The sequence below is a fragment of the Cryptomeria japonica genome, chromosome 11, assembly GCF_030272615.1.
Source record: "Cryptomeria japonica chromosome 11, Sugi_1.0, whole genome shotgun sequence".
NCBI classification, from domain to species: Eukaryota; Viridiplantae; Streptophyta; class Pinopsida; order Cupressales; family Cupressaceae; genus Cryptomeria; species Cryptomeria japonica.
In genome coordinates this window covers 430,439,586-430,511,674 of record NC_081415.1, presented here as the reverse complement: position 1 = coordinate 430,511,674, position 72,089 = coordinate 430,439,586, and positions in this window count along the sequence as shown.

The following is a 72,089-nucleotide window of genomic DNA, read 5'->3' as shown; positions in this document are numbered from 1 at the left end:
CCAAGTTGTAGCCATTCAGGAACTCAAGTCTATTGATAAAACAAAGGTAACTCTTCACTCCATCATTGGTAAATTAACTGCATTTGAATTAAATGGTTTTGATGGAAGTGTTCAAAGATTGAAATATGCATTTAGAGCCTCAGTTCCAAACCCACCAGTAAGGAAAATCAAAGAAGCTAGTTACAGTCATGAGTCTAGATCTAGCAGAGAGGTAGATGATGAAGATAGCCTAATTGAGCTTGAAGCATTGTTGGCCAAGCCTTACCTAGAGGTACCGGTAAGTACATAGCTAAATTACCTTTGAAGTGTTTTGCATGTAACTGGATTGGACATATTGTTGCTAACTGTCCAAATGGAGATAATGAGAAAAAATGTGAGAAGTATAATAAGTATAAAGGAAAAGGTAAAAGAGATTGTCTCATTGCAGTTGATGGAGGAATTACAGATGAGGAATCTGAAGAAGATGAAAATGAGGACATTGTCTTTGTTTCTATTAAAGAAGAGACATCAGATCAGAAGGCATTAGTCTCTCACATGGATAGCTCTAATGATTGGATTATAGATGGTGGTTGTTCACACCACATGACCGATGATCAAAGTAAGTTTCTTACTTTGAGAGAGTTTAATGGAGGTGTTATTAGATTTGGAAATGACTCACCCTGCATAGTGAAAGGAAAGGGATCCATCTCTTTGAATGGAAAAAGAAGTGTAGATGATGTCTACTGGGTTGAAGGATTGAAACACAATCTTTTGAGTGTAGCTCAACTCAATGACAAAGGTTACCCACTAGAATTCAAGAATGGAGTTTGCAAGATTTATGGAAGTAAAGGTGAACTGATTGCAACCGACAAGCAAACCAGAGGTAATTTGTTTCATTTAAGTTCTAAAGTCAACAATTGTTTAATTTCAAAAGTAGAAGATAGTTGGCTTTGGCATCGAATATTATGTCATGTAAATTTTGATAACATTGTAAAAGTCAGTAAGTCTAAATCGGTAAGGGGTTTGCCTCAGTTGGATAAACTGGTGAATGCTTTGTGCAAGGAATGTCAGTTAGGGAAGATGACATCCTCAACTTTCAAGAGAAAATCTTTCTTAGTAGAACATTTGCTAGACTTGGTTCATAAGTTGACCTTTGTGGACCAATGAGGACTAGAAGTATTCAAGGTGATTGGTATTTCATGATTTTTTATAGATAATTGTTCAAGGATAATGTGGGTCACATTCTTGAAAGGCAAGACATAAGCATTTAGCAAGTTTAAGGCATTCAAAGCCTTAGTTGAAAATGAAAGTGGTAAGAAGATAAAGTGCTTAAGAATTGATCAGGGTGGTGAATTTACTTCAGAGGAATTCACTAGTTACTATGAAGACAATGGAATTAAGAGTCATCTTTCGGCACCTAGGACACCACAATAGAATGGTATTGTAGAAAGGAACAATGAGTCAGTTGTTGAAGTTGCTAGGACTATGCTAATACAAGGAGGTGTAGCTAAGACATTCTGGAGAGAAGTTGTCAGCACAATTGTTTACACAATGAACCAGATACTAGTTAAAAGAGGTAAGGATAAAATTCCCTATGAGCACTGATATGGTAGATCACCTAATGTTAGTTACTTTAAGATTTTTGGTAGCAGATGTTTTATCAAAAGAGGTGACTATGTTGGTAAGTTTGATGCCAAGAGTGATGAAGACATATTTCTTGGTTACTCCACCAAGAGCAAATCTTACAAGTGTTACAACAACTGGACCAAGAAGACAATTGAAATTATAAATGTATGAGTTGATGAGTTTCCTGAGAAATCAGGAGAAACCAATGAGGAGAAGAAAGAAGAAGAACCTTGCACACTTTTTTTGGAACTGAAACTGGTGAATCTAGAAGTTGGTGAACAAAACATAGAAGCCCCAGTTCAACTGGAACAAGGAGGTCCAATAAAAGAAGAAGAAAGTGAAGAAGAAGAAGAACCTAGAAATCAAGATCATGTCATTCCAAGGTATTTTAGACTCAATCATAGACCCAATCATATTATTGGAGACATGAATGCAGGTGTGCTAACTAGAACAAGGCTTAGAGAGAACTCTTGTATGAATTCCACCATTAAGCCTAGAATTGCAAAAGAAGCATTTGCAGATGAAGACTAGATCAAGACAATGGAAGAAGAACTTGACCAGATAGAGAAGAACAATAGTTGGTCATTGGTACCCAGACTAGAGAACAAAAATGTAATAGGTACAAAATGGGTATTCAGGAATAAACTAAATGGAGATGGAGTAGTGGTCAAAAATAAAGCCAGGCTGGTATGTAAAGGATATGCACAAGAAGAAGGTGAAGACTATGGTGAGACATTTGAACCAATTGCAAGATTGGAAGGAGTAAGGACTCTACTTGCATTTACATCATACAAAGGATTCAAAGTATATCAGATGGATGTGAAGTCATCATTCCTAAATGGAATATTGGAAGAGGAAGTATACATTGAACAACTAGATGGTTATGCTTTAACTATAGAAAAGGACATGGTGTGCAAATTACATAAGGCATTATATGGACTGAAGCAAGCACCTAGAGCATGGTATGAAAGATTACACTCTCACTTGTTGAAGATAGGTTTTCAGAGAACTAGTGCAGATAATAACATATATCTCGAGTCAGAAGGAGATAAGATACTGGTAAGTGAGGTATTTGTTGATGATATCATTTTTGGAGGAAATGATGATATGTTTCATGAATTTGCCAGTGAAATGAAGAATGAGTTTGAGATGTTACTGGTAGGTGAAATAAAAAATTTCATAGGTCTACAAATCCAACTAATGAAGGAAGGTATTTTCATCTCACGGTCCAAATATGTGAAAGAAGTATTGAAGACTTTTGGAATGGGAGACTATAAACCAGTTGGAACACCAATGGTTACAGGCTATAAAATGTCTAAGGAGGATGATTCTGCATTAGTGGATCAAAAGGAGTACAAGTCAATGATAGGTAAACTACATTATGTTGTCCACAGCAAACCAAACATTGCTCATGTAGTAGGATTGGTTTCCAGATTTTAGAAGAGCCCAAAGGAGACACATATGGCAGCAACTAAAAGAATTTTTAGATATCTAAAAGGCACAATTGATTATGGATTATGGTATCCATATGCAGGTAACTTTGATTTAAAAGTTTATATAGATGCAGACTAGGCAAGCAATGTTGATGACAGGAAGAGTGCAACCAGAGGAGCATTCTTTCCTGGAGGAAGGTTAGTGTCTTGGAGCAGGAAGAAACAAGGTTGTATATCACAATCAACTACAAAAGCTGAATATGTTGTAGCATATATGAATTATACCCAAACAATCTGGATGAAACACATTCTGGAAGGTTTCAAGATGAAGATTTCAGAACCGGTAAGGATTTTCTATGATAACACTAGTGCAATAAACATTTCTAAGAACTTGGTGTTGCATGATAGGACAAAGCATATTGAGTTGAAGTATCATTTCTTGAGAGAGAAAGTGAAAAGTAAAGATGTGTCACTAGAGCATGTATCTACTAAGGAGCAACTAGCCGATATATTTATTAAACCTCTACCTAAGGCTACTTTTGAGTATCTTAGAGGTAAGCTAGGGGTTGTACCCCTACATAAAGTCAATTAAGTACATTTGGAAGACATCAGTCCTAGAGCTTATTGAAAATCTTGAAGCGGGATTGGTGTAGAGTGGAGCTACTCCACAGGGGGAGTAGCTTGTTGCATATCGGTGAAGCATCAAATTGTTAACCTTCACTTTGGCCTTTCTATCAAAGGGGGAGAAGAACTGTATGATTGATAGCTAGTTACCAGATGAAGAAATGTGATATAGTTGAAGGAGAGTACATGAAAAATGTAAACTAGGATTCCTATACCTATGTATGTGCATTACTCTCAATCATCACAATCAAAGGGTATTGATATTTGTATTGCCATCAATCCTAAAGGGGGAGATTGTTGGCATTGCATGAAGATTTCATTGATGTCAATAGTAACTAGTAATGGAGTTGTATTGCAATTGGTAGTGATGCAGCAATGCAACTGGTAGTAGAGCAGTGAAGGAAACTAGTACTGGTATTTGAAGCAGAGTGATCAATCGGTAACCCTAACCAGTTGGTATGCCAAACCCTAACTGATGGAGCTTGGTGAATCAGTTATGTTGATCTATGATCAAATGGTGATCTAAGATGGAGATGCCACGTAAGCATGATGCACATGATGAGTTTCAAAGTGGTTTTAGTGCATGAAAATAACTATTTATCTTGGGAATGGGCAAATGCATAGCATGAAGTGATAACCATGTGATGAGTTACAAGATTCAATGAGTGGTGATCCAGGAGCGGTTCAAGTTATCTAGAATAATGTATAGTTGATTTCTATGTAATCCAATGGTCATGATTGAATCGATATGTTTATAATCTCTATGAGATTTGTAGGTTTTGTGATGTGTTACCATCCTATTGTATTTGTATTTAAGGCCAATGAGTTGTTTGTAATTGTGTTGGAAATTTGGTTAAGTGTGGTAATGCAATTATTGTCAAACCAGAAGGAGTGTCTACAGAATGTTTTGAAGGTAGACAGGAGTAGAAAAGGATCTGACTAAGCAAGATAGTGCTATTACCATATCAGCAAAGACCCTGTTGTTTTCTAACCATTACAACAGTTAAATCCCTTAACCGAGTAAGCTTTAACAGGACTAGTATTGTCTAAATCCTCTAACTAGGTGATCCATTAGTTTGGATTTTAAATCCTCTACCAAGGTTACTCCTAACAGGGTATTGCCTTTAACAGGGTATTGTAGTCAATCCCTTAACTGGGTGGTCCCTAACCAAATTTGTTCTTAATAGGACATTATTGTATAAGCTTCTAACAAGGCTTGGCTCCTAATAGGGCAAAATTCAGAAGAGTTCATAATACTTGTGGGTATTCATCCCCACTGTGGTTTTTCCCAGTTGGGTTTCCACGTGAAAAATCATTATGTCAAGTGGTGAATGATTGTGTGGTTATGTTTTGATATGATTAACTGGTAAAGCCACTTAGATATGTTTAGATGACCAAAAGTGATCTAAAATGAACTATTACTAATGTTAGTAAAGTGATTTAATGTTTTGGTTAAATGGTATATGAGTTATAGATCTGTTACATTGTATCATTGATATTTTGGTCAACTGGTAAAGTTTGACAGTGTAGTTGCAGTTTTTGGTACAGTGTCTAAACTAGTTAGTTTTGCAAGTTGTTTCTGAGTTGGGATTAAGTTTGGTGAAATTTTAATTTTTTTTCTATCTACTGATTCACTCCCCCTCTCAATAGTTTACCAGATCCTTATTGTTTCATCATATTATCAATACCCCTCCAACCCTTATTCAAGACCGGCAAAGGCACACATCTTTGAGAACCATACCACTGTCTACCTACATCACTACATTCATCAATCCTTCATATAATCCATATCCACCCATAAATTGCATTCCTCTTCCAAGCAATTTGGATCCTAAGCATAGAGTCCACAAGTCTAAAAATCTACATGCACTTAAGAATCAACATGTCCCATCTAATCGACATGTTAAAAAAAAAATGATCCCAAAAGAAAAAAGAAGCATTTAAAAGGCCACAAAGTCCTATTTAAAAAGAAAAATTAAAAGCCATATGGGTTCCTATGTCCATTATACAAGTAATTTTCTCCAAGGAACAAAAAATTAAAGAAAATTCAAAATCCATATGGGTTCCTACGGTCCTTGTATAATCAATGTGCTCCAACAAATGGAAAAAGAATGAAAAATAAAAAACCATGTGGATTCCAAAGCGACTCCTCGAAGCACAACATCCTAAGAAAAAATCAGATTTGGCATCCAAGATTGTTATCCCTTCTTCAACACCTCCATAAACTTTCAAATCCATTTTGGGTCCTCATGTTGTTAAATCCATTGCCATTCCTCCATCAAAATCTCAAAATCCAATATACACTTTTCCTCCATCACTCCACCACCCCTCAAGGTGTGTGCCAATGTTGATCTTTCTTGCATTTCCATTCATTCATGCACCAGTCTTTCAATGTCCCATTTATTATCCAACACCTATTTTCCATGCTTCCATTCCTCTTATCCAATCCTTTGCATAAATCCTTACCCTAGTTCCATCCAATCGTCCATTTCATCTCCCTTCACCATTATCCTACCAATGTCTTTGAGCATACCTTCATAGCCATGGTCTATTGCAACACATATTTTAAGGGTACCATCCAAATACAAAAAATGAGAAAAAGATCCTAAAAAAAATTGTCACTTTGGTGAAAACCTGTTAAATGGGTGCCTTGGGCAAGCACCATGATGAAAACCTATAAAACATGCATCATGCATAATCTATTATATTCTTACACTATTCATTGGAGGAAAGTTCCATCCATTTTATCTTATCTGCCACATCCATCTATTATCCCCCAGCCTCCATTATCCTTCATCCTCCACTATCTCTCATTCATCCTATATCTATACATATCTATTTTCCACCTTTGATCTTTACAAGGTTAAGGATCTTTTGCAGGCTTTGTGTGTCCTATCTATTACACGTGATCCACACCCTTGAGCTCTTATCCATTATTTTGTCCATTTCTTTCTTACATCCTTCATTACTACCTTTGATCTTTTTATCCTAATAGCCTCCTCTCCAAATCCATCTCTTGATCTTGGTTGAAATAAGGACAAAATGCAAAACATGTTTTCAAAAAAAAATCTTGACATGTCCATTCCTTCAGAACATATGACATTCGTTACACCATATCCTTGCTTTATATTGCTATATACAGTCCATGTGCTTGGATTAACATGTTATCCTATTGTGAGATAGTCCTTCTAAATCAAAATAAGCTTCCTCCATCATTCACTCATCCATTTATATCCCATTTCATTCATTCATCTAATCAAAATCCCTTTTACCTTGCTAGACACTAGGGTCAAACATTCAAAAAATCCTCAAAAATCATAAAAATATCTTGAAAAAATCATTAAAATCATAAAATGTCTTGAAAAAATCATAAAATATCCTGAAAAAATCATAAAAAATCCAAAAAAATGTAATAAAAATTGCGAAGACACAAACACTTCAGATGAGCATGCAACTTTGACCTTCATCAAAATCATGATGTGACAAGATTATGATTGAGAAGACATAACAACACACTATTGATATATCCAATCAACATGATAACTGAACGATAATAACTGTGGCATAAAACATATTGTATGTTTGTTTGATTATGTCTTCTAATTTTTTTGATTTTATCTTTGGTGGCATATCTTTTAGCTTTTCCAGGATGTCTTTGACTAGAAAGGCGAGGATGGGGCAGGTTTACCTGTTTGCTACTTGTGGATTGTTCCTTAGTAATATGACGACCCGTCTTAGGACATGATCATCTAAGCTCATTGAGGACACAATAGTCTGATATAAACTGAGGCAATCCATTCTTATCTAATGTGTTTTCTTTCACACAATTGGTATGATGATTCATTTTGGGTCTGATTCATATCTAGATGAGTTTTATCATTTTTCCATAATAAGATTGATGATGATATAAGCACTTAAAAATCACAAGAATTCTCATCATTTTTCATATAATCTTTCTCATCATTCTTCTTCTGATCACTTTTCTCTTTTCATCACCCCTTTCATCTCTCTTTTTCATCATTATCTTCATTCTTCTCATTGTCGCGTACTCAATCAAACACTTTATCCAACTGATGCATGTTGTTTAATATTTAATCACTTTATCAAATCAACCCACTTCCCTCTTGCAATCTCAATGCCCCTAGATCAATCAATCAATCAATCAATCATTGGATCACATTATCTTGCACTAGTATCAATCTCTAGTAGCTCAATCAACTCAATTAGCTTACTCAGCTCAGTCAACTTAATAAGCTTATCACCCTGTCTATACTGATCATTTCCATCAATTGTTCAGTTACACCTCATCAACTGTGCATTTCCATCAAATGTACATCTCAACTTAATCACTTACACAATATCAATCATCTAATTTTTCTCCTATAATCTATTGAGAGATCAATCTCCATCAATTTGTTCAATCAATCTCTCGAGGGGCATAACCAATCAATCATCACCCTTACCGGGATATCTCTAGGGCATGTATCAGTTGAACATCTTCTTTGAGCCAATATGATAGGCTACATTGTCTCAAAGAGGGGCAAAATGTAGACATCTAAAATTGTCCATCTTAATTAAATAAATATTTTATTTATTTAATTATTTTATCCTAAGCCTTCTATTAATTAAATAGATTTTTATTATTTATTTAATTAATCAATTTATCTTTTTTCTAGCCTTTCCTTATTTAATTGGTCCCACTTCCTCTATTAATTAAATGAAATTTTAATTATTTAATTAATTCACTAGATTTTTCACTCTATGACACGTGTCATTTATCTCTTAATTTTCCTCTACCTATCCCTTCATTATTTTATTATTTTTCCTAACTACCCTCTTATTATTTTATCATTTTATATACCTACCCTTTAATCATAGCCGACCATTTATCTTTTCACCTCTTAATCCTATCCCTCCATTTTCTAAAAGGTCTTCTACATAAGAGGCTTATTTCATCTTTATCAATCCTAATAGGCAATTTAGCAATCTGGCAATCTAGCATTGGATTGTACTTTTACATTCTAGCATTCTTATTTTGCATTCACCATATCTTCTTATGTGTGTACTTCTAAGAGGAACATTTTTTAACACAAGATCTTGGCATATAGAAGTGCAATGGAGTAGTTTTTGTAGCATGCATGTGTGTTAGTTTAAATTTTGGTTTGCATTGTGTGTGTTTTGCAAATAATTTACTGAGAATGTTGAGTGAAATCTGGATCTTAACTCCATAAGATCTCAGACATTTTTTCCCCATTTATAACTACAACAACATGTGACTCTTTTGGATCTTGCTAAAATCTAGCTATAAGGCATACAACATACATGATATCCGGTCTGGTAGAAGTCAAGTATAATAGTCCTCCAATAATTTATTTATACATGCTTGAATCAGTCTTAGGATATTTATCATCATTAGTTAACTTGCATCTAGTTGTCATACGAGTACATACCGGTTTAGAATTTTCCAATCCAAACTTTGTCAATAACTCTCTAACATACTTTGGCTTGGAAATAAAAATACCTTTACTATTTTGATTCACTTGCAACTGAAGAAAAAAAATAAACTCGCCAATCATAGACATTTCAAATTCCTTTTGCATTTCACCAGCAAGCTTCTTGCAAATGCCATCATTTCCTCCAAATATTATGTCATCCATATATACAACAACAATTAAGATCTTGTTTTATTCAACTTTAAAGTAAAGATTGTTGTTTGCAAGCCCTTTTTGAAAACCTTGATTTAATAAGTACTTGTCTAGCCTTCCATACCAAGCTATATGTGCTTGCTTCAACCCATACAGTGCCTTCTTCAATCTACAATTAATATTTGAATCATATGACAACTTAAATCCCTTTGGTTGCTCAATGTAGACTTCTTTTAATCTCGATTCAAAAATTATTTCACGTCCATTTGATAGACTTTGAATCCTTACATGGTGCAAAAGCCAAAAACATCCTAATAGCTTCTATTCTTACAACATGAGCATAAGTCTCTTCAAAGTCAATGCCTTCAACTTTAGTGTAACCTTTGTATACTAATCTTTCCTAATTTCTTATAACATGTTCATCTTCATTTAGCTTATTCTATAACACTGACTTTGTTTCGATGACATTGTTATCCATTGGTCTAGGGACTAGTTCCCAAATCTGATTCTTCTCAATCTGGTCTAACTCTTCCTTCAAAGCCTTCATCCAATTTTGATCTTTACACACTTCTTCAAGTGTCTTAGGTTCAACTTCAAAATGTAAACACATTAGAACTTGTTATTTAGTAGCTTTACTTCTTGTAATAACACATTTGTTCTTATCTCCTATAATTTGGTTCTCAGAGTGATTCTTCTGTATATACCTCAGAGTTTTAGATACAGTTGTCAAAGTAACTTAAGTTTATTTCTGCTTATCTTCTTCTCTTCTCTTCTCTTCTCTTCTTCTTATCTAGTTGCAAACTCATTAGATTCATATCTTTCTTGTATGCCAGATTCTTTGGAAATGTTTTCACCAACCTTCATATTGCACTTTCAATAATTTTATTCAATATCTTATTGTAACATTGGTAAGCATTTCTCTTTGTAGAATATCCTAGGAATATATGTTCATTTTCTCTACTATCAAACTTTCCAATATTTCCTTCATCTCTCCAAATGTAGCATTTACATCCAAATACTTTTAAATGCTTCACTGATGAAATTCTTCCATGCCATAATTCATATAATACCTTCCCATATTTCTTTTGAAATAGAATTATAGTAAGAGTGTATATTGTAGTACGTATTGCTTCTGATCTCCAGTAAACTTCTGGTAGTTTTTCTTCTTTGATCATATTTGTAACTGCCTCTTGTGTATTCTTGTTCATTCTTTCCACTACACCATTTTGTTGAGGTGTTTTAAGGGCAAACAAATATCTCCTAATCCCTAATTTCTCACAAAAAGTGTCAAATTCATCAAAAACAAACTCTTCTTTATAAAATCTTAAGCATTTGATTCTTCTATCAACTTTATTTTTAGCTCTAGCTTTGAATATCTTAAAGTTTTATAATGCCTCTAACTTTTCTCTTAAAAATGCAACCCAAGTCATTCTAGAATGATCATCAATTAAGAGCATGAAATACCTCTCACCTTGTAAACTCCTTGTTCTAGTCGGACCGCATAAGTATGTGTGCACCAAATCTATTAGTTTTTTAGAAGATTGTTCCTTTCCTCTAAATGTTCTTGTCTATTTTCCAACTTAACATTCTTTGCAAACATTGTTATCTGGTTTATTCAATATCAATAAGTTTTTCACAACTCTTGTCAAACTAATCTTCACCAAATTGTCAAAATTGACATGAGACATCCTCTAGTGCCATAGACAACTTTCATTGATCTGATATAACAAGAAAATTCCTATACTAACCTCCAATTGTTACATGTTCCCACTTGTCTTTTTTCCTTTACAAATAATAATTCCGGATCTCACAACTACCATCCTAAAAAACAACATTCTTACCATTCTTGCACATTTGTCCAACACTTAAGAGATTATGATGTAATATTTTCACATGGTATATATTTTTTGTGTTAGGTTTTCCTTAAAAAGTAATAGAACATATTTCAACAATATGTGCAGTCTAATAATCTCCGAATCTAATAGAACCACCATCATACTTTTCAACTTTTACAAACTTACTTTTGTCACTGGTCATATGATTTGAATATCTGCTATCAAAAAACTTAGATATCTCTTTATTATTAAACTAGGTTTAGATTCATCTCTTTCTACCAAGAATAAACAATCACCATCTTCATAATCTGACTCATCATATGAAATACCAGCATCATCTTTGACATAGTAAGCTTTCTTATTGAACTTTCCTTTGTTTTATTTGAACTTTTGTTTTGTTCCTCTCTCTGGACATCTAGATGCATAATAACCAATCTTTCCACACTTAAAACACTTAAGAGGTAACATACCTTTACACTTGTCAGTTGCTCTCTTCAACTTTCTTACAAAGTTTGCTTCCATTTCATCTAGGCTCTCATCATCTGAATCTTCATCTGAAGCTTTCATAGCTTTAAATGTTGTCATAGTTCTTTCTTTGTCTTTACCAAGCTTCCTAATCTCGAATGCAGTCAAGGTGCCACACAATTGTTCTCTGGTGAATTTGGATGGATCATAAGTTTCTTCAATAGCTGAAATCTTGTCACTGTAACATCTAGTAAAGTTCTCATGATATTTTCTATCACATCTTTATCATCCAAGGTGCTGCCAAGATCTTAGTTGATCTCATTCATTGAATTGTCAACTTTATGAAAATAACTTGTTATGTCTTCACCTTCTTCCATCCTCAAGTTCTCATATCTTCCTTTTGCAATCTCCATCTTAACTAGCTTAACTCTAGAATTTCCTTCATAGATTTTTTTCAATCTTTCCTAGAATTCATAAGCAATATCTAATACAACAACCTTCACCAATTCAGTTTTAGATAAGACACTAAAGATAACATACCTTTCTCGTTTATTTTTTTCATAGGCTTCAATCTCATCTATAGTAGTAGGACCATTTGCCGACATCACATGCTTAGTCTCTATAACTTTCCAAGTCATGTAACTCAGATAAATCAAATATAATCTCATATTTACTCTTTAAAAACTATAGTTGGATCCTTCAAAGGTAGGAATAGTCAATTTATGTGTCATTAGATCTTCCCTGAGTGGTTAGTCTCACTTTCTAGGAACCAAAGCTCTGATACTAATTGTTGAATATCTTGGACAATTGAGAGGGGGGACAAATTAGTTGTCAATTAAAATCTTTTACTTATTCCATAGAAACAAATCCAATAAACTAATTCCTGATTACTTAACCATAAACAAATATAAGCATGGGAGAGCACACACATGAAACACCAGATTTTACGTGGAAAACCCAAGAAGGGAAAAACCATGGAGAATGCTAATTCTCAAATATAAAGCACCTTTTAGGATGACACCAATTAAGATGATTTTAACAAAGGGTGACTCATTTCTAGAATGCTCACTACAGGTGGGCTCACTACTTGGCTAAAATTGCTGGAAAAGGGCTCATTGCCCAAAAGAAGAAGAAAGAAAAAGAAATAATCCACCACTGAAGAACAACTAACACAATATTGCAATGCTACAAGAAACCTTTGGGTCACTATCTCCGATACCAAAAAATAACAACACACTACCACAACTTCACATAACCTTGCACAAATTCATACCAATATATTTTATTTTTCAATCCAATTGCTTCTATATCTTTCACGTTACAATCATCCTTTATTTATACTAATATTTAAAATGAGAAGTCTCCCAAGTCAGTCAAAGCATTTGTTGGAACACAATTTGAAATATGTCTACACTAAACTTTCTCGCAGTGAAAAGGAATGAGAAGTCGACCACACCATAATGCACTACATTAATCAAAAAACACATTATCCATATGCCACAATAACTAGAGAAAAAACAAAAACATTCAAGGTCAACCAAACCCAAAATTAATACATCTGCTTTTGACTTCAGAGCACATCATCAAATTCCAAATTAGAATAATAAACATAAAGAAATGAACAACATAAATCCAATATATCATCATGAAAACCAAAAATGTGAAGAAATGTGGAATATTGCAAATACTGTCAAACACCATCATCGTTGGGTACACTTCTAGAACACAACTTGTAGAGCACCAAATCAATCACTGAAATACAAAATCAGTATGTTGACATCAATGACAACCATACTGACAAACCATCAACTTCACATTTGCAAAAGAAATCAAATTTAATAAATATTTAGTTTGGATTTCATTGTACTTGGCTTATAAAAAGGCAATCATATAATGTTGAAGTGTTTTATTATTCTTACAAATTTTAGTTTAATAATATCAAAATAAAAAGTCGATTTTACATGAATTTTATGTGTGCACAAGATCCTTGAATGAATTACATAGCTAAAATCAATGTGGCCAAATGAAAAAATAATAGGAAAGTACTCATCTAGAAGTTTGTCAATCTTAAAATTTCTAGTGTATATAATAGAAATTATCCTAACCACTAATTTAGGTTTTTCTCCTTGTTAAAATAATTAAAAATTATTACACATAATATGAGATTCAAATGAAGAGAAAAATGAAATTGTTCCTCCTACAAGATTTTAGTGGTCTTTGAAGTGGATTTGGTGTATAGTACAAAGCCTAACTTAAAATCTTCCTTAGATTTATCTCCTTGTTGGGGATTTATAGCTCAATGGCTTTCAATATGCACTTTGTAGTAACCTCTCTAAGAGAAGTACCAATTTGACCCTCCTATAAGAGTTTCATGGTCTTCAAAGTGGCTTTGGTGGATAATATAGAAGCTAACTTAAAATATTCCTTAGATTTATCTATGTGTTGGGACTATATAGTTAAATGGATTTCAACACTCACTTTTTAGTAACTTTTATAAGAGGAGTGCTAATGTAATCCCCTTATAAGACATCCATTGTCTTTAAAGTGGATTTGGTGGACAATGTTGAGGCTAACTTAAAATATTCCTTATATTTATCTCCTTGTTAGTTCTTTGTAGTTCAATGGCTTTCAACTCCTACTTTGCAGTAACTTTTCTAACATGATTAACGATTTGAGTGTTGGAAAATTATGATTAAAAATGACCTAAAGCAATCCAAAGCTAAAGCTATAATTCATCTAAAGAACACTCCAAATCAACAATATAATCTCTTCATACAAAGTATTATTACGATACAAGAATGTAAGCTAGATGCTACACAAGTACAAGGACCAACTATGAAAAAACAAAAACTTAACAAAGATAGGTCAAAATTGGTAATGTAGGATTATAAAAAGAAAACTGGCTATGTACAAGTAGTGCAAAGTTGTGATTTAATATCAATCTATCTTTAATGGGAAAAGATACAAATTTACCCAAATAAATAAGAAAACCAAGGTGAATAATTAAAAAAATATAAAATTAGTAAAAGAAAAAAGTTGCAAAAGTTATGAAAATGTTGCTATGAGTGTGAAATTTTAAAAATAAAATGGAGTAAGAAATTTCTCAAACATGCAAGATATGACCCTATAGGCATAAGAAATCACAAATGCAATGTTCAAGACAAGAAAATCACAAAAGAAAAATATTGAAAATGATGTAAAACAAAGAAAAATAAAACTATCAAATATGCTAATCTACAAAAATTGAAATATTAAAAATTGTATCAAACCAACAAACACAAGGTTGAAATAAAATGTGAAATGGGTAAGAACAGAAGTAATTAAAGATAAAACTATGAATGATAAAAAAAAAAAAAAAGATAAGAGGAGAAAAATATTTAGAGGGAAAAGTTGTAAGGTGAAAAGAATAAACTATAATCAAGAGGGTCACCAAACAACTATACTCAGTAATTTTTTTAGCTACATTTTAATTTATTTACTTTAATTATATTTAAAAGAGAGATAGCTATACAAGAAGATGTGGACATGTTTCATTGTTTACTAAAAAATGTTTAGGAATGTTTGGTGTACAAAACAAGATAATCTTTGGTCACTCTTTCATTGTAACATTCTAAATATTATTATGTTGAGAGGCAAATTCTCAAATGAAAACAAGGTATGAAATTTGTTATGTAAATAAAAATTAAAACATAATCGACATATATATATTTTAAAATAAGGCTAAAACTATAAAATAATTCTTAAGAAAATAAAAATAAAATAACTATAAAATGATTGGAGTAAAATAAAATAAGTCTTAAATAAAAAATAGTTCCACATATAAAATAAATGTAATTCTATAACAAAATAAAATAACTCTTTAAGTAAAATATATCATTTTATTATCTTCAATATAACATGTATTTCTAACTATACCACTATTCATCACAACATAGAATATCTCCTAATAATTCAAAATGAAGGTTCTTACTCCTCCAATGACAACATTGAACTAGTCTCTAGTTGCTTTAGCTCCTACTGCCCTTGCCCCTGCATTTGTGGGGTGTGATGTCTTGCCTACCTCAGCCCCTCATGAGGGTTCTTTATTGGGGGTATGGGTCTTCTTTCGCCATGGGTGTGCCTCCCCTATCTCGTCCTTCTGCTATTATTGTTGGGTTTTCCCCTACAATGGAGCTGAAGACTCATGCTAATTTGGTGGGTGGGGAGGTTCCCCCTCTTGCTGTCACTAGTGTTGTAGGTATTGATGTACCCCTCCAAGGCCTTTTTCAACTACTGGTGGACAAATATTTTCTCATGTTTCTAGAACTATTGTTGCCCTTCCTCCTAATGAGAAATATTTGTAATGCCCTAAAAATGGTCATCTAAACCATGAGCCCCTAATCTCGACAACGTCACCAAGGTCCTAACCAAAGGCAATTAAATAAATCTTGAGCACACAATTAATTTCGTTAATCATCAAATCTCACATGGCAAATTAATAACTCAATATTAATTAAATATTTATTTAATTAATTAAATCATTCCAAGTAAATCATTTTAAACAATTATCTTATTTATTTTAATTAAATATCTTTTGCATATTTAATTAAATAAATCAATTTGCCATTAAATCATCAAAAAGAGGAATTAATTTGAAAAATAAATAAAAATTGTCAAAAATCTTCAAAAAAGGAAACAAATCAAGAAAGAGGAATTGGAAATTATGAGCACAAATCTTAAAAAAAGGAAATAAATCAAAAAAGGAATTAATTGACAAAAAAAGAATTAAAAATTTGAGAAAAGAAATCAATTGGAGATAATCTTGAAAAAAACAAATTAAAAATGATAAATAATCTCAAAGAAAGCAATTAAAACAATTAAATATTAAAATTGAATCAAATAGAGAATAAATCAATTTTTTCCTAATTTTATCTTAATTTTAGTTCAATTTCCTTTAAAATTGAGAAAAGCATCCAATCACATCAATTCACCTGGATTTTGCTTCCTCTTGGAAAATCTTGACCGCTCATCATCATTTTATCTCAGCCTTTAGTTTCTTTCTAGATTTTCCATAAATTCAGGCTCTCATCTCTCATTCAAAAAATCTTGGAGAATATATTGTTATTATGCTGATTTTGCTCTAGGTTCATTGAGAATATTGCATACATATTTAGATCATTTATCTCATTTATTTGCTTAAATCTTGTTAGATTAATCTTGCATCCATCTAGCATTAATATCATGCTCATATAGATTAAATCCTTCGTTTAGGTGTTGTCTAGTCACTGGATAGCTTAGCAATCTAAGAGCAATCTAAAATCGCATCTACTAGAAGGAAATGGGTCGATTTGTTATGGTTTTATTATTCATGTTTATATATGTCTAACCATGCATGTAATGACTTGATTGAAGTGTTGTGTCTTGCAGATATAGATTCTTAGTCCACTTTTCACACACACAATATCATCCTCTACTTGTTCCAAGACCTCCCCTATTATCATTTGCAGTCAAGATGTGGTGGTTAATGTGGAATTCTACCAATACTATAAATCAATGTGTAGGTTTGTTGTTATTTGACCCTCTCTCCTAGATCTTCATCGATGGGTGATGGATTCTATTAGTTCCCAAATCAACAGATTAACCAAACCCTAAAGATATACCAGGTCTTATAATCAATATCAATGCTATATTTTGTCAATGAATAGGATTCAATCATGAAGATTAATATCCTCTACACTTTAGGCTCTACCAAATCTTGTTGGGTAGCCCATAATTCTTATCATGTGGATATTCCACAATATTGTGTAATGATGCTTTAGAAGATTAATACTTCACACAATTTCTAGGGGCTTGTTTAATCAAAACTTCAACTCAACAACCCTTATTTTCTATTCTTCTCTAGCATGAAGTAAAATAGAAAATTAAAACTAATCCCTAAACAAAATAAAATACTTTCAAAGTGTAAATTAATTTTAATTATTGTTCTAGGGCATATATTAGATTAGTGACTTAATCCCAGGACAACATAGACACAACATTGAACTAGTCTCTAGCTGCTTCAGCTCCTACCGCCCTTGCCCCTGCATTTGTGGTGTGTGATGTCTTGCCTACCTCAACCCCTCATGAGGGTTCTTTATTGGGGGTATGGGTCTACTTTAGCCATGGGTGTGCCTCCACTATCTCGTCCTTCTACTATTATTGTTGGGTTTTCCTCTACAATGGTGCTCAAGACTCATGCTAATTTGGTGGGTGGGGAGGTTCCCCCTCTTGCTATCACTAGTGTTGTAGGTATTGATGTACCCCTCCAAGGCCTTTTTCAACTACTGGTGGACAAATATTTTCTCGTGTTTCCAGAACTATTGTTGCCCTTCCTCCTAATGAGAAATATTTGTAATACCCTAAAAATGGTCATCTAAACCATGAGCCCCTAATCTCGACAACATCACCAAGGTCCTAACCAAAGGCAATTAAATAAATCTTGAGCACACAATTAATTTCGTTAATCACCAAATCTCACATGGCAAATTAATCACTCAATATTAATTAAATATTTATTTAATTAATTAAATCATTCCAAGTAAATCATTTTAAACAATTATCTTATTTATTTTAATTAAATATCTTTTGCATATTTAATTAAATAAATCAATTTGCCATTAAATCATCAAAAAGAGGAATTAATTTGAAAAATAAATAAAAATTGTCACAAATCTTCAAAAAAGGAAACAAATCAAGAAAGAGGAATTGGAAATTATGAGCACAAATCTTTAAAAAAGGAAATAAATCAAAAAGGAATTAATTGACAAAAAAAGAATTAAAAATTTGAGAAAAGAAATCAATTGAAGATAATCTTGAAAAAAACAAATTAAAAATTGATAAATAATCTCAAAGAAAGCAATTAAAACAATTAAATATTAAAATTGAATCAAATAGAGAATAAATCAGTTTTTTCCTAATTTTATCTTAATTTTAGTTCAATTTCCTTTAAAATTGAGAAAAGCATCCAATCACATCAATTCACCTAGATTTTGCTTCCTCTTGGAAAATCTTGACCACTCATCATCATTTGATCTCAGCCTTTGGTTTCTTTCTAAATTTTCCATAAATTCAGGCTCTCATCTCTCATTCAAAAAATCTTGGAGAATATATTGTTATTATGCTGATTTTGCTCTAGGTTCATTGAGAATATTGCATACATATTTAGATCATTTATCTCATTTATTGCTTAAATCTTGTTAGATTAATCTTGCATCCATCTAGCATTAATATCATGCTCATATAGATTAAATCCTTCGTTTAGGTGTTGTCTAGTCATTGGATAGCTTAGCAATCTGAGAGCAATCTAAAATCACATCTACTAGAAGGAAATGGGTCGATTTGTTATGGTTTTATTATTCATGTTTATATCTGTCTAACCATGGATGTAATGACTTGATTGAAGTGTTGTGTCTTGCAAATATAGATTCTTAGTCCACTTTTCACACACACAATATCATCCTCTACTTGTTCCAAGACCTCCCCTATTATCATTTGCAGTCAAGATGTGGTGGATAATGTGGAATTCTACCAATACTATAAATCAATGTGTAGGTTCATTGTTATTTGACCCTCTCTCCTAGATCTTCATCGATGGGTGATGGATTCTATTAGTTCCCAAATCAACAGATTAACCAAACCCTAAAGATATATCGGGTCTTCTAATCAATATCAATGCTATATTTTGTCAATGAATAGGATTCGATCATGAAGATTAATATCCTCTACACTTTAGGCTCTACCAAATCCTGTTGGGTAGACCATAATTCTTATCATGTGCATATTCCACAATATTGTGTAATGATGCTTTAGAAGATTAATACTTCACACAATTTCTAGGGCTTGTTTAATCAAAACTTCAACTCAACAACCCTTATTTTCTATTCTTCTCTAGCATGAAGTAAAATAGAAAATTAAAACTAATCCCTAAACAAAATAAAATACTTTCAAAATGTAAATTAATTTTAATTATTGTTCTAGGGCATATATTAGATTAGTGACTTAATCCCAGGACAACATAGCCATACTTTATAATTCATGAATGTTAATCCTATGACATAAATTCAAATTGTTTGACAATTTTTAATTGTCTATGCAATACATAAACATGCTACATAAAATAACCATGAAACTCTACATATTGGTCCTAATTGTTTCTCAAAATCATAGTAATTTATTTGATAGAATTTAATTTTTCATTAAGAAAACCCATCAAATACATCAAATAGAAGCATATAATTGTAATGAAAAATCACATGCCTTTGACATATTGATTCATTTGGCAAATCAAAGTATAATTTGGAGACAATTTCAATGGTGTCTTTCTATTTTCCACAAACAACTAAAACCATACTCAAAACGTGAACTTAGAGCTAATTCTCCATTGAATATCAAGACTTTACAGATCAATTGCTCATGCCCCCAAACCTAATCCTAATTCTGAATCTTTTCCATATGGTCCTAATTTCCCTTTTATAAAACAATAAGGGAGAAACAAGATTTAGACCATTTACAACCTTCCAATTGTTAGGGTGCCCACAGATACTGAGAGGGGGGGCTGAATCAGTATCTGACTGGTAATGAGATTTTCTTAAAATAGAACATGCAGAACATAAAGTGATAGTGTATCGGTATGCAATAATTAATGTAATTAACAGAATCAAAAACATCCACATGAAAAGAACACCATAACAGAAGATGTTTAACAAGGAAACCCAGTGTGGGAAAAACCTCAGTGGGATTTGTGATCCACAATATTCACTTACTAGCCAATAAGAGAATATTACTTACAATAGGGGCCTGCACATGCAGGAAGGCCAACTGCCTAGAGCACACTGCTCAATAAGAAGTCACACTGACTTACAATGAGGATTATGCAAATCCAATGATCTGTACTGCTTTACAATAGCATCTTCAATGCCAGATTCAGTACCGATTCTTGTTCTATTCTTTACATATACCCTTGACCTACAATTCGCACATTAGGTCTCCCTTATAATTTTCTTTTTTTTTTGCTTCCTATCCATATCCTACAAATGACTACAATGATCTCTTTTATATACAAGGGTCATTTTACAATTTTCCAAGTCGGCTTACAATAATAAATAAAATATTACATATCAAAAATCCTGTCGGCCTCTGTGCCGGTATACATCTTTTCTTTTGTGTCGGTGCCGGTGTAGAGTGATCTTGCTGATGCCGGTATAATGTTTTTCTTGAATAATGCTTTACAGGCATAATGTCTTGCGGGTGCCACAGGATTGCAAGGTTGCCTGTGTAATGCTTTGCCGGTATAATGTCTTGTCGGTGCCATAGGATTGCAAGGTTGCCTATGTAATTCTTTGCCAGTATAATTTCTTGCCGGTGCCATAGGATTGTAAGGTTGCCATCAATGACAAAACCTTCAATCACACACAATGTCTCATTGGAGTGTCCATATGCCAACAATCTCCTCCTTTGGCATTGATGGCAACACTCATGAGAAATTTCAAAAGGATATCAAAAAATGTGTAGACCAAAAATGTTACCAAAAAATGTGAGAGCTCCCCCTGAGCATATGATCCCTGTGTTTTTGAATTTTCTCATCCTACTACTCCCCCTTTGGCCTCAATGACAAAGGTTAGTAGAGTTTGTAGCTGTACCAATCCATAACCTCAACCTTGTAGTTGGGTAGTTATTATCTGAAGAAGATCTCCCAAAATTAAGTTTATGCCATCCATAAACTTCTTACTGTCTTTTATTATTGTCTCAACTTTGTTTACTGTACCAGTGAGATACTGCAAGTGCCCTGCTGGTGTTTTGCTTCCCTGTGTTAGTGCCTTTGAGATTTCCTTCCCCAGAGGTGCTAAATAGTCCAATCTTGGACTTAGTTTAGATCTCAAGAGTTTTGCCTTGTTTATTATTTTCTCTTTTTCTCTTTCCAATTTGAGTACTTCTTCCTCAAAATTTGTTATCTTTTCCTCAAAAACTGATAATGTATCAGGTGAGTTAACAAAATTATCTGCAAGTTTATTGATCTCTTCCTATACCTTGCTCATCTTTTTGTCTACATCTATGGTCAAAAAGTTTGTCTTACAGGTGTCTTTGTACAGAGTTTTGTATTCTTTCAATAAATTACATGGTTCCCATAGAAGTGTGTCAAATTCCCTGTTACACTTCTTTATTCCTTCCTCAAAGAATTTCTATTTCTCTTTTTCTACAATTTCCTTTATAGATTCTACCTTTGTTTGCTCAAAAATTTCCAGAAATATATTTACAAAGTGTATCCAACTAGCCTAAAGAATCTTTATTGTCTATATTACAATTAGGAGCTATTGATTCCAAAAATGGAATTGAATCATCTATCACTTTATAAGCTTGTGAGCTATAATCAGTTATTTTCTTGATAGATTCAAGTAATACCTCAGTCACATTTGATGGTGACCCAACAAACTAAGTACCGGTGGAAGTGACCAAGCTTGTATTGACCTCTAGTAGGTCTGTTTGTGTCTGCATTTCTTTAAGCAATGGTTTTCCTGCTTCATTTCTTACCAGTGGCATATGTTCTGGAGCCTTTAGCTTTGCTGGTTCCTCTGTTTGTGTTTCAGATTCCATCTTTTTCTCTGTATCTATTTTCGGTTGCTCTGTGTTTCCTATTACCGGAGGCTCTTTTGCTATACCTGATTTATCTTTTGTATCCTTATCTACCACTATGTTGATCTTCTGAGTATCAACATTCATAGTATATAGGACTTTAGGATTAAGATTATTATCCTCTGTATCCATACTCTTAGCCGCCAGTTGATCTTTAGTGGTTGTTGTTTTTACGGGTGGAGTATTTGGAGGAGGTGGGGGTAAGTTGTCTCTAATCTTGATACTTGGTGGTCCACCAACTTTACCTTTCCCTTTGTCCTTCTGATATACCAGAATGGGCTTGGGATTCCTATATTATTCTTGTTTTTCTTTTTCAACCAAGAATATATCCCAACCATTTTCTGTGTCCTCTAAAACCTCTGTAACTCTACCTGCCATCAGTGAAATTTGCTGGTGTGGAGTGGAAAAAACTGTCCGATTGGCCTGAGCTATCAGATCATCAATTCTTTAGGTGAGTTAACCGGATATACTGCAAGTAGTTTTTCTATTTTAATTTTCTTATCTAATTCAATTATTCCTTGCCTTCTGGCCTCAAGTCTTTTGTATAGTTCATCAGGAATTTCATTTAAGACTTGCATCAAAAACTTTTTATACATGTCCATGTGTAATATTACACTCTCCTCAACTTGCCCTTTCTCATCATCTAATAGGGTGTCATAAATTTTCCCTATGTTTTTTAGTTTACCTTCCTCTGTGATCTCATTCAGTAATATGTCAAGAGGGGCCAAGTCTGTGTTTGTCCTTTTCTTCTTTTTGGGTGTCAGCTTCTTTTTAGGTGTGACTTTCTTGACCGAAGATCTCACGGCTTGTTGCTTCTACCTTGTCCTTCTAGGTGAAGGAGTGGTTTCCGGTGAGGGGTCTCTTTTCCTGACAACTCTTTTGAAAGTTGCTAGCATATCTCCTTTTGAGGAGGTACCTATTGGTGATAAATGAACTTCAGGTTGTTGGGCTGCCAACTCATCTTCAGTTATGCCAGTTTTCTTTAATATGTCTTCCTTTATGATTTTTACTTGTCTGGATCCTTTCCTCACAAATGCCTCAACTTTCTTCACTCTCTTCTTAGACTGAATATGTCTTTCTATGGTCTCAGCACTACCAAATACTTCTTCCTTTGGTTCCTTGGGTGCTTCCAGAAGTGCTTTGGCATAAGTTTCAATAATATGATCATCGGTCTCAAAACCCATCTCTGTTACTCAAACTATCCTTGGGATGACTGCTTCCATCCAGTTCTCATCCTTTTTTATTACAAAACATATATCATCCTTGTATTTGTTGACAATTTCCTATGATAGTCTGATTCTTTTGTTCATTCTGACCTTTAATGCTTGAAAATACTCATTGATATTATTTTCCTTGTTTTCACCCATGTTGTTGAAAAAGTCTGATAATTGTTTTCCTACCGGTATGTCAAATCCAAAATCCTTGTTGCCTATACCGGGAGCCTGTTTGGTTATATGTAGCATTAAGAATACAAGTAAATTTCCAAATCTAAAGGTTCCTTTCTTATCCTTCTTGATTTTTGCTAAATTGTCAATTAACTCATCCTTTAACCATTCACAGATATCAATTTTTACATTGTCCTTAACCATGTCATAAGCACTCTTTATGCATAAACTAGAAACTGAGTTAAGCCTATTAGCATGAGTTGTTTTGTACCCTAAAATCATGCTAACAAATATAACATTTGTATCAGTCACATCATTAACCCTCAGAGACCTTCTATCGGATGTTGTACCAGTTAAGTTCATTACTAGGTCATTAGAGACCTTCTTAGTCTTGTCAGGTCTATTACCAGTGGAAGGTAACCCTGTTACTACTTTCACAACTTCCTTTGTAATTTTGTGCACTGAATCAAGCCAAAAGAATGAACCATGTACCCTGCTTAAAACTATCCTAACCACTTCCTTGGGAAATTCAGGAATGCAGAGGATTTCAGTGAATCCTAGGGTTTCAATAACTTTATGTTCAGGTTTCACATTTTCGGAATTGTCACATATAACAGTCTTATACATATTTTTAATTTCTTCATCACCTAATTCCTCTATGTTGCAATGAATATACATTCTAGGGTCTTCTACATAAACAACACCTTTTGGAATTTTGGAAAAAACATCTATATTGTCATCTTTCTTAGCTACCTCGGGAACTAGCTCAAACATGGGCCTAGGTCATTTTATAACTTCGACTACTGTAGGTTTTGCTATGAATTCAGGTGCAGAGGAGGATGCCATGATGATAAATACCTTTTTCTACCTTTGGATGGATTGATTGCTGAAGTGCTTTTCCTCTTTGCTTGAAATGCCTTAGCTCGAAAGTCTTTGCGCTCTCTAAAAGTTTGAATTCACGGTGAAATGAAATGGAGCCAAAACCTTATTTTATAAAGTCTTTTCTAATACCTACCACATTAATTGCTTGCCGGTAATGTATTAGCTTAACTTTATTTGCTGGTAATGAGTGATTTTTTCAACTTCTTTTCTCTAACCAAGGGAATAATAGCACATGTGTCATTAGATTGCCAAACCCCCAAGATAATTTTCTTCAATTAGATGAAGAACATCCTACCGGTGGAGCATTGCTTTGTCCTATTGGTGGAGCATCACATTGTCCTGCCAGTGGAGCATTTGTTGGTTCTACCAATGGAGGAGTATCCCCAATATTTAGATCACCTTTTCTAATCCATTTCTTTGAGAATTCTTGCTTAACCCCTTCAACCTTTTCTTTACCTTTCAAGCTAGTACTTTTGTTGTCTACCGGTGTACCTTTACTTCTACAAAATTTAGCAATATGACCAATCTTGTTACATGCATAACAAGTTACATTATTTTTCTGAATAGCTTTCCCATAACCTATGCCGGTTTGTGTTCTGCATTGATTTGATAAATGACCAAATCTTCCACAAACATAACATCTTACATTCATTCTGCAATTTTCAGAGTTATGACCAATTTTGTTGCATTTGGAGCATTGACCGGTGGGAGGATTGATGTTTTGATAATTCCTAGATCTACATTCATTTTCCCTATGACCATATTTATTGCAGTTAAAGCATTTTCCATTAAATTTGTAAGTATTAGAAGGTCTTACCGATTTGCTGTGATCCTGGGTATTTGTAGTATCGGAGCTTTCTCCAACTTCAAATCCAATTCCAGAAGTGTCACCTTTGGGTTTTTGATTCTTCAATAAGGTACCAAGTTCTTCTGAGCTTTTCTTGAATTTTTCTTTGTGTTGATTTGCAGTTTCCAATTCCCTTTCCAAGATTTCTTTTTGTCTCATTAGTTCATTCGAGTCATTCTGAGTATGCATCAGATCTGTCTTCAACATGTCATTCTCATAGCTAAGTCTTGTGTTCTCATTTGCTGCATCACTTAGTCTTCTGGTCAATTCTTCTTCATTCTTCTTTCTGTCCTCAATCTCTTTGCAAAATCTCATAGTCATATCCTGCATTTAATTTTTTGTTGTCATGATCTCTTGTTTCAATTTGCTTATCATATCATTAAGTGATTCCTTTTCATCATTCTCATTTTGCAATTTTTCACAAAGTTCTCTTCTCTTATTTCTTGTAACAGTAAGATTTTCTTGAAGTGCCTGAATAATATCCTGAGCTGCTTTTAAATCATCTTCTAATTTGATATTTTTCAACTTTTCTACATCATAGTCAGTAAGAGCTCCTTCAAGTTGCTTCATCAGATTTTCCATCTTTATCGGTGTCAAGATCTTCCTCAAGTTGTTAGGCTTCTGAAAATAGAGGACCAGGCTCTGATACCAATTGTTAGGGTTCCCACAAATACTGAGAGGGGGGGTGAATCAGTATCTAACCGGTAATGAGATTTTCTTAAAACAAAACATGCAGAACATAAAGTGACAGTGTACCGGTATGCAAGAATTAATGTAATTAACAGAATCAAAAACATCCACATGAAAAGAACACCATAACACAAGATGTTTAACGAGGAAACCCGTTGTGGGAAAAACCTCGGTGGGATTTGTGACCCACAATATTCACTTTGGCCAATAAGAGAATATTACTTACAATAGGGGCCTGCACGTGTAGGAAGGCCAATTGCCTAGAGCACACTACTCAATAAGAAGTCACACTGACTTACAATGAGGATTATGCAAATCCAATGATCTGTACTACTTTACAATAGCATCTTCAATGCCAGATTCAGTACCGGTTCTTGTTCTATTCTTTACATATACCCTTGACCTACAATTCGCACATTAGGTCTACCTTATAATTTTCTTTTTTTTTTGCTTCCTATCCACATCCTACAAATGACTACAATGATCTCTTTTATATACAAGAGTTATTTTATAATTTGCCAAGTCGGCTTACAATAATAAATAAAATATTACATATCAAAAATCATGTCGGCCTCTGTGCCGATATACATCTTTTCTTCTATGTCGATGCTGGTGTAGAGTGATCTTGCTGATGCCAGTATAATGTCTTGCTTGAATAATGCTTTACCGGTATAATGTCTTGCGGGTGCCATAGGATTGCAAGGTTGCCTATGCAATGCTTTGCTGGTATAATGTCTTGCCGATGCCATAGGATTGCAAGGTTGCCATCAATGACAAAACCTTCAATCACACACAAAGTCTCATTGGAGTGTCCATATGCCAACACCAATTACTAACAAGAAACTATCTAGCTACCCCTTTAGCCAAGAAAAACAACAAAAATCCTTCAGTGCCAAGACAATAACTTTTGAAGAGTCGGTACTAGCTTGTGTAATCAATACAAATTTACAATTATCATAAAGCATAAACTAAAAGTGATCAAAGAGGATATTCATAATGATGAATTCAAGTTGAAGATACTTATTTTCTCTTTCATGTCTTGATAGATACTCATGACCTTTGGTTCTAGCAAGGTCCTATCATTGTTGAGAAATACTTCTAACTACATTCACTATTGGCATTGACCAAGCCAAGAACAAATTCACCTAGGATAGATGATTGATTTACTCTTGACTACAATACACTGCATCTAATGCATTAATATCTCTCATTCCAAATTCCAATGAAAACATCCTCTCAAGATAGACATTTTTGTTCTCTACTACCTTTTATTCATCATTTAAAAAGTCTAATGCTTGAGCCAACATCTATGTCATTTCATTTTTTCACTCTTCCTAATCTTTTAGGTTTCCATATTCTTGAAAGAAAGGTGGAGGAGGTGTACCCTACATCTCATCATATTCACTTAAATTTTCATTAAGTTTCTTATGATATTTTTTATGCTTACTAATTTATTCATCTATTGATTTCAAAAGAAATCAATATTCTCCCCTTTTAATTCCACCTTCTTGGACTGCAATCTTCCTTGTAGTCTATCATTCTCCTTTAGAGTATCGTACTTCCTCACATATACAACCCAAAATATATCATCTTGTGCAATAATGTTTTTAAATTTTATTCACTAAGATGGAAGCCATATTATATGTGACAATTTTCAATTTTGCAATCAATTGTTCATCTTTCCTCTGAGACTTCTTTGCCACCCTTTTTCAATGATTTGTTTCAATGGTAACCTTGATCAACTCCTCTTTATCTAAATATTCAATAGCCCACTGATAAGTGCTAGGTCAAGATCCTAATTTGTTCCTTAGGCTTGCATTTTCCTGCCTCAATACTTATTTTCATTTATATATCATTTCTTCTCTCAAATAACCTTTTCCATGTGAGCATTAGTAAACTCGGTTGCATAAATGGTTTGGATCTATTGCATCAACAAGGTATGCATTTCAAGCCCGTGGACCACAAGTTAGTCATATATTCTATTATGGTCTTCAATGGCCAATGGCATTTTTCTTGGAGGATACATAGCCCAAGTGGATAGAGAAAGGTCATCGGGATTCCTATTCTTGTGTATATTTTATCCACAACATCTGCAGTTAACTTCACTTTCATATTCTAGTTTGTTCTTAGATATAAAAAATAATTGTAGAATTAAGATCTCATCCAACTAGGATCATGACCCTTTCTTATTGTAGCAACTTCCTTCCCTTTTCTGGAGCCATTTCCTTCCCTTTTCTAGAGTTATTTCCTTGATCTTCTCATCCACCTTTTCTCATGATTCTTTATATATATTTGTGGATTCATTTAAGGCCTTATGTTCATTACTCTTTCTCAAATCTTGTTTCCCTTATATTCTAAAATAAAAGCCTTGAATTCAAAAGAGTTAACAAAAGTGTCATCAAAAATAAATTGTTGACTAGAAAAATGCCTCACATCATCGGACAATCAGTCTAATGACTCAATTTCAATCACATCCTTCTCTTCAAGAGGATTGTATCTCTGAATCATTGGCCCTTCAATTTTTTCATGCTCTTCATCATCATCACCATTTCCTTCTTCTAAATCATTAACATCAATTGAGAAACTAGTCTCAATTGTAGGTTGAGGGGATACATGGCTTATAGGAGGAATAGCCTCTATCTCCATTTCTTGATCATAATGTTATTGTGGTAGTTCTACAATCCTCCTGAAAACATGTGGTGGCACACCGTATCTCAGCTGTAGCTCATGTTGAAGCATATTTTTAGCTCTTTCCATTGGATCTTTTTCTTTAATAAAGGATCCCCTATATGTGGGATTTTTCTTCATTCTCAATCCCTATGCTAATATGGTCCTATTATACATGTACATCCTCCTAGCAGCATGATTTTCCTCCTAATTTCTAATCAAATCATCATGCATAAAATATTTGTGGTGGTAACCACCCAATCTTTGTGCTTATTTTATTTTATTGATAAAACCTTCAAGGTCAAATCTTTCCCTTTGCTTGCCAAACGACATCTAATAATACTATTTTTTTTGTCAATGAGATAATATCCCTTGAAAGAGGTTATATTAAAATTTCCAAAGTTTAGTGTAGCCAAAAAAGGACTACTTGTCAAAAGACTTGAGATGCATATGGTCAGCCACTTCCATCTATTTTTCAATCTCTATACAAGAAATTCTATCAAGAATAGTCCTAGATAGAAAGTAGGTAACTCCTTCATAGCCATAGACTATAATTTTATCTTTAAATCCATACCAGTCTCCCAAATTATGATAAATGCTTACCCTTGTTTCCTTGTCCCCATGCCTCAAAAAAATTTAGATTGCAAGTGACAAACTAATCTCAAGGATGGCCAAGTTTCATATATACCTATTTTACAAAAAAAAAATCAAAATGCAAGTAATATGATCTATCACATATGTTGTCCCATTTAGCAGTCCACATTTGAACCTTACTTAGATGTACATGCTCATATTCATCCTTTAATCTCAATAGGTCTTTTCATATCTCGTTCTACTAACCCTCATACAAAACAACATGCATCAATACTAAATAGTGTTCAAAAACAAAGATATCATTATTTCCTTTGATGGAAGATAAACTTCTATTAATTTATTCAATAAGAAATTTTGTATAATCATAGGGCCTTCCATCATGAATTTGAATATTAGTAGCTAATAGCATTGGGATCGCATCCATTCTCACGTTGGAATAAAAACCCAATCCTAGGAACAAATAATAATAAGTATACCCAAAATACTCATGAAATAACTTGACTAAAAAGGGTGGTTTCTCCCCATCAGAGAATACCCTCAGTTTTACATTATCTTTGGGCCTATGTTGAGGTAACCTCCATCTCTTGTAATCATTCTCCAATATTTTATACTCACTTATGATGGCTCCAAAGTTGATATTCAAATCCATAATTGTATCTAATCCGAACACTTTGCAGATATGGTCCCTTGTTGTAGGATTTGTTGGAATTCAAGAACAATGAGAGGGGGGTGAATTAGTGTTCTGTCGGATAGAGTAATTTTAACCTTATTAACAAATCCACTTATTAACTAGTATACACAAAAGAAAGTAACAACAAGTAATATCAATGAAACCAGGACTCAACACCAAAACATAGATATTTATACGTGGAAAACCTCAAAGAGGAAAAACCATGGCAGGATTGGTGACCCACAATATCTATCCATTGAACAAATGAATAAATATTACAAGAGGGGCCTGAACATGCAAGAAGGCACACTGCTCATCACAAAAGGAGCATCACTGACTATAGATCCAAATACTAGATTACAAACAAAACAGAACTCAGAATGTGCATCTTCTCTTCTAGATGAATTCCAGTTAAAGCACTGTCTATACCGGTTAAACTGTAACCTCCCTTACCAGTATCTTAGATCACTTCCCAATCCTCTAGACCAATAATCAAGAACAATTGCAGATGTTTACATTAGTATTCTATTGATCAAGATAACATAAAAAAAACCTTTCACATCACTTATCTCCCATATATCCACACCATTATTTAATGACCTAACCCAGACTGACTTATATGCCCATTTACATAAATAAACACAAATGCCTTATGTCAGCTTACAAGCATATCACAAAAGATAAAACACATGTCAGCCCAGATAAAATATAAACATAAAACAATATGATTGTTGTCCTTCCATGCTTGCCAGATCAATCTCCTATTTTGGCCTTAGAATATCGGTTCCATGTTTGCCAATTATATGCCTGTTGGTTCCCTGAATGCTAGTGTAGTGAATGTCGGTTACCTTGATTGTCAAATCTCCCAGGAAGTGTGTTGCCAGCAATGACAAGACTTATAACCTAGATGAGTGTCAATTGCCAACAATTTCCCCCTTTGGCATTTATGGCAACACTCATGTGAAAAATGAATCATTGAAGTGTTGTACCGGTTCCCATCCAAAAATTGATCTCCCAAAACTGATCTCAGAATACTACTCCCCTGAGCTACACATCACTTCTTATGTCCCTTTTCATTTTTCACATCCACCTCTCCCCCTTTGAAAGAAATGCCAAATACTAGGGCAAAAAGAATAAGAAATTAAATTTTGTACAAACTGAAATGTGATTACCAGATCTAGATATACTTGAAAATATCTGAAACATACACCCTTCAAAAATACCAAATAAGTTTCCTAGTTGGATTTCAAAGTTCCCAAAATAGATACAAACCCATTCAAAATGTAAGCATGCAGTTCTTCCTCTATTAGGGTTGTCAATGTGGGAAAACTCATCTTTTCCATACATTCCCACTTATGAAGTAACAAAGTATTTAGCCAGCGACTTACCAAGCCTCTCACCTCTCTGGCCTGCCAGATTAACTTGTCTTTTTCTTTCTCCAGGGCTGAAATTTCATAATCTAAAAGCAAAATCTAACCATCAACCGTGCTGGTCAATGATTTAGTATCATCAAAACATATCACAAGTTGTTCCAACTTGTCCTTATTCTCCTTAACCTTTTTATCTAGATCTACTATTAGTTTTGTTGTGTTAATGCAAGAACGGTATATCTGGCTGCATTGATGAAGAGCCTCATCAATCCTTGTCATCTCATCTATCATCTTAGCATTGTCGGATGTGATCATTTTATCATAGGTGACCTTCCAAGCTACATTATACCTTTCCACCAACTATTCGTTTGACACTTGTTGAAGAGTTTTATACTCTTCGGCAATGTACTCAGTCAAACCTTTCAACTTACCAGATGGACTAGCTACCTGATCAATCTTGCATTCTGGTGCAAGCTACTGCAAAATAGGAATATCTTGCTCAATAACCTACTTATCTTCTAATCCTTCCTTCCTTAATTTTTGAGCTGCAACAAACATAAATTCAAAACTACTCAATTGCTCAATGTTCTTATTTCCAAGATGAACAAAATCTTCTTGACTAGATGATCAAGTGCCAACAATAAGGGACCAATAGTCGGTGAAGGTTTCGGTACCCGAACCTCAGTCAGATCAACCTGACCTTTAGCCTTCTAATCTACTTTTTTCTTTACCTCCTCATCTTTGGTGGCTTCACCACTTGGTGTAGTTATTTCCACTGCCTCAACCTCATGAACCTCAATTGTATCAACATCAATTACCAGAGGATTATCTACCAATTTATTGATCTCAACATCCTGTACAAGTGTAATTGTCAGAGGAATTTCCTCAAATGTTTTTTGTTCCAAAACTGGTGGATCTCCACCTAGTATACCTTTACCTTTAGCATAAATCGGGATGTCTAGAATGTCAGACTTAGGCGAAATATCCGGTGACGTAAAGAAACCTAGTTTATCCACAAAGAATTTAACCCAAGCCTCATGACTTTATTTCACAATTTCATTTACTCTTCCCACCATAAGAATTATATGCCGGTGTCTACTCCGGAAAATTGTTTTATTAGAAAACTCTAGACACTCCTGCATCTCTTCATTAGTTCTATCACTACAAATAGTTAGCAATTCCTGAATCTTAATATGCTTATCCTCCTCAATAGTCGATAACCTCCTAGCATCTAACGTATTATACAAATCTACTGGTTTGAGTCTCACTTTCAATTAAAGCTTTCTTATATATGTCTAATTATAACAAAATTGATTCCTCAATCTCCTTTTGTTCCATATCATCCATATCACCATAATAGTGTTGTATGTTACTCAAAATACCATCCTTTGTGATTCAATCAATCAGTTCAAAAACAAAAAAGAAGAGCAATAACCTTTACACTTTTACCATATTCAAGAACAATATCTAAATCTGATTTCTTCTTATCGGGGGTGGGAGTAGACTCCTTGGCCGGTTTCCTTTTCTCAGTAGGTTTCCTCTCCTTCAAAATTCTCTTCTGAGCTGTCGGAGGAGTGACTGTGGATTTCTGCAGCTTCCCTTTCTTGGGCTTCTTCCTCTGAATCCTCATATAGATCTTAGGAATCTTTAGGATTTCTTCCTCAATCTCAGAACCAGATTCAATAGGAGCAATAAATGTTTCTGATTTCTTCCTCTTAGATAAACCCTTACCAGTTCCTACTGTCAAATAAGCCTGAACAACTGTCGGAGGAGATGTCTCTACCAAACCAATGATTTGTTTGATTTCACAAGACATATTTTGGACAGCCTATCTAACCTTCTTAATTTGTCCTTCTCTTTTCTTCTTGCCAAAACCAATCTTTACCTCAGATTCCTTCTTCTTCGCTATACCAAATGTTTTCTCCTTCTCATCAACCAAGGCATCTATAAGCATCTTGGTATAATTGTCCAAGATCTGTGCATCAACCTCATAGCACATCTTAGTAACCCAGATAGTCCTAGGTTGCATTGCCTCCATCAAAGTTTCATCCTTTTTCACCATGAAGCATATGTTGGTAGAGTAGTTATCAATAATATGCTTAGGGATCCTTTCCCTCTTATTCATAGCTTTCTAAAATGCTTTGAAATAACCCCACAAAATGGAGTCTCTTTCTTGCCCCAAGTTTCTCATTGCATCCTTGATCTGTTTACCTACCAGTATATAAAAAGCCCATTGCCTCTTACCAGATCCTGGTATCTCATTCAAAAAGAAAAGAATCAAATAGACAATGAGATTTCCATACCGGAATGTACCTTTCTTATCTCCCTTAATCTTTCCCAAATTAGAAATCAACTCATCACACATCCACTGACAAAGATCACATTTCTCATTTTCTTTCACCATCTTGTGTGCATAGAAAATATAGGAACTGGAAACAAAGTTCAATCGGTTTGATTGAGTTACCTTGTATCCAATCACCATGCTTGCAAATTGAACAACTTTATCCCTGATAGTGCTAATACGCATCGATTGGTTGTTAGAGGTGGCACCGGTTAGCTTGTTCACCTCATTGTTCAGAATCTTCCTTCTACCCGATGTCTGTCCAATCTTGAGTAAGATGGTGATAGCACAAATCACCTCCTTGGTGATTTTATGCTCAACACATACCGAATCATCTCATCCTCAAACTTGGGCATCTCCAAAATGTTGGTGAAACCATGATCCTTCAAAATTTGAAATTCTAGTTTAAGCAATCCATCCTTGTTCAACAAAGTAGACAGATACATTGATATAGTCTTTGATGAACCAAAATCCTCCAGAGTGTAATGAATATATGCTCTCACATCTTCAACATAAAGAACTCCATCGGGAATGCTAGAAAATGTGCAGATAGAGTCATCGACATTTGCAATTTGAGGCCATTGTTTCAATTCTAGACATGGATGATCCTTAATTATGTCCACCACAATAGGGACAACCACATCCACTAGAGCGCGAGAAGATCCATAAGTCATTTCAATTTTAGAAAAATAGCGTGAAAATAGGGAAAATACCTCACAACCAAAGCCAGTGAAAACCTTTGATAAATCCACATAGAGAATACTGGAAATTGCTGGAAAATGCTCTTAATCACCTTGATCACCTTATACTCATGCTTTCCTTGCTCTAAGTGTTGTGTGATTAGAAGTGAAGCAACTTATCCCTTTTAATCTTCAAAACCCTAATTTTCTATTAACATTATTGCATGTTGGCATATGATACCAAATATAAAATCCATTATCCCAGCATCGGTGAATCTCGAGACTGTCTTCACCAAGATCTTGAACAAGCTTTTAGACCACTACCAGGGGCAATGCAGGATGTGATATTAATTTGCCTCCCCCTAAGGCCAAAGCCTTAGTTATTGGATAAGTTTCCTGCCGATGCAAGAACATTCTACTCTTTTGATAGGGTAACCAAAGAATTTACCTCTACCAATTGATCTCTAGACTTCCTAATCCACTGTTTGTCATGAGCCTACTAGATCTCATCAATATTTTTCTTTCCTTTCTCATTTCATGTATCATTCCCTTCTGGTGTATTCTTGCTTCTGCAATATTTGGCAATATGTCCTATTTTGTTGCATGCATAGCAAGTAACATTGTTCTTCTAAATTGCCTTATTGATTCATTGACCATTATTTGACCTACACTAATTATCCATATGTCCAAACTTTCCACATGCATGACATCTCACATTCATTCTACAATCTTTTGTCCTATGACCATACTTATTACACTTTGAACACTGACCGGGAACAACATTATTATTCTAATTTTCTCTATTTCTGCATTGACTTGCTCACTAACCAAACTTATTACAAACAAATCATCTACAATTAAATTTATGTGCATTGGGTTGCCTTAATGGTGATTTTTGATTCCAGTTGTCTGGTTGATTCCCTTGATTTGCAGTTTTGGAGCTTTCTCCATGTTCAAATCCAAGACCTCTAGTGTCTCCAGTGTCTCTTTGATCCTTCAATAATTCATCAAGACTTGTAGAACTGACCTTGAACTTTTCTTTGTATTCATTTGCAGCATCTAGATCACTTCTTAAGATTGACATCATTATTTCCAACTCTTGCTCATTATTCTGTGATTGCGCCAACTCAATTCTCAACACATCATTATCATGTGCCAACCTAATGCATTCCTCAGATCTATTTTTTAGAGACATAACAAGATTTTCTTCATTCTTTTGGTCTTCAATCTCCTTGTACATCCTCATAGTCATGGATTTCATTTCATTCTTCATGACATTATTCTCTTGACTTGGCTTCTGACATACTTCCTTAAGGGCATTCTTCTCTTCATCATCCGGATTTTGTAAAAGTTCCTTCCTTTTAGCTTGAGCAGATGATAACTTCTTCTACATGGTAAGAATGAATTCCTTTGCAGAATTCAACTCATCTTGTAGCTTCAAGTTCTTCAACCTTTCAGCATCATAGCCCTCAAGTGCTACTTCAAGTTCCTTCTGTAAACTCATCTCTATGGATTCTGGATTTAGGATTTTCCTCAATTTATTAGACATATTCTAAGGCACAAGGCTCTGATACCAATTGTTGGAATCCAAGAACATTGAAAGGGGGGGTGAATTGGTGTTCTACTGGATAGAGTAATTTTAACCTTATTAACAAATCCACTTATTAACTGATATGAATAAAAGAAAGTAACAACAAGTAATATCAATGCAACCACATGAATCAACACCATAACACATATATTTATACATGGAAAACCTCAAAAAGGAAAAACCATAGTGGCATTGCTGACCCACAATATCTATCCACTAAACAAATAAATAAATATTACAAGTGGGGCCTGAACATGCAGGAAGGCACACTTCCTAGAGCACATTTCTCATCATAAAAGGAGCCTCACTAACTACAGATCCAAATAATGGATTACAAATAAAACTAAACTCAGAATGTGTGTCTGCTATGCTAGATGAGTTTCGATTAAAGCATGGTTTGTACTAGTTAAACTGTAACCTCCCTTACCAGTATCTTAGATCGCTTCCCAATTCTCTGGACCAATAATCAAGACCGATTGTAGATCTTTACATTCACATTCTATCGATCAAGGTAACATAAAAAAAAGCCTTTCGCATCACTTATCTCCCCTATATCCACACCATTATTTAATGACCTAACCCATATTGACTTATATACTCATTTACATGAATAAACACAAATGCCTTATGTCGGCTTACAAACATATCACAAAAGATAAGACACATGTCAACCTAGATAAAATATAAACATAAAAAAATATGATTGTTGCCACTTCCATGCTTGTCGGATCAATCTCCTATGTCAACCTTAGAATACTGGTTCCATGTTTGTCGGTTATACGCCTACCAGTTTCCTAAATGTCGATTAACTTGATTGTTGGATCTCCCATGAAATGTCTTTCCAACAATGACAACACTTATAACCCATATGAGTGTCAATTGCCAATAGGAATAAATTTACACCCATCCAAAGATTAAATCTCTCTTCTACTTAGGTTATAACATTTATCTAGGAGTCTCATCAAGTCCACATTTAGAAATACATTGGGGACTACCAATTTTTCCAAATTCATTCTCTAAGGGTTAGAAATAGGATTGTTCTAATACATTTTCCTATAAGGATATATGAACACATCATACCCTCAATGTGGAGTCCAAACATCCATTAAGCCTATCTGACAATCCTCTAACCTTTCTGCATTAGGGTTCATTTCTTGGGATTGCCTTGGTCTTGTAATTGAACCAGGTAATTGATCAATCAAATCTTGGTTTGTAGCATTAGATTCTTTTCTCGACCTCTTGGGCTTTGGTTGGGAAGGGGTTTAAAAGGAGGTGGCCATATTTGATAGATTTTCACAAAACAATTGAACTTTTAAAATGCACATAAAAAACTCCTTATTTTAACTTAATTACCATAGTAGGAGATAACCAAACCCTAGACAACAATTCATTATCTTCTTCAAGAAGAGATTATAGTAAAACACAATTATAGGCTAAAGCACTTACTTTAAACAAAATCTTCGTCACTTCTGAAACTCTATGAGAGCTAACTTTCTTCAACTCTAGGTAGCTTCACAATTTTCTCTCATTTTCTCTTAGATCAATAAAATTTCTTGAGCTACCCATGATCACAATTGAATGTTTCATCTAATTGATTTTACATAGCTCTACTCATCAATTCTCACTCATGTGGGTGCTAACGCCATTAGCAGAGTAGCTAGACAATTTGAATTTCCACCACTGATAAAAAAAAATTAATGGCTATCAATGGATTTTATATATCCCTATTGATATAGCATTTCAACCTTGTGAGTTCATTGAGTCTTTAGGGCTTGGGAGAGCTCCCAATTATAAGTTCTCATCCTTTATATACATGACGTTAGTGAGTCTCTATATTTTAAAATACCTCCCAACGATAATTTTTTGTTAATCCAATTCATTGCTTCCCTATTCATTTACAATCCCACCATCACTAGGTCGCTAGGGCTTGAAACAAGTACAAATAATTTATTAAATCTTTCATTGATACCACCTTAATTTCCAGGTGTACCTCCACTAGGTGAGCCATGTCACATTCTTTCCTTGTTCATTGGATTGTTGGGGCCAACAAATGCCCCCAATAATGCATTGAGTCTCTACCTATACTAGGCCCAAAATCAGCTTCTTAATTCCTTGTCAAGTTATTGGAGCTAAAAATACCTCCCAACGATAAATAAAAAACTCATAGAGATACCTTGTATGCCGCATCACTGCTATTTGATTGCTCTGGGTAACCCAAAATCCTTATTTTGTGCCTTTCATTGTTGGGTCATTGAGAGGCCAATATCCATCTAAATGATATACTTTAGTTCCACTAGCATTGAGCTCACACTTGCTTTTCTAACAAAGGAATCATTGAGTTGTTGAGGCTCAAAAGAGATCCTAGCAATATATCAGAGCTTGGTCTACTCCAAATGACCACAAGGTTAATTGTTGAGTTGGTGAACCTCAAAATATTATCCACCAATATAAAAGAACTCCCAATGGAAAGATAAATACACACATGGACACTTGTAAAGGGTCATTAGGTCGTTAACCTAGTACCTAAAGAATAATAAATTAAAACAACACCACAATGTATGGAAATTTATGTAGCCAACAAAACAATTAAATCCTAGTGTGAAGGGGATAGTGTACATGAAGACATTGATACCCTAAGAAACAACTTAAATAACTTTCCACCAAGTAGCATAGGTCAACAACAAAATAGAATCAAAGTGAAGAATGACTGTTTTAGTGTTTAGGGCTTCATACCAAGCTAAAATAGACAAACATTTTGACAAAATTTATGAGTCCCAACAATGGCTCTAGTTGGGGATACTTGATTATATTGATTGGGGAAAGGATTCATAAGTGCCTATGAGCATACCAGATAGACTAAATATACAACAAAAAAGGAAAAAATAAAGAATATACAAATATGTACACCTACACTACTATGCATGGAGAAAAATGTTGTGAAACAATGTTTCATAAACTATCCACACACTCACAGTTCTTGAACTTCACCTTCCATTTTTTGTAGATAATAAGAATATTCACCATTCTTATCCACAATTACATATGGGTCAAGCCACAAATCCTCAAACTTGTCATGTTTACCCTTCTTTTGATTCCTGACATTCCACGTGAGAACCAAATCATCAACTTTGAACTTCTTGTTTGTGGTCTTCTTATCAAACAAATATTTGGCTTGCTATTTCAATTTTGTATTTTTCTTCTAAGCCTCCTATTTGATCAAGTCCAACTCAGATAATTTCTCAATCCTTTCCTCCATAGGTTTTGGAATATCAAAATCTTCTTTTGGAATAAATTTGTATACCGATAAGAGGTTATTGATGGGTAACCTTACCTAAACTCCATAGACTAACTCAAACAGGGATTTACTAGTAGCTTTATTTACAGTCACTCTATCTACCCATAATTCCAACCTTAGCTTAAAGTCCCATGCCTTCTTATTTTTCTCAAGGATTCTTTTTATGATCTTCAGAATGCTCTTATTTCTTGACTTAGCTTGACCATTGCTTTCTGGATGGTATGGCCATAAGAAGCACATAGTATTTGACCTCATCAAACCTAAACCACATTGCATTATCCATATTCAATTTGACAGGAATATCAAACCTAGTCAATATAAAAAATTGATGACACTTTGCTTGTGGCTTTCTTAGTAGGGATAGCCTCAATCCATTGAGTTAATTATTCTATGGAAACTATAATCCACTAGTATCCTCCACTTTACTTCTCTATTATATCACCTATAGAATCAACCCCCCCATTGGTAGAAAATAGCTTCAACCTACAAGGGTATTAGGGGCAATTCACCTTCATACTTCAACTTCCTTAATTTTTTTTGGCATTCTTCTTAGTTCCTCACAATTTTTTGTACATCTACAAAGAGTGTAGGCAAATAGTATCTTGCTCTTAAGATCTTGTGCATAGTGGTATTGGTTGTAAAATGACCACCATATATGACCCAATGCATTTCTTTTAATATTTTCTCTACTTAACCTTCATCCAAACATAATAACACTATACCATCCCCATCTCTCCAATATAGGTTTACATTCAAAAGCACATAACTCAATGCTTGGAGCTTTAAATTTCTTCTTTGATTATCAATCATATCATTTGGACATTCATATTTTTAAAGATATATATTACATTGGTATACCATGATGTTCTTCTAATACTACATACCTTATCCCCATTTTTATGAATATTATTTACTTGGGCTACTTCCATATTAGACTCGGCCATCAATTTTGCCAACTCTTTATCTCTAACCAACCTAGTGATTTGAATGTCAATGTTGAATTCCTGTAATTTATTTATCTACCTAAATATTTGGTTGGTCACCTCTAATTACACAAAAATATCATTGATTGTTGCATTAGGCACATATGTAATTACCCTAGCCCCAACTAGGTAAAGACTAAATTTTTTTATCACCTTAACCAATGCATACACTTGCTTCTCCACTATGTTATATTTTAACTCTACAACTTGAAAATACTTACTTAAAAATGTAATGGGTTGTTGAAACCCCTCTTCATTCTTTTTAAGCATGATTGTTGCAATCATATGAAAGGAAGAAAATGAAAAGATCTAAAAGGGCTTGCTAAAATTGAGAGATCAAAAAAAGATCCTCCTTGATAGCTCTTTGGATGGCCACAAATGCATCTATAGCCTCTTTTGTCCAGTCAATTTTTGTCGCTTTCTTCAACATCTTTGATATTGGCTTGACTATCTCAGCAAAATTGGAGATGAACCTTCTGATAAAATTGATTTGACCAAAAACTTATTGTACAACCTTTATAGTCTTCAAGATGGAAATTATATAAATGGATAAAACTCTCTCTAGATCAATCCTCACTCCTTTAGAAACAATATTCCTAGCAACTTGCCCTCAATTACAACAAAATGACTTTTCTTGGGGTTTAAATAAATCCCATATTCAAGTGCTTTAATGAAAAAAATTTCAAATGCAATCAATGGTCTTCGTCCTTCTTTAAAAATAAAGTGAGGTCATCTTGATAAATGACCGTTATTATGTTGATTAGACCAGTAAATGCAACATCCATGTCTCTTTGAAATGTTGGTGCAACATTGGTGAGACCAAATGGAATGCTATTTTATATTGTTCTAATTCCTTGACCTTCACCTAATTATATCCTAAAAATCCATCCATCATAGACAACAATTCACAACTTGTTACCCTTTGCAACATAGCCTCCATATCTAGTAATAGATAATTACCGTTCAATGAGGAGATGTTCAAATTTTGAAAATCAACACACAACCTTATGTCTTCATTTTTTTTTTCTAATTGGTACAAAGTTGGAGACCCATGAGGAATGCCTAATTAGCTTGATGATACCACCATATTTGAGCTTCATTAATTCTTCTTGCATCTTAGGTGCCAACATAGGATTTATAGATCTTTGTTTAAATTTGAAGGATTTTTCATTGAGCTTTAATGTAATTTCATGTTGGAAAAGGTCTTCCCTGTAAGATTTCAAATCATCATAAGACTAGGAAAAAACATTTTTTAACTTTGTTAGGAATACAATGACCATATCTCTAGATTTAGGACTAGTTTTCTTTCCAATATACACCTTCTTAGGAGAAGCTTCAAAGCCTAAATTTTCTTCCTCCAAATCCTCCCTATTAATGGGTGTCGAATTCATAGAGAACCTATCATTTTCATCAAAAAATATTTCCAAGGCTACCAAACCCTTGGTAATATTATTTGTCTTTAGTTGCACTACTACATTTCCAAGCACAGTGTCTCTACCATCAACAACTTTGACAAAGGCATTGGAATGTATCTCTTGTGAGTCATATTAATCTATGAATTGAAGAAATTTTTTCAAATCTTCATCATCATAAAAAACTTTCCAACTACATATATTATCATGGATAGAAGATGTGGCATTAATATTAATTTCTAAAATGCTAGCTAGTGTAACATCATTTCTTTTCAAAACAATATTAACAAGAAAGTGTGCCATCAAGTTTTTTGATCTTTCTATCCAATCAATTGATAAAGCATCAAAGAAATCCAAGGTATCCCACACAAAAAATTATACTTCTTAATTATTGCATTCTTTGATAAGTAATTTGACCAGACCTATGATACAATAAGCTCAAAGTCACCATATACAGTTAACAATTTGATCCCATGCTTTACAACCATATTTAAACCTAATAACAAGGCTTCATACTTAGCTATATTGTTGGTACATTCACAGGATATCAAGAAACAAAATTTGAATTTATTTCCACTAGGTGCAATGAACATTACACCTACTCCACTTATTTCAACATCTTTCCACTAAGTGAAATGAAGATTAAACCTACTCCACTTCCTTCCTTGCTACAAGCACCATCAAAATATATTTGTCATAAACCTTGTTGATCCGTCTAAATATCAGTAGTGATTGGATCACTATTTCACAAGTTGTGAATTCTCCACCCTGAATTTTTCCAAGTCCACATCACAAAAAAAATCATCTAACTAGGATCAATCGACTCAATCACCTACACTGACCTAGGTTCTATATATAATTTCAACTCCTTCCCATTCACAATATTGTTGCATAAGAAAAATGAAATTGAACACTCCCACCTACTCTTGCAGTCCACTGTCTTGATAGAAATATGTCATATTGAGGTGGAATGTCTATAATCATAGTATCTATCTTATAAGTTGCTTCAAGGAAAGAAGTTGATTTCAACTCCACATATTTCATGACTCTGATAAAAGAACAGATCCATTATCCATAACATAAAATTTTCAATATGCACTATCAACCCACATGTCTAATTCTTTCATGACTCCCATAGGTATAACATTTATTGCAGCTCCTAAATCAACCATGCAATTTATTATCAACTAATTATTAATCATTAAAGCTATATAAAATATATTGATCCTTGTTGTGTCATAATGTTCCATTTGACACTTGTGTGCACAATATGGTGCAAGTTTTGGGAAGGATATTCGGACAAATTAGTGCCTAGATAAACCTCAAGGGTTTTTATAACTTCTCCTCTTACCTCATTCACTTGTTTGTTAACCTTTTAAAATGCATAATAATTATTATGACAACTAGTAGGTTTATTTAAAAAATTTGAAATCAATGTCATTACACTATTTCTATACTCTTCAACCTTCATCATTTCTAAGAGAGGCACTGATACATTTATTTGAGACAAAACTTGAGCCGTATCCAAAGGAGGTATACTTGGTAAAGGGTCTTATTTACTCACCTCAATTTTGGAAAAAATTGTATCTCCTGCAAAGATTTAATGTTTACGATCAGTTTTTATAGAAACTTTAGACTCCATTCCATCACCTTTTTGTGTTCCTTCTAGCACATATTTTTGGGTAGCCCAAGTTTTGGTTGACATTTTCATGTCTACATTTCTTTGAATTGTTGGATAAACTTTATTATCATTTTGATTTTATTTTACCAACAAACTTTCAACCTTATCTTGATCTAAATTTACAACTTTGTTCCTCAAGTTGTAATTATTCCTAGCTTGTGCAACTAGATTTACTATAAGGGCCTTGATTTCATCTTCAAATGGTCTTCTCAGTTGATTTCTCCTTACTCATGCATATGTTGTATTAGTCAAAGAATTGCTTATATCCTCATTATCATGATCTGAAAATATCACTTATTGATTAGCACAAGCATTGTACCCTTGACCATTCATATCATATTCAACTCCACCTTGTTTAGAAGATGTATATTCTTCATTTTTAGCATAAGGCTTGATTGATAACATGTTCACTGTCTGATTGTCCTCACCTTGTTGATAAACCTCATATGTTGTTTCAATTTCTTGAATAGCCTGGGAAATAATATTAAATATAGTAAATTTATTTTCCATGTATCAAGCCCATCTGAATTACAAATATATAGGATTAATAATGGTAATTGTATGCTCTAAAATAGTACTCACAAGTTTAACCATAAAACAAATAGTAGCCTGAAGAGACTAACAAACTATAACAATGAAAACAAAATAATAAACCATATGAGTAGAGTGATGAAATATCCAACATTTCCCATTTATTATATCATTGTTTCAAAGTAATAATGAGAGAATCCTAAAAAGATTCAAAATTCACATGTGCAAGAGGCTTGGTGAATATGTCAACATGTTGTTCATGTGTGGAGCATAATTGAAGCTAAATATTGTTTTGTTGAACATGTTCTCATATGAAGTGATAGTCAACTTCAATATGCTTGGTTTGTTCATGAAACACTGGATTAAAAATTGAGAACATTCTGATTATCACAATAGAGGATTGTAGGTTGGTTTTGTGGTACAACCAATCCTTCTAGTATGCAGCATATCCAAACTGCTTCACAAATTGTTGCACTTCCTGCATGGTATTATGCCTCTTTTGAGGAATGGGAAACTATGTCTGTATTCTTAATTACCCAAGAAATAGGTCTTGAACCTTAGAAGAAAATAAATCCAAATGTGGGTTTCATATCATCTAAAAAACTTGCATATTCTACATTTGTGTACTCTATCAAGAAGAATTGATCATTCCTTTTATATTCCAAACCATGATTTAATGTACCTTGGATATACCTTAGTACCCTTTTTGTAGCTTTCCAATGACACATTTTTGGTTCTTGCATGAATCTTGATAGATAATTAACAACAAAACTAATAAATGGTCTAGTGTAAGTCAAGTAAATCAAACCTCCAATCATTTGTTGATAGAGTTGCATTCACATGAGGAGATGTATTAGATGTAGACAAATGTAATCTTTATTTCATAGGTATAGACATGGGTTTGGAATCCATCATTCTAAATTTCTCAATCAGTGTCTTCACATATTTCCTTTGTGATACAAACATATGGTTATTAGTTTGTCATATCTCTAAGCCTAAACAATTATGTAGTAGCCTAACATCTATCATATCAAATCTATTCTTGAGATCCTTTTTGGTTGTCTCAACCATTTATTTTGAGAAAAATATGATAAATAATTCATCAAGATATACATTCATTATCACAATATTCCTCCTTGATTCTTGAGGTAAATATTTGGGTCCTATGGATGCCGAATGAAACCATGATGTAGAAGATGTTCATCAATTTTAATATCCAGGCTCTAAGAGCTTGTTTGAGACCATATAGGGACTTGACAAGTTTTCATACCTTTTCCTCTTTATCGAGTGCAATGTATTCCTCTGGTTGTGTCATATAGACCTGTTCCTTAAGGTCTCTATTGAGAAATGCACTTTTTACATCCATTTGGTATAGTTTCCATCCAAATTGGATTGCTAAAGTGAAAATCATTCTAATGGTTTTAATTTTTGTTATGGGAGCAAATTTTTCCTCATAATCTATCCATTCTTTCTGGGGATAATCCTTGGCTACAAGTCTAGCCTTATATTTATCTATACTACTATTTTCTTTATACTTAGTTTTGAATATCCATTTACATCCAATTTCTTTCTTACCATGTGGTAGATCAAAAATCTTCCAAGTGTTTTTTTTCATCAAAGTGAAATTATACATCCATATCCTCTTTCTGAATCTTTGATTGAAGTGCTTCCTAAATATTTGATGGTTCAAAATTATCAACAACTAAAGTCATCAAGACTATATTTACCTCATTGTGAGCTATGTAGAAAGTCCTTGGACTTGAAGTGGAAGTGTAAATCCATCTATCTTAGCATCACAAATGATATTAGTATATCACTTTGGTAAAGGTTTTGTTACATTGGTGGGTGTTGATTGACTATCACCATTCCTAACATTTTTTACCATCCATGTTTAATATAGGAGCATTATCAAAATTAGAATATGATGAAGAAGGTGAACTTACATCACTTTTCCCATAAATAATTATTACTCTACTAATTTAAATCTTCTTCGTGTTAGGATCCATAAGGAAATGTGCATTAGATTCATTACTATAACCAAGAAGAATACATTCATTGATTTTTTATCAATATTATTTCTTTTTTGTTTAGGAATATGCATATAGGCAATGCATCCAAATACATGAAGATGAGTGATAGATGGATTTACCCCTACCCATGCTTCTTCGATTATGAATCCATCAAAGGCTTTGGTTGGTGCATGATTCAAAAGGTAAACTTTTGTGTGTATAGCTTCATCCCAATATCCATGTCCAAGTTGAGAATCTTTCAACATAGTTCAGACCATTTTCATGAAGATGCGATTTCTCTATTCAACAACACCATTTTTCTAAGGTGTATATTTTGTATTCAATTGATGCATTTTCCTTTCGGTATGTGGAGAATTTTATGCTATTATATTCCCCACCTTGATCTGAGCAGAGGACATGAATACAATAATTTGTATCTTTCTCTACATGAGTGTGAAACTCTGAAAAAGAAGAAAAAGCTTCATGTTTATGCTGCAAACAATATACCCATATTTTCCTTGTTTGATCATCAACAAAAAGTTGAAAGTAAATAAATCCATTATGACTTGGTGTCATGGGGCCATATAGATCGGTATACACCATCTACAAAGGTTGCCTTGCATGATGCTTACTTGGATAAAAAGGTTCTCTATGTTGTTTTCTAGCAATACAACTAGAACATATAATAATTGACTTCTCCAATGAGGGAATCCCTTTCACCATGCTTTTCTTACTAAGTGTTAGCAAGTAACTAGTGCTCAAATGACTAAATCTATGATGCCAAAGCATAGAAAGATAATTATCTTTAGTCACTAAGGCTTGTGTTGTCACAAAATTTTGCACCCCTGTTGAACACTAATTTTCAACAACTTTGTGAAACATGGAAACAACCTCCAAGTGTGGGACCTTGTGCAAGTGAGGTTGAATCTCTAGAGAAGGTCGATTTCAATCAAGATGTAGTGTTGGACCAATCCAACACTTGTAAAATCTATTGTATTGAATTGCAAAGAAAAGGGGAGAAAGAGATGTAGAAAGGGAAATGAAAAGGTGATCCATAAAGATTGAAATATGTTTATTTCCCCTACATATGATTGCACAAGACATCAATGAAGAAACCCTAAACATGCATAGGTTCATATCCATAATTAGTCCCTAAGACATATATGTGATCAAAACTTAATGGAGTATTGGGAGGGATTGAAATGTCCATAGACAATTCGCATAAGAAAAGTTGATACGACATATAGATAAAATGAAACAAATTAGGAACATATTCATAACATAGGCAAGATCATTTTCACAAGGTAAATGAACTTAGAAAGAGGTAAAATAGCTAGCTTTATTGATGTAAAGGCAAGGTATCATTACAAATATAAAAAAATTATTTCTCTATCAAAATGAAGGGGGAAGAACCTTGAAAATGTGTCACAATCTTTCCTTTATAGGTCAATCATAACTCAAACAAAACATTGAGCTTGGAAATCCTAACCAATTAGGGTTAGGTTATAGATGGAAAAAATCATATTGGATTTGATTGTGGAATGTATAAAAGTGTCTCACAAAATTGGGGAGAAGCCCTATGATACAACTTTTCTTGGGAAAGAACACCATCACCAAAAAATCAAGGGAGCTCTGCATTTGGATGTCGACAGATGTCCTTCATCAAGCCAAAAAGTTTTGTGTGCCACAAATGTGTATGGATGACCTTGGAAAATGTCTACAGAACCTAGAAGGAGTAATGGCCATTGCTCTAGGTCAACTGGAATTGGTTGTAACACAATCTGACCAGAAAAGGCATGTCTATGGGACCTACATTCAATTCTGACCTAATAAGCCAGAAACCACCATGGAAATTGTTTAAATTCTACTGTTCATCCCCAATTTTGAATATCAACCATTGGATCCTTCCTTTTGTACATGGATGAATAACTGAGATGCACCTAGAAACCCTCAAAAGGACCCTCAATGATCAAATAAAACATAGCCATCAATCACACCCTTAAGTGAAATCAAATGGTTGTTGCTTGCGTGTGAAGCTTTGGCGACTCCACGAACCCATTGAAGAGATAAATCCCTTTGAAGATAGATGAAAAATGTAGTCTTGGATAAACCAATACCTACTAGTCCCACCATAATCTGCATGAGTCATCAAAGAGACATCGCCTTTTAGAGAGAAAAAAATAATGTCTCTCTGAAAGAGAAACTTTGTTTGCCAATCCCCCCAAGTGAATTCATTGAGGAGACATTGCACTTCAAGGAGACAAGAAAAATGTCTCCTCAAAGAGGAGCTTTTAGTTTGCCAATAGGGGGTAGAGCGAGGCCAGTTCTGGGATTAATAAGGGATGCTCCAACTGGTGGTACTTTAATGATATGACCTCCTAATCCAATCAACAGAGGAAAAGAACAAGGTCAAAAAAAGACTAAGGAAACCCTAAGGTCTTAGGGTTTAGGCCTTGGGGAAGTATGTAGGGTTTTTAGCCATTACTTTATCTTAGACCAATTGTTTGCATGGCTCTTAGGGTGACATGAAAATATCAACATTTCTGGTGACTTAGAGGTGTGGGGGGGAGCCTCCTTGGCATAAATATCGGTAGCCTTGGGAAATCTATGGGCATAGAGTAAAAAAGGTTTGCAATAAGATGGATAAACCTTGTCCATAGTTTGTAAAAGGGTAAAAAAATTGTCATTCTATAGAGGAATAAATTTTCCTCAAACACTTCTTGGAAAACAACAAACCAAACTAATATGTGAAAATGATTAAATACCACATCAAAAATAATTCTTGAGATTAATTTCATTGATTGGGATAGGCTCCATCTCTCTAGTCAGCTTAGACAATAGGAAAGAATTGTGCTACTTGCACTCAACAATAATATATGGCCCATTCCAAAAAGCCTCAAACTTGGAGTGTCTACTTGGTCTAATCTTAAACTCAACCCACTTTAGCACAAATCTCCCTCTTTAAATGTTCTTGGGGATTCCCTTTTGTCAAATAACATCTTTACCTATGCTTGGTGTAATTAAACCATTCTCATGGCCTCATTTTTTATCTCCTCAAGTTCAACCAACTGAGCCAACCTTTCAACCATGAGCTCTTCCTCTACCATATCAAGTTGATTGATCAAATCAAGAGTTGGGATCTCATGAGAGATAGGAAATCTTTCCTTCTTTCCATAAACCATCATGAATGGTGAGTATCATGTAGCTCTATTGGGAGTGATTCTATCAGCCCATAAGGTTGTTTTCAATTTCATATACCATGCTTTTCGGTTTCCCTCAATTGTCTTCTTAGTGATCCTGGGAAGGTTCTTATTAGAAGATTCTACTTGTCCATTACCTTGAGGGTAATGATTAGAAGAAGTGATCAAATAAATCCATTCTTAAGAGACCAATCATTTATTATATTCCAAAAAAAGAAAGAGCATTATCTAAGACAATAGACTTGAGCACACCAAACCTTGAAATAAGCTCTTCATAAAAGCTAAGGACAACAGTTTCATTTGCCTCCTTTAGTGTCAAAACCTCTATCCATTTGGTGAAGTAATCAATTGTTGTAAGTACCCACTTATGACCAGCACTCAAACAAGGATTTAAGATTCCAATGAAGTCTAAATCCCACTTTATGAAGGGTTGTTCCACCTGAATGAGCTACAATGGAAGGGTTGCTAATACCTTCTTCCCTGCAAATATGGTACACTCCTTACATTTACTCACCCATGAGAATGTATCCTTGAACAAACTAAGTGAATAATAGCCCCATTTTATGATCTTAATATTTCTCTCTTTGTGAGAAATCAACTCCAATTGATCCTTCAAGAAACTCATGTAAAACCCTATCAACTTGATCAACCCCTATGCATCTCAACAAAAAACCATGAAAATCCTTTCTAAAAAGAATACCATTTAAGAGTACATAAGAAATGGATTGAAACCTATAATACCTTCTTTTTTCCCTATCCAAAACTTAAGGACACTCACCAGCTTGTAGGAAATGAGTCATTTCATATACCCAACTTGTAGGAGGAGTTGGGACAACTAATTTTTCTTCATCTTGGAGTGCTATGAAAACTTCCTCTTCTTTTTTTTATTTTTGTTTGTGCAACCATCAAGCCTCTCACACAAACCTTTTCCTCTAACCAGTTTGGTGACTTTGATCTCAATGTCATATTACATTACCTTAGTCACCCAACCAACCCTTTTGTCATTCAAATCCTTACTCAACAAGAATTCCTTAGGATGTGCAACCAGTAACTTAATCTTGTTGTTAGAAAGATTATGTCTACATTTTTGCAAACTTCTTACAATAGAAATAATACAATTTTCAACAAAAGAATATATCTCCTCATAATCTCTAAGGCCTTGAATGAAAAAGGCTAAAGGATGCTCCAAACTATGCACATTCTCTTGGACCAACATAGCTGATATATTATCAATGTTCACATATGCATACAATATGAAATATTTTGAAAATTATGGGTTTAACAAAGTAGGAGAATATGAAAGTGCTTCCTTGATGAGTTAAAAAATCCTTTTCCCATCTTTGGACCAACCAAAAGGTACACCATTTCTCAATATTGAAGTTAGAGGCTTTAGAAAATCTACAATATTGGGTATAAACCTTATAGAAAAATTGATCCTACTCAATAATCTTTGCAAGCCTTTCTTATGTGTTGGTAAAGGTGGATAAATAATGGTAGCTACTCTTTTTGGATCAATGGTAATGCCATGTTTTGACACCACATATCCCAACTATTAGGACCCAGAGGCAACTGAGAGAGGGGGGGGGGGTGGAGGGTGAATCAGTTATCTATTAATTTCAACCCAGATATAACTTAATCAAACTTGGTGCATAATACCAGTAAACCAAACTTAATGCTGGTTGATAGTCTAACAGTTAATAATAGTACCGGTGAAGCTTAATGCATGAAACAGAAAGAGAAACAACATCCACAACACATAACACATATATTTGTACGTGAAAACCTTGTAAGGGGAAAAATCACGATGGGAAACCTTAACCACAATCAAATGATACTACTGCAAATAGTATGTGTGTACAAATGGGGTCTACACATGCAAAAAGGCCAACTTCCTAGAGCTCACTTCTCAAATGGGAGTTGCAATGACTATAGTAGGATGGTTAAATCTTAGATAATGTACTACTAAAAATAGCATCTTCTTATGTTGGATTCAGTACTGGTTAAGCTCTGATTATCTCCTTCATACCTTCCTTGAATCTTCAAATGATGTTTGCGTGAGTATCTCTTCTTATATTTGCATATATCGAATATCACAACCTTACCATACCATTTTACATTCCTTTTCTTCACATAATCTCACAAATGAGATCTTACATATATACCAAAACCTAAGACCAAATGTGTAGGTCGTCTCACTGAGAATTTTACAATTAAATCAATTACAAATGAATCAATATGTGATGCATCATGTTGGCTCAATGCATTTACAATAATAACCAATCAATAAATCATCTCCATAACGTGTTGTGCTGATCTAGAATAGATAACGCATGCCGGTCCATAACCTAGACCAATTTGCCAATAACAACAAATATGCCAACTCGATTAGACCAATAACAAAATCACCAAAACAAGTGTCCAAACCATGTCTTAGACATAACCAACTAATCTCCAGATGATAACAGATCGTCCTTAGTGCTGGTGAACAATAAAACCTGTCGGTGAACCAGATACCGGTGACTGTGCATAAGTCACTGAACATGCTGGTGAACATAATGTGCCAGTTTAACATAAACAAAGATCTATAGAAAGATAAGTGTTGACATCAATAACAAAACCAATGCAACACATCCATAATACCAACACCAACAACTCACCCTCATGGACATAAAAAATGCACTTCTTTGGGTTGAGAGATATGACAAACTCTCTACACCTTTCAAAGATTTCCCTTAAGTGGGCCAAGTGCTCATCTGAAGTTTTTGAAAAATAGTAATATCATTGTTGTCACCAAGATTGCACCCATGATGCTTAAGCTGAAAGCTTAGCAATCTTATGAAACATTGAATTATTTCCAGGCCTATGGGTTGCCTATGGTAGAAATCAACCTCTAGAGTGAGTTGGTTCTCTGATGAAACCTCCAAGAAAACTAACTTGACTAGAAAAAGGAGAAGAAAAAGCTTGTTTAAAATGAAAATCTAATGCTAACAGGAGGTGAAGCACCAATGTGAATTTGCTATTACTTTCTATCCTAAAACTTCTATCAGCTTCAAAAGACTATGAAATTTGATTCACAACCTAACTAATATCATGAAATTCATAAATATTTTGTGTAAAGGTTTGAGGTTTTCAATATTTTGTTTGAAGGAAGAGAGTTTCACAACATTCAAATTATTGAAAACTCATAACACAAGGTGAACACAAGACACAACCTAAAGTTGAAATGAAATTTCCTTGTTCAACAAAGCATCCATGAGACAAAAATAAAGGATTTTGAAATAAAATCACAATACTTTCATCAAATCACTTACACGACAATGAACAAAACAAGAATATGCTATGAAGGAATCAATAATATTTATTGGTAAATATAAAAATCTACTACTACAAATGTTTGAATCTGAAATTATTGAGTTACAATAATCTTTTATTGTGTATATGTAGAGAAGAAAAGAAGAAGAATTCTTATAAAGAATCCTTGAAATGAATTGAGGATGGAACTCAACTTGAACTCTCCTTATTCATGAGCTTAGCTATAACTGAAGGTCTTTTTCTTGAAAATATCTCCATCTTGCATGAAAAAAGAGTCATGGGTCTAATTGAAAAGAAAAGCCTTGAAAAAATGAGTTGAAACTATTGGAAACTAAGAATAAATTGCTTGAAAGTGATCCTCAATTGATAGTTGACCCATGGGAAAGTCTTAACTATACTACAACTACTAGATCTACTCTTAATTCCTTCTTTTTATTCTTTGATCTGATGTGTGAAAAAGATTTCCATATTTATCCTCCTAAATTGATGTAGACTAATGAGCAACTCACCTTAAAGGTGACTACATGATAGAAGAATTACACTAGTACTTGATGTTTGATTAATTGTTTAGGCCTACTTTGGTTTCTCATCATGTGCAATTGTGTATTGTATTCTATTATTTTTCTATGGTATCAACACTATCAAACAAAGCATAGAGGTCATGAGATAAGTATCTTGACTATATTCTAAGGAGTCATGACTATAACTAGTTCTTCAACTATAACTCCTTTGTTCTTCAAACTAATTTTGGAGGGCTCCTAAGGCTTTAATCCCTTAATGAATCTATAAATGCAATTCTTACCATATTCTAATGGCACTATAACATAATCCTTCATAGGTTTTATGACACATGACTTTTCTAGACTCTATTTACCATATATTCTTGCTCTTGTAGTGATGGAACTCATGTTTTGAATGGCTTGGGTCTCTATGGATTGTTTGCCTCTTTTTGTGTTATCATTTGATGATAAATCTTTGGTAAAGTCACAACAGTGCTCATAAATTCCTTCCTTTTAATAGTTCTACTCCTTTTGTCATAGACTTGGGCCTATCATTATGACTACTTTTATACCTTTATTCACTATTTTGTCTTAGATTCGATAGTGCTCCTGAGACTATAATTGTCATAAGCTTTGCTGGATCTCTTGGAAATGAACATCTTTCCTTGTAGACTACACTTATGATTATGATGTCTACTTCATATATGGTGATCTTGTGAGATTCCTTTTGAACTGTACACTATTATTCATAGATATCTCCTTCAACAATTTTCTCTTGATTCCTCTTTGACTATGATGATAGTGCCTTTATCAAAACTGAGATGACTTTTAATGCCTTTGTAGTCTCTTTGTCTTTGATACATTCCTGAGCTATTTACTATCATCTCATGGATTTATATCTTTGAATAGATGCCCTGAGTCCTAATTCATTGTGTTTGTGTTAAAACATGCTTTAGTCTGTCCATAATACTAAGCCACACTGTACTTTGTCTAAGATCATGAATTTTTGAAAGGTTATTTTCACTATTTACTGCTAGTTGTGATCTTTGTCTCTTACAAAATACCCATCTAACTTTGTTCTCATCCATGGTGTGCATTGTGACTTCTTCTAGGCTTCTCATATGCATTTCATATGACTACCGAATGGGTTTGTGTTCTTGATACCTATGATTGTCATTATCATTGTGATGAATCTAACCTACATGATTATCTCCATGAGATCTATGGCTGCTATTGCATTTCATTTTTGGGTTATTATGTGCATGATGTTTGTTTTCCTCACTGAGGTTCACTTCTAAATCTCTATCAGTGACCCTTTCATGGTATTGAAAGACTACCAGCTATGTCTTTAACTATCTTATACTTCATTTCATGATGAACACTTAATGGGTGACTTCATTGATGCTTAGATATGTGGTAAAAACTCTGACTTGAAGAAGGCTTCCCTAATTGAATTTTGAGTTTGAGAGTTCAGCAATTCTAGGAATATCTTTAAGATTGTGAAATGTGTCTTACTACTTTGCCTTGAGAGTATAGACCTCTCACATTCTTGACATTGTCTTTTCTATTCACTATTGCTATTACTTCTCTATCTTTCAATACTCGCATTGTTAAAATTTATCCTTGTCTTCATACTTGTTGTCCATTCAAGAGTTTATGACCATTATTTTTGGACATGATGAACTCCCCATTAGTCTCTTATAACTACTAATAATTCTTGACTATCCTTTGCTTCTCTTAAGCTCCTCACTGTGTTGATTGTCATGATCACAGTCTTCTTGTTTTATGTGTTGTAGTGGTCTGTATAATTATGTGGTGGATATATCTTATGACCTATGTATCTTCAACTTAAACAAAGAGTGCATATTCCATAGATGAGTTGATTTGGATGCTATGTACCTAATCACAGAGTTTCAAGATACCAAATCTTCTTTGTATTCTTGTAGCTTGACCTATGTATGCACCTCAGATAGTTTTCAAGAGACTATATCATGAATGTCCTTTGATCTACAGATCATTGTGTTATCACTTAATATGCTCATGATTGTATATAGCACCATGAATAGGTTTGTTTGTCAAACTCCCATACTATTATTACTGCATTTTCCTTCAATGTCATTGCTATTTGATCATTAATCACTACCTTCTAGCATAGGTGCAATATCTTTGTCAAGGGTGTTCATCATACCTTGAATATTAAAGTCTCTATTCCTAAAGCATGTTGATACTTCCTCCTTGATCCGTGTACACTCTCTCATGGACAGGGGTTTCTTGGAGCTCATAGTCTTGTGGTCCTCTCTTAATCACAACTCCTATACTATTACATGTTTTCTTTTCTTTTGACCTTTGAAATACTTATTCATGCTTGCACTGAGATTGTCCAGTGTCTTTTGTTGGTATGAGAAACTCCTTTCTTGAAGCTTTTGTAATGGTTTTTTGGGCTAATGGCCTCTTCGGGATTAACCTAAAAGATTATTTGAAAGCTCAAAGTTGCTCATTGTTTGATCAGAATGATACCCTAAAGGCTTGAACCATTTATAAACAATATGATAATAAGATACCCTATCATTCTCATGTCTTTATTATGGCTTAGGGGTTTTAGTATTCTCATGAAAGACATATTTTCATGCATGGTTGTCCTATCGTATCAAAGAAACTTCCTATGTTTATGCTTCAACCTTTGAAAAGAAATCTGAAAGTGTATTTCTTAAAATATGAAAGTTACCTCGTAGATATGAAAGCTAATAGCAAGCTATGATACAAATATTCCACTTCTTTATGTAAAACAAGGGCATTATTGAGGCTCAATCCCTACCTCTCTATGATGCTTGACTATAACTCGTTGGTATTTTCCCCTTTGACTAATTTTTGAAGTTTGATTGCTACCCTTTTTCATATGCATCCTTGAATGACTCTAAAAATTGTCCCTTCTGAACTTTTGATCAAAGCTCTTTGACTACTTTCCTCACACCTAAAACTTTGCATGCTTGAGGTAACTGCAAATCAGTGATTAGAAAAACCACTTTGATAATTAAATACATGACCCTACCTTTGGATTTTAAGGAGGATTTCTAAAACAAAAAGGCCCTTCTTTGTGACAAACACCTAAAAATAGGAAATGCAAGGCCATTTATACAACATTCTAAAAAATCATTTAAAATTTATTTAATAATGAGCAATTTTTTGTCCTTTGAGAAAAAATTGGTAACATTATGGCGACCTGTCAGGGGTGTTTGCCTACTAAACATGAAGAACCAATGACTTTCTTATCCATTAGGCAGAAGACTGTTGGGAAACCTTCAGAAAACTTAAATCTGACTTTCACACAGCCATTAGAAACATTGAACAACAACAAAACAACCTTCTAACTATTGGTATTATGGATGAATTGATTATGTGTTTCATTGATGTCAACACTAGTTGATATGGATGGTTACCGACAGACAAGTTTTGGTTAGCGGTAGAAGATCTAGTGTTACCAATAGAAGAGATTATCTATTGGAAACTTTTGACATGTTTGGATCCGTGAAGTATATTGGATTTCATGAGTTATATGCTCCATGAGCATGTTTTGGTCAGTTGGTATTGGCTTGGTAATTGGATGTTATCATACACTCTGGTAAACCCTTACCGACACTGGTTTAAGGCTCTACCAACAGAGCTTTGATTGAGGAATCATGACAAGATGCACAATTGGTGTTGGTGTAGCTTCTTCGAGGATTTCAGGATGTTGAAGATGTTTGCTAATCGTTCTTCAATTGATTGAAGACATTTCTTTGGCGTGGTGGACCTAGAATAGGTCCGGTACCTATCTAGGTTATGGATCAGTATCATGCTAGCGTGTACTCTACACGCTACCTAGATGATTCAAGATGATTTATGGATTTGTTATTATTGTTTTGGTCTTAAGATGACATGGCATATCATTGTAAATGGAATTATGTAATGATATTATTGTAATATCTTTAGGTGGCCGACCTAGTTGGTTTAGGCCTTAGGGTTGTATAAATAAGAGATCAAAACTCTTTGTAAAGTATCATGGTTATTGGAAAGGTCATGGTCAAGGAATGTAATGTGTGAGTATTGTAATATCATTCAGGCAGAGGAGTTGATTGAGCATTGGTGATCGAATTGGATTTAAGAGAGGATTTAGTCCTCTGACATTGAGCTTAATCAGGACTGTAATCAGGCATGGTAGATACTATTTCCAGCTGTTCACTCTATTAGATTGTTGTCCATTTTTCTTGAGAAGGTTGTAGCCTCTCTGTAGTCAGTGAGACTCTTTTGTAATGAGTAGTACACTCTAGGTAGTGTGCCTTCCTGCAAGTGCAGGCCCCTCATTGTAACACAAACTTTCTGCAGAAGTATCATCTGACTGTGGGTAGGCTTCCCACCATGGTTTTTCCCTTTCTAATTTTTCCACGTACAAATCATGGTGTTATGTGGTATGATTTCTCTGCATTGATTATCTAGTTAATTGTTAAGTTGTATTGTTTACCAGTATATGTTCCTACCGGAATTTGTCTATACTTTACCAGTACTTGATTTGTTTAAGGTTGTATTGTGGATTAAAAGTTATAATCTGTTAACAACTAATTCACACCCCCCCCCCCTCTTAGTTGTTTACTGGTTATCCTAACACTAACAAGGCTAGGGGAAGGAAATAAATGAACCAAAAAATGTGCAACAACACTTAGAGGAAAGAAAAATCAGAAACAATGTGCATCAATACTTTATTGAAATGGGAAACCTACTCTAATATGCACAAGATGAAACATCATCTCAATAACACAACTTGAGTTGTATTGCATTGATTGGGATAGAAATCTCTTCTCCTTCCAAGTTAGACAACTAAAAGGCATTATGTGGCTTGCATTTTGTGATCAAGTAAGCACCACTCCTTATATGACTTTAATGAATTATCAAGGTGAGGAATTTTGTGGCTTTAATCACCCACAAACACAAAATCAGTCCAATACTCCTATAGGAGCCAACACAAGGTCTAAAAAGAGGTCTATAGTGTAATACCCTAAAAATGGTGATCTAAACCATGGGCCCCTAATCTCGACAACATCACCAAGGTCCTAACCAAAGGTAATTAAATCAATCTTGAGCACATTAATTAATTCTTCAATCATCAAATATTACATGGCAAATCAATAACTCTATATTAATTAAATATTTATTTAATTAATTCATTCATTCCAAGAATATCATTTTGATCAATTATCCTGTTTAATTTATTAAATATCCTAGCATATTTAATTAATTAATAAATTTCTCATTTAATCATAAAAAAGGAATTAATTTATTACAAAAGAGGAATTAATCACAAAGCAAGAGTTAAATTGAAAATAAAATAAAAGAATTGAATTGAGAGAGAAATCAAACTTGAGATATTATTTATTTATTCTTAATTGAGAACTTGAAATCAAAAAAGTAATTAAATTGAATTATTAATCATTCTCTAAAATTGGAACTTAAAGCTTTTGAGAAAAGAAGTTCAGTTGCATTGAAAAGACTCTTTTCTTGAATAAATCAAAGAATTGCCTATTTTCATCTCAAGTGCATGGAATTAATTGAATTATATCTCTAATGCAAACTCAAAATTATAATCTGAATGCATTTCAATTAAACTATAATTGGAATCTATCTCAAGGTTAACTGAATCAGATTTCTCAATTATTTCAATTAACCCTAAATTGTGTTTTTTTCTTGATCTCTCTTGTGATTCTCTATAAATTCAGCCTCCATCTCTCATTCAAAATACCCTAGAGATTTATTATTGTACACTTTTTTCTCTACAGTCATTGAATATATTGTACTTTCTCTTTGAGATTATTGCATCTTAGTTTAGCTTTTTGCATATTTTATATTGCTTGAATCTTTCATCCATCTTGCATACATTTAGCTTAATATCATGCTCATATAGATTATATCTTTTGTCTTGGTGTAATCTAGTCACTGGTATTGCTTATACAAATCTGAGAGAAATCTTATACTCGCATCTTTTAGAAGGCAATTAATCAATTTGTTATCATTTTATTATTCATGCTTATATCTGTCTAACCATACATGTAATGACTTAATTGAAGTGTTGTGTCTTGCAGCTTACAAACTTATTCCACTTTTTCACACACACATTTCTAGCACCCACCGTGTGGCAGAAGACTACATCTTTTGGCCTCGGAGACTAAATTTTATTTTTTAATTTTTAGATTTTATTTTTCTCGGATTTTTCATCCGTACAGTTTTTGTGATTGTCATACAAGTTTTCCCACAGTGTCAGATGACAAACTTCAATTATCATACGATCCTGTATGAATTATCGTACAAGTCGATGAAAATTGTCTTACGGATCTATATTTTTTCAAAAAAACAAACAAAAAAAAAGATTTCATTCTTCAGGTTCTCTATTCAAGTTTGATTATACTGACACTGACCCTGACTTGTTATCTATCTATCTGAGAAATTTTTACAACCTAATCAGTTTTTGCATAATGCCTGTCGAAGAATATGCTTGCCGCACAAAGACAATATGACTACTGATTCATTGTCTTTGCAAGTTGCCTGAGGAGAATCGACCAAACATCGTGTATTTTTTAAATTCATTTTTTAGGCACCTAACTTGCTATCTGGTTAAAGAACAAATCTATATTTCATGTTTTAAGAAAATTCTAAGAGGTAGGAGAATATGCTCTTGTCTGTATAGACAATAAAAAATCCAGACCCTTGAGGTGTTTTCTTTAAGTTTGAGATTTGTATATCTTTAGTGGACCCACCCTCCTGAGGAGCTAATAACTCTATAGCCATTACGGCTAGTGAGAGGGGAATGACCCAAGTGGGAATGGCTAAATGCCAAGTACTCCAACCCGCTATAAAACAAACATGATTCGATGAAAATCAAGTCAACAATGGTGCTCAAGAAGAGCTCTCCTCTGTACCCTCGAGTATATTAAACCTTGGTTTTCAAGGCTAGGAGACCTCTTAATTGAGTTTATACCTAGACGCAATGAATAGATCCCTTACTAGTTCCAATTAAAATTAGAAGCTACCAGGTTCACCTCCAAAAGGGGGCAAAATCTTTGTGCAAGAAGGATAGTAACTCTCCCAAGATACTTGTCATTTTGTGGCCCCATTAGCATTTGGAGTCGGCTAATACGACATTGAGAATCCATTGCGTGAGACTCAGCGGTTGTATTTTGATTAGCTATTGGGTGTGTACTTGAGTCTACAAGCAAAAGTTTTTTTCTCTCACCAATTTCCATAGCGTTTGCATGTTGTGATTGAAGTTATTATTCATATTATGTGTTTTCTATGTTTTCATCCCTCAAACTAAAACTGGAATACCAAAAATGGAGAAAACAAGAAACAAACTCAGTGATCAAAACTCTGCCTGTCTCAAAAACTAGTCTATCCTTGTCAAAACTTTGTTCGTGTCAAAACTAGTCTATCCTAGTCGAAACTCTGTCTGTGTCAAAACTAGTCTATCGTAGTTGAAACTTTGTCCGTGTCAAAACTAGTCTATCCTAGTCAAAAATCAGTCTACCTCTAAACTAGTCATCGTCAGTCAGTTAAAATTCAGTCCGCCTCAAAACTGGTCATACTTAGTCATTGAAAACTCATAATTTTGCCTCTGTCCAGTAAATAGTCGTACAAGTCTTCTGATTTATCGTCGTGTTACATATCTGTGTCGTATGAAATTCCATCAATCCTATCAGTGTGTCATTTAAGCTTGCATTATGTGTCGTACGAGACTTTATTATCTGTCATTCTGTTTAGGGAACTGTCATTTGAGCCTGCATCCTGTGTCGTACGAAAAACCATTGCATTGATCAGTTTATGATTTTAGACATACCTTTTGGTTGTACGGTACTAGGAAGCAACTCGTACGAAACACTATTTTCATCGTCTTGAAGCTATTAAAATGTCGGCTGGTCCTATAAAACCTGTCATACGAATCTTTGATTTTATCAATCCAAAATAGTCAATTTTACCTAAAATAGTCTACAGTGAGCATAAAATTGGTTATCATCATCCTAAGCATAAATAGATCAAAATGGTGTACCTCTACTATTTGTGTTGCAAGATTTTGTCGATCATCTTTCAGCCAGTTCAATCAACTACTTATCAAACTTAAGTCACTTAAATAACGTCTTATACAGGATAGATCATTCTTGAAACCAGACTGAGTCTTAGTCACTTCTCTTGAATCAACTTAGATAAATGTCTTACATAAGATAGACCTTTCCTAAAACCTAACTAAATCTTGGTTGCTTCTCTCAATCAATACATTAACCAAACAACTAGCTCTAAATTCGATCTTGACTTCTGCATCACAAACAACTTTAGGTCACATCAGTCAATAGAAATGCCTATTCAAACCAGAACTTCTCATAAGAAAGATCCCAAAGGCAAAGGGAAATCAGTTTCATATCAGGGTAACCTATTTTACGTAAAGGACCCACTCACTAATAAACCTTCATCATCAGATATACCAGTTTTTTATCAACCTTTATCTCCCACTATACCTAGAACAGAACAAGATGTTGAAGACAACCTCAGTATTTATGGTACCGACAATGATTCCTCATCAAGTGAATTTGAAGACTCTGAACCTCCAGAAACTGATATTCATAGATGTCAAAAGGATAAATATTTCCTAAAAATGATGAAGGTTAACATGGCTAGAGAAAAAGAAGACTATTTTCTAGAACTAGCAAAACAAGGCGCTAAACTTCCTATTGGTTATGACATTCAGACTCTCATCACTAAAAAGGAAGAATCGCCCATAATAATGGTACATAGACAATTACAAGCCTTATGGATTGAGATCATAGAACTGAAAAACAAGGATAAATCCCCAAAACAATATTCTCTGGAGACAATATGCCCATTTCCACTTGACAAAAACCTATACATGCCTTCATTTCCTTCACAATTTGAGATCCCAAAATTTGACAAATATGATGGTAACTCAAATCCCCAAGACCATATTAGAGAATTTTGTGCTTTATGTATGGAGTTCATGCATGACCAAACATATCTCATGCACCTTTTCCCGAGAAGTTTGGGAGGGCAAGCTATGCAATGGTTCTCAAGTCTACTTATAGGAATAAAAAGTTTTGAAGAATTAATCCAACTGTTTCTACAACAATACTCCTATAACATTCGACACCCCATTACTATGATCGAGCTTTGCAATACCAAACAGAAAATAGGGGAGCCTTTTGTTACTTTCCTCCAACATTGGAGAAAGATGGTATCTATATATTCACAACCTATTCCATATTCTGAGAAAATGGATATATTCATCAACAATCTTATCCTTGAATTGAAATATAATAACCAAATGCAAGTGCACCAATCATTCAACAAAATGGTAGATAATGCTATCTGAATGGAAAATGTGCTTATAAAGAAAAGAGATATCTCACCTTGAAAAGAAACACAACCAGGATCTAGCTCTAAAGAAAAGAACAAGAATTGGAAATATGGCAAAGACAACAACAAGAATGATGTTAATGATGGAGTGGTAGAAACTATTAAAGAAAAAACAAAATCCATGATATTTAACTTGGCTAGTGACATGCAAGCACTCAAAGCAGCTAAAACCGCAGCAAAAAATCTTTCGAAGAGAGTAAAAGAGTGGTTCAAAGAGAAACCTTGGCTTTTGAAACCTAGACACGAATTCACTCCTCTAGAAGAATCATACGAATCTACTTTCAAAACTTTATTGGTAAATGATCCGATAACCTTACCAGACAATTCTAGGCCATATGATCCCAAAGTCAAACCAAAATGGTGGAGAGAAAATGAATACTGCGACTACCATCGAAACAAAGGTCATAACAAAAACAATTGCATGAAGCTGAAGCATGAGATTCAAGATCTCATAGATGTTGGTAAAATTGTTGTCGGGAATCACCTAACAAATGGTGATCACAAATATTTTAAGGACCCTTTACATGTTTACGAACAAGGTGATTCCTCAAAGAAAAAAGGAGGTGCCAAAGTAAATTACACTTATACCAAAAATGACAATGTGATTAACATGATTGAGTCTTCCCAACCTGAATGTTGCAATGTGATTATAATCAAAGACAAACAACATGAATCACGACATGCAAATGCTATGACCCGTTCTCAAAAGAAAGTCACTCTCCAAGGAGCTAGTTCTTCAACTTCGGCTCAAACACCATCAAACCTACCAACCTCATCAAACAAAAAAAAGAATCAACATTTGATAAATTTAAATAGCTAACTTCATCATCATCCTCTAGATATAGCATTGTCGAACAACTGAAAAGAACGAATTCTAAAATCTCCATCTTTGAATTGCTCAAAATCTCTTATGCTCATAAAGAGATCCTGGACAAAGTGTTTCTCACAACTAATGTTCTAAAAGATTTAGATATTGATCAGTTTCAATCTATGATGGGTCATCTGACTTCACCTCACTATCTGGCCTTCTCTGAAGAAGATGACAACTCGTTGAATCATCCACATAACCAGCAATTGCACATTGAAGCCGTGATCCATAAACACAGAGTTAAACATGTTTTGATAGATGGAGGTGCTTACACAACTAGGATTTTCTGAAAATGTCATTGATTCGGCCAAGAAAATAACAATTAAAGCCTATGATGAAGAAGGACCTCTAAAGGTCTGGTATTATTACCAATCAGGGTGGGACCTATAGAAAGAGCTGTCATTTTCCAGGTACTTGATCTTCCTCTATCATACAATATCTTATTGGGTAGGTCGTGGATTCATAAAATGAAGGCAGTTCCATCTACATACCATCAATGCTTAAAATTTCCTTATAACAGAGTTGAAGTCAGTATCCCTATTGATATAAATCTCCCCTATATTGACAAAAGGTGCTAACACCTTTGTGCCTCATAATAGAGCAACCTCTACAGATGAAAGTCCAGAAGCTCTGATGAAGGAATTAGAAAAAAAATTGAAGATTACGAATATTGGCATGGATGGCTACAAGATAGAACCAATACTTTCATTAGTCTCTCTCCCTCCATCACCAAAATAGTTGGGCAAACCATTAGAGGCTATGAGAACACAAACTTTAACTCTGAATATCATATATGATAGTCTTTTTGTATAGTCTTCTACTTCCCTAGCAGATGAAATAGAAGTGTTACTACTTACTAAGATTGTCATTAGTCTTATGTTCAAAGTTATTCTATATATTCTAGTCGGTTACTTCTACCGAATCTAATAGTCGGTAAGAACAAAATAGTCAGTAAGCACAGTGCAATTGGTTATAGAAGAAAGTAGTCTCAGAGCATAGTATACACCAAACACTCTACCGAGTAACACTCTATGTCTACTGAGTAGTAAAAATGATATACCGAGTGAAACGTGTTACCAGATTCATTGAACCTGGACATATATGGGAGACGTGTTACAAAGATCGAGGAACAAGTAACCGTTATCACATTGGAAATTGCATTTAAAGATTGTGTATGATTTTGAGGTCATCTAACCAATGAAATATTTTGCATAGTTATTCATTCGAGAAATCATGTTTGTAAGATCGAAGCATGGATCAGATCACCGACATAAGAGATCTATTTATAAAGCATGAATTCAGGATTAGATATATGTGCAAGTATATATGTGCATGTGTGTGTGAAGCAAGACATATAAAAAAAAGGGAAAAACATTAGATATCATAGTGTGTTATGACTATTACAATTGACAGAGAAACACAGAGGTCACCAAGAAGGATTTCAGAGAACAGTCAAAGAACAAAGTAAATAGAAGGGTTTATCAAGTTACTTTATGGGTTACCGATGTATGCTATAAGCAAGGTAATCTTATTTTGAGCACATAGAATTTGCTATAACATTCCAGATGTAAAGTTGCAGATATTTGTAATGATTTATTGTAATATTTTGAAGTTGTAAGAGAAACCTTTAACAGGGTAAAAGACTCTAAATAAGTCTATAAATTGTAAAGCCTCTAACCAGGTGCAGTATTTAGAATAAGTGTTGTAAAATCCTTTAGCAAGGTAGATCTAATAGATCTTGATACTCCTAATAGGGTAAGCTATCAGAAATAGATAAACATGTAGCTCTAATCGAGCAGCCTTTATTATTGCAATAGTGAAGTTGTGGGTGTCATCCCACCGTAGTTTTTCTCTTTAACCAAGAGTTTCTGCATAACCAAAATATATGTGTTATGGAGTGAATCATGTATGATTGTTATTTATTTGTTTTAGCATTATATTATGTTACTGCACTACTCAATTTATACTTAACAGTAAAGTTATTGTTGAAGAAAAGTTTTGAAGTACTGATTCACCCCTCCCCTCTCAGTACATTAGCTTTCCATATTGGGCCTAACAATTGGTATCAAAGCTTCAATCTTGGAAAAGGGTTTAACTGCCTAAAGAGAAAGATCTTATCAATGGAAGGCTATAAACAATCTCAAAGAATTGTATATCTGCAAGAAGAGTTGGATCATGCTAATCAAGTGATTACAGACATGCAAAGACAAATACAAAAATCATTGAAAGTGAGAAGAAGATTATCTGATGATTTGTAGAACTCTCAAGAGTTAGTGAAACAAATTGAGACATCATCTAAGAACAGTATGTCTGAAGAGACTAAAGAAATGATTGAAGTGTTGAAAGAAAAGAACAAAGCACTGACTGATCAACTAAAAGAAATGAAAAGAGAACATGAACATTTCAGCACACAGATGACTGAAAATCTTGATGCATTGAGGACAGCCGAGGATAAAGTAAGAGATCAAGAAAGAGAGAAACATTAACTTGAAGCATTAGTATCTGAAAAGAATGATGAAATCATAAGATTGACTAGGATTCAACAAAATCTATCAGATCAACTAGGTTAAGCACATCATGAAGCAACTCTGAAAGATGATGAGAATCAAGCATTGAAACTTGAAGTATCAAGGTTGACCGATGAACTTGAAATAGAAAAGAAATCCAAAAAAACACTGAAGAAGAGTTATGAAGCATCAAAGATGTTGGATGAGCAACTAAATACAAGAAGACCCAACAAAGATGCAGGACTTGGTTACAAAGGAAAAGACTCTACCGAGAAGGGAATTCATACTACCAAGAGAGGAGAATCATCAAAGCAAGCTGGAAACAAGAAGAACATCAAAAGAAAGAAGCCTATTTGCAACTACTATGGAAATCAAGGTCATACTGCCAACATGTGCCAAATCAGAAAAGGTAAGCAACCAAATGTCACTAAGTCTAATGATTATTGTTACAGTTGCAATAAATATGGTCATACATTTAACCAATGTAGGACAAAGTCTGCTAGCAATTATAAGAAGACAAAATTCAAAGGGTTTTGTAAAAACTGCAATAGATATGGATACAGTACCAAGAAGTGTTGGTTTAAGCAAAAGAACTATATGTGGTCTGCACACCGAGCAAATACTGCAAGCTACCGAACTCACAGAGAACTTAACTGATCATTTGTTGCAGTACCATGGGATTACAATACAAGGATATGGTGTGAATGTTGTCGAAGATATGGACATATAAGTGCCAACTACTTTATAAGGTTTGGAATGAACAACCAAAGATCATGGAGAAATCCTGGTATGGCATGTTTTCATTATCACAAAGTTGGACACTTGGCTGGAGATTGCAGAGATCAACCTAGAGGAGCCACTGAAGAAATAAAAGGCAAATTACAGATGATTTGGAAAAAGAAGGAAATTGTGTCAAATGAAGAAGCACCTTACCTACCGAGTTAGGTGCACCTATTCCAAATTAATCAGTAAAGGTATGAAGGGACTGCATTCTCTCAAAATATTAAATCCTAACAATTCCTATTTTATTATGTGCTTAAGTCAAAATCTGCATAGTTAAAGATGTATTAGTAAGTTTGAAATTCTATCAAAGTCTTTTGAAAACACTATACAGGAAACCTGTCAAGTCGGTAACTATAGGAAGCCTATCTAGTCAGTAAATGAAGGAAATCTGTCTACTCGATTAAAGCAAAAAAAGGAGACTAAATCGGTTTAGTGAAACCGAGTGCATTTAATGTTTTAACCTAACTTGCACGGAGCCCGATAAGGTATATTGTGTACTTAAAGCATTTACGCGGTCATTTTTACTCACTAAGTTTTCAAGAGAGCAGAGAAAAGCAATTCCAAGGTGATCAAACCTCCTTCGAAGAGAAATTCAAGGTATTTACATCAATCTCAATGCATTGTTAAGCTGGTTTACCGATCATATCTATTGAAGATTTCTATTTCATATTTGTTGAGAGGAAAAGCATTTGTCATTTGAAAGTTTTCAAACACTAAGGATCTTTTGATAATTTCTATCTGAAATATACAATGGCACCGAAGATCCAAGAACCTGTTGTTGTTAAGAATGTTGAAAAGCCCTCACTAAAATACTCTCTAACTCCCAAAGTAGCATCAGAACTGGATGACAAAACTACATTTTCACTCATCCCGGATAGATTTTTACTAGTTGAGGATGTCATATTCTTCACCAAATGTCGAGTTGAAGAACTAGGTCATGTTGAAATCAGAGACACCTATGATGAATTGTGCACCGGTGGGAAATTGCATAGCAAGTATGAGCACATTAAGATCAAGGGATTGACTGAAGCCCTAACCTATCCCCGTGTCTTCAAACCCCAATGCATCAAGTTTGTTTTGAGCAGAGTTCATGATGATTTCATGTGGTTAGAGGAGAAACCATTCAAAATCACCAAGGAAATCATTCATCTGATCACCGGTTACCATATTTATGATCATGCCCGAGCTCAGAAGATGATATCACAAAAGGAATTGATCACCTTAACTGGAGTGGAATCAGATTACAGAGGACTAAAATTGAATAATATCACTGATGCAGAACTAAAGTTTACTATTAGAGTGATAGGTTATTGTTTCTTCCAATCGGAAAGGGAAAATAGTGTACCCTGTGCAGCAGTCGACTTAGCATACAAAATTGTGAAAAAGGGAATGAAAATTGATCTTTGTGAAGTAATGCTGAAAAACCTATTTGAGAATCTAAACACCATCAGGAAGCCAAAGAAGAACAATTAAGCTAATACACTAAAGTTTGGATCACTATTATTATGCATGTTTTTCTATTTTGAAAAATTCTTTCCAACAGTCGGTAAAGTAGTTTGGGAGCTACACCGACCAGTCACCCATCAAATCAGTGACTTTATCAAACATCTAGGTGACAACTTCAATGATATTATGGATGATTATTTCAGCAAGTTTCAAGAGAAAATGCATAAAAGGTATAGAATTCCACCTCGTCTAGTGGAAAAATACAAAGATGACATATGTTTTGAAGTAGACACTGACTACTGCTATGTGAATGCTATGGAATTGATGCAGAGCCCTTGTGACCACTGAGATAATCCCTTCCACTTGGGATACAAAAAAGGACTCCAAAAATCATACCAAGACTCTAAGGGGTGGTTTAGACTAGGTCTCTTTGGTTACATACCATTTCTTCTCTTAATCATCTTTGACAATGCTCAAACCCCACACCCTTCTCCAATGATCATCCAAGACTCTTTAGGGCCACACCACCCAACAAGGGTTGAGACTCTTCCCAAGGTAAATATTACTTCTAGGGATTTGTTCTACCATCCCTTAAGCCAACAAACCACTATCCAATCATTGGAATTGAGTCACTAACAAAGTTTAGTGTTGCTGCTATAAATGGGACTGTCATGCCTAGTAGCCCAACCAGACTGAAAAATTAAGATTTCTTCCTAATTTCCCAAACGACCTCTACAACTAAGAGTTGATTTTTTTTAATTCAAGTGAGTTCCAAATGATTCCAAAAGGGTTTGGGCAGATCCAATGTCTAAGGGTTATAAACCCAATTTCACTCCTAGGCCAAATAGCCCTAATTAGGCCACCCTAACAAAGGAAGTATGTTCAATACCTACTGCCCTAGAAAAATAAGACCTGATAAATGTGAGGGAAATTGATAAAACATAAATTCCCAAGTTATATCGCTTGGTTCCACCGCTTTCCTCAAATTTTGGGTCGGATGCATAATCAGCCTGGGTGGTCACATAGAGATGCCCACCTTTAAAACTTCAAACCCTAGCCTTTACCTATCACTTCCCTACAAAAGGACTTGGAAATATTAAAATACATTGTCTTTAATTGCTTCACCCCAAATTCCATACAAATCCCATGAGGTATCAGCAAGAAAAACTCATAGTTGCTGTCAAAACCTAGGTAGACTGCCAAATCCAGGTTACCTTCACAAAAAACCACTTTTCTCACGGCTCTAGAAGAGTTAAATGCTAATATTTGTTGCATTGGAAAGGTAAGACAAGTTAATTTCACATTCAAGAGGTTTTATGCCTCCAAGAAATCCGTACTGTACAGAAATTGGAAAATAGCAGCAAATTGTAGGAAAAATCACAGTTTTATTGAGTTTTTGAATACCAACTTTCACCTTCCACATTCAACAACCCTTCCAAATCTTGTATTTAGACCTTTTATGACTTTTACAATAGTTACCAACTTATTTTGGATGGTGTTTTGGAGGAAGTTACAAATTTGGGTTAGAAGTTGTCATAGTTGCTTGACAACTTTTGACAATTTTTGACATTTTGTCCTCCTAAACACACCAAGACACTAATTGACCCCTAAGACACTTAAAACTCTTCAAATGCACTAAAAATTACTTCAAGGCATGAATAACCCCAAATTCCATATACCCAAGGTGGTTTATAACACACCTACCAAAGGTATTGGCTTACAAGGTAGGGTATGATTATTACAATAAAGAAAAACATCAAATATGCAAATAAGACATAAATCCTACTAAACTCCTTCACCTATGTTTGCTCCTCAAGATCACTTGGTGGTTGATGTGTAGATGCCCCTACATCATACTCTCAGTGATAAGAAATCTCAAGTTCACTTGAGATGAGCTCCTGCAAGGTGGTGCCTTGAGTTTGAATCTGCTGTTCATCCATCCATACAGCCTCAGTATCAGGTTTGCCTCTCCACTTGACCAAATATTGTTTGTATTCTTTGTTCCTTGTCTTCTTAACCACTCTAGTATCCAACACCTTCTCAAGAGTAGGTGGTTCATGCTTGGTAAAGTTTGCATCAGTCTACTGCTCCAGATCTTCATCACCTATAGCTACATCATCAGGACCTTTATATGCTATTAGATCACAAATATTAAAGATGGATGACAACCCCAACCCATTGGGTAATTGGACTTCATACGCATTAGGTCCACATTTCTTCAAAACAACACAAGGACCTATCTTCTTTTGCATCAACTTTGTATATTTTCCTTTTGGTAACCTCTCCTTCCTAAGATAGACCCATACAAGGTCTCCAACATCAAAACTTAGGTCTCTTCTTTTCTTATCTGCATGTCTCTTGTATTGTGCACTAGATTTTTGAAGGTTTGATTTAACTTGTTCATGAACTTCCTTGATTGCTTCAGCAAAAGCTTCACCCTCAGCACTAATTTGACTATTAGAGGGCAGATTTCTAAGCTCAAAGACACCTCTTGGATTCAAACCATACACAATCTGAAAAGGGGACTTACCAGTACTCCTATTGATTGTATCATTGTATGAGAACTCAGCCTGTGGTAGGATAATATCCCACTTCTCTCCATGCTCTCTTGTCAAACACCTAAGAAGATTTCCAAGGGTCCTATTGACAACTTCAATTTGTCCATCTGTTTGGGGATGGTATGTAGATGAAAAAGACAAGTTTGTACCTAGCTTTCTCCATAAAGTACGCCAAAAATGACCTACAAACTTCACATCTCTATCTGAAACAATGTTGAGAGGTAATCCATGGATTCTTACCACCTCTTTGAAGAAGAGTGCTGCAATATAGGAAGCATCATTTGTTGACTTGCAAGGGAGGAAGTTTGCCATCTTGCTAAATCTATCCACAACAACAAAAACACTGTCAAATCCTCTTTGAGTTCTAGGTAACCCCATGACAAAATCCATGCTTACACTCTCCCATGGTCTAGATGGAATAGGGAGTGGTTGATACAAGCCTACATTAGTAGACCTCCCTTTAGCCTTTTGACATACTACACAAGATTCCACATATTTTCTGATTTCAGTCTGCATCCTTGGCCAAAAGTAGTGTCTCCTCACAAGTTCTAGGGTCTTATCTAACCCAAAATGACTTGCCATTGCCCCATTGTGTTTCTCCTTGATAATATTCAACCTCATTGAGCATCTAGGGCTGCATAGTTGACCTCCTTTGAACAACAATCCTTCCTGTAGCAAAAACTCAGAAAATTCCACATTATATCTGTCATCCTGATTTTGCTGAACTATATAAGGTTGATTTTTCCACACCTTCTACCACTTATAAAAAGAAAGTTAAGTCTACCAGTAGACCTTCTTTGCCAAAGAAAGCAAGTTCTCATTCCTCATTTTTCCTAGCCTTAACTTTACTTCCTCCCCTTGTTATTAACTTTACACAACCAATCATGGCTCATCCACAACCAGTTCCATGGGGTGCTGCCATAGGCCCTCTAGCTTTAGGAAATCAATTGCATGATTTGCCAATAGGTTCAAGGAAGCATCTTCTGAAGTTCTCAGGAGATGGAAAAGTCACTGCAGAAGATCATATTAGTCCTTTCTTTACTACATGCGCAATCCTCGGAGTTCAGTATGAGGATGTTTCTATATGACTTTTTGTTGAAACTCTAATTGATGCTGCAACTGAATGGTTTAATCAGTTACCATCCAGTTCCATTACTAATTGGGTGACTCTGTTACAAAAATTTGAAGAAATATTTAAAACTATAGATGATGGTCATTTACTTCTTGCTCAATTAACCCAAATGAAGAAAGAAGTGCATGAACCTATGAGAGAATTTGTGGCTCGTTTCAACAAAATAGTCAATAAATTAGCAGCTGATAAGAGGCCTACGGAGGAAAATCAAAAATGTTTCTTCATTAATGCACAACCACCTGACATTAGTTTCCAAATAAGAAGAGGACAAGTAGCTGATCTCGCTGCAGCACAAAGGTTAGCAATTGAAGTTGAAGATGACCTACTAAGTGCTAGAAAGTGGAATAAAGAATTACAGAAAGGAAAAATTCAACAAGCCAATCCTGCACCTACCGATCCAATGATTCAAAAGCTAGCTAATGATTTACTTCAGTTGAAGAAGCAATTACCACAGAAT